Genomic DNA, 72089 nt, shown 5'->3' with positions numbered 1-72089 from the left:
CTTGCCTAGAGAAATTCCTTTAGCATTTGTTGTAAAGCTGGTTTGGTGGTGCTGAATTCTCTTAGCTTTTGTTTGTCTGTAAAGGCTTTGATTTCTCTGTCGAATCTGAATGAGATCCTTGCTGGGTAGAGTAATATTGGTTGTAGGTTTTTCCCTTTCATCACTTTAAATATGTCCTGCCACACCCTTCTGGCTTGCAGAGTTTCTGTTGAAAGATCAGCTGTTAACCTTATGGGGATTCCCTTTTATGTTATTTTTTGCTTTTCCCTTGCTGCTTTCAATATTTTTTCTTTGTATTTAATTTTTGATAGTTTGATTAATATGTGTCTTGGCATATTTCTCCTTGGTTTTATCCTGTATGAGACTGTGCTTCCTAAGTTTGATTCACTATTTCCTTTCTCATATTAGGGAAGTTTTCAACTATAATCTCTTCAAATATTTTCTCAGTCCCTTTCTTTTTCTCTTCTTCTTCTGGGACCCCTATAATTTGAATGTTGGTGCATTTAATGTTGTCCCAGAGGTCTCTGAGACTGTCCTCAATTCTTTTCATTCTTTTTTCTTTATTTTGCTCTGTGGTAATTATTTCCACTATTTTATCTTCCAGGTCACTTATCTGTTCTTCTGCCTCAGTTACTCTGCTATTGATTCCTTGTAGAGAATTTTTAATTTCATTTATTGTGCTGTTCATCATTGTTTGTTTGCTCTTTAGTTCTTCTAGGTCCTTCTTAAACTTTTCTTGTATTTTCTCCATTCTGTTTCCAAGATTTTGGATCACCTTTAGTATCATTACTCTGAATTCTTTTTCAGGTAGACTGCCTGTTTCCTCTTCATTTGTTTGGTTTGTTGAGTTTTTGCCTTGCTCCTTCATCTGCTGTGTGTTTCTCTGTCTTCTCATTTTGCTTAACTCACTGTGTTTGGGGTCTCCTTTTTGCAGGTTGCAGGTTCGTAGTTCTGTTGTTTTTGGTGTCTGCCCCTAGTGGCTAAGGTTTGTTCGGTGGGTTGTGTAGCCTTCCTGGTGGAGTGGACTGGTGTCTGTTTTCTGGTGGATGAGGCTGGATCTTGTCTTTCTGGTGGGCAGAACGTCTGGTGGTGTGTTTTTGGGGTGTCTGTGACCTTATTATGATTTTAGGCAACCTCTCAGCTAATGGGTGTGGTTATGTTCCTGTCTTGCTAGTTGTTTGACATAGGGTGTCCATCACTGCAGCTTGCTGGTCGTTGAGTGGAGCTGGGTCTTAGCGTTGAGATGGAGATCTCTGGGAGATCTTTCACATTTGATATTACGTGGAGCTGGGATGTCTCTGGTGTACCAATGTGCTGTACTCAGCTCTCCCACGTCATAGGCACAGGCCTGACACCTGGCCAAAGCACAATACCTTACAGCCACATGGCTCAGAAGAAAAGGGAGGAAAAAGGAAAGAAAGAAAGAAAAAAAATAAAATAAAATAAAGTTATTAAAATAAGAAATTAAAACATTATGAAAAATAAAAAAAATTAAAAAGTAATTTTAAAAAAAGAGAGAAATAAACAAAAGAGCAACCAAACCAAAAATCAAATCCACCAATGATAACAAGTGCTAAACAGTATACTAAAAAAAAAAAAAAAAAAAAAAAAAATTACAGAGTCCTAGGATAAATGGCAAAATCAAAGCTATACAGAAATATCACACAAAGAAGCATACACATACACAGTCACAAAAAAGAGAAAAAAGAAAAAAATATGTATATATAAAATAAAAAAAGGAAGATAACAACCAAATCAATAAACACATCTACCAGTGATAATAAACTCTAAACACTAAATTAAGATAAACATAAAACCAGAAACAAATTAGATGCCGAAAGCAAACCCCAAGTCTACATTTGCTCCTAAAGTCCACCGCCTCAATTTTGGGATGATTCGTTGTCTATTCAGGTATTTCGGAGATGCAGGGTACATCAAGTTGATTGTGGAGATTTAATCTGCTCCTGAGTCTGCTGGGAGAGATTTCCCTTTCTCTTCTTTGTTTGCACAGCTGCCAGGGTTCAGCTTTGGATTTGGCCCCGCCTCTTCATGTAGGTTGCCTGAGGACATCTGTTCTTTGCTCAGACAGGATGGGGTTAAAGGAGCAGCTGCTTCAGGGGCTCTGGCTCACTCAGGCCGGGGGTAGAGAGGGGTACAGAATGAGGGGTGAGCCTGCAGCGGCAGAGATCAGCATGACATTGCACCAGTCTGAGGTGTGCCGTGTGTTCTCCCAGGGAAGTTGTCCCTGGATCATGGGACCCTGGTAGTGGTGGGTTGAGCAGGCTCCTGGGAGGGGAGGTGTGGATAGTGACCTGTGCTTGCACACAGGCTTCTTTGTGGCTGCAGCAGTCTTAGCATTTTATGCCCGTCTCTGGGATCTGCGCTGATAGCGGGGCTCACACCCATCTCTGGAGGTCGTTTAGGTGGTGCTCTGAATCCCCTCTCCTCGCGTACCCTGAAACAATGGTCTCTTGCCTCTTAGGCAGTTTCAGGCTTTTTCCTGGACTCCCTCTCAGCTAGCTGTGGTGCACTAGCCCCCTTCAGGCTGTGTTCACGCAGCCAACCCCAGTCCTCTCCCTGGGATTTGACCTCCGAAGTCAGAGCCTCCGGTAAATTTTCTTGAATAAATGAATATTATATCTCTTTCCAATTTATTGAAATAATCAGGGTTTTAAAAGTAATGGAAATTATATTTATAAATGCTTATTTTAAGAGAAGAACTATCAGTGAACATCATGTTAGCTGTTTGAAATATGAATTTGAAAATATGTATTTTTAAGTTTCATGAAAATATCCTTGTATTTCTTGTGAGTTAGAAACTTCAATCTGTTATAGCTAAGTGTCCATTGATTCAAAGGCTCTCTTCTATTTGGCACTTAGAAATCACTGGTCAAACTGCAACACTGAACATTCATCCTGGCAAACTAATAACCTACAGGTTTTCAAAAGTCTATGGATAATATAATTTCTGTAAGAAAATGTGTTCTAAATTTCAAACATCTGATTATCAGCCAATACTGGAACACGGGTCATTCATATATTTTCTTTTTTTTTTTTTCTTCGATAGTGACCATCAGTTGTCAAGGAGAAGCAGAAAATTCACCAAAACACAATTATGTCTTCAATGCATCACATATATTAGAGTTGCTTTTTTTTAGAAACTAATTTACCTTAGGATACTAGTCCATTGGTTATTTGCGATGTCAAATTTAAAAAAAAAGGTCTTGTCATATCAGTGCCAGAGATTAGATATCTTAAAGGGAGTACAGAAAGTATAAGCATTAGGGATGTCAGAGCAGAGACAGGAGACACCAAAGGAAATTAGAAATGTCTATGTAGATGAGCTCTCACCTTCCAGGTGACCTTCTGCTTACTTGTCTTGGTTAATCATTATCCTTGGAAGAACTCCAGAAGTAGTGCCTCCATTTGTCAAAGGCCCCCCAATTGATGGGAGAAAATTTAGGCTTTAATGTTCCTATTCACTGAGGCAAAGAGCCTCTTCATAAAATATAGAAAGGAGAGATTTTATAGAATATATAAACTATGTAGTTTATTTTCACATAATATCATTCTGAATATTACTATACTTAGGTTCTGGGAGTTCAAACTATTAGGCTTACTTCTCACAACCTACTGAGGTTTAAATATTTTGTATAATTGCCAATATGTCTGGTGAGAAGCATTTATAGCAAACGTTCATTCCTTCCATTAACGTTTACACCACCATCAGCCTGATGTACTATTGATCATTTTTTACGGTGAATGCCAAAAATCTTTCTGCTATAGCAATTTCCTGTAATTGCACTTGTACAAACAGCTAGTGACATTTGGGGGTAAGGGTGAGAATTAAATAGATAAAACATTTTTGAGGCTCTAAGTATTCCTGGTGATTTGATTATTAGGCTGATAACATTAAAGCAAGACACTGGTTCCTGGTTTAAAAAAAAAAAGCTGTTCTATTATAAACTTGTCTATAAGGGCAGCCAGGCTCTATTATTACTATTATTATTGTTTCTATTAAAACTATTTTGAGTAAAAATCAAAGTTGATCTACCTTTACTTCCCTGTGCCCATGACACTGCTCCCACTATTGATTCAGTAAGCAAGATTTTGTATATATACTGTCTGGTGAAGAATGATGTAGTTGAAAATAAATGATCTACTTTCTAATGCTGAGTTCTAAAAGAGACTCTTGCCATGCATTAAAAAAAACAAACAAAAAAAAAACTCTACCTGTGGAGGGGTATAATTTTAAGATATAAGATATAATTTTATCAAATAATTTTTTTCAGTCCCATGGGCTGAGAATTTTGGAAACTGTACAAAGAAATTCAGAACATAGAAAAAGGGGTAGTGCAGAATGATGTTTGGAAAGAAACCCCTTCCTAAAAGAGGGTTAAATCTCATCCAGCCAATGAGAATTGGATAAGGCTTAACCTGAACTGAAATGTGGGTATGAAGTTTGTAGCCCTTGAATCTAGGAGAATGGAAAAAACAAAACAAAACAAAAAACCAACCTCCGTTTATGTTTGGGAATCTCAAAATACAGGAATTATCGACTAGCTCCTAAAGGCAGCCTCCAGGAAGATTGCCAGGAGATCCACATGCCTCAAAACAGCAGTGACTGAGCTGAGACTCTAAATAACGGGCCTGAGGGGCTCTGAAAATTTCCTGAACTCTCAGTAGGAATGTAAACCTATCTGCAAATGTGCCAATAGACCTGAATAAGCTTTGGAGACAAGATTAGGAGAAAATCAGGGGAATGCTTGGGATATGAGGCCTCAGAATAGAAGGATACGTGCATATTTCAGTGCAGATACAACGTGAGAAGTGACTTTTATGTACTGTGTTTGGCAAAGTATTAACTTTTTCGTTTTGAATTTTATTTTATTTTTATACAGCAGGTTCTTATTAGTTATCAATTTTATACATATTAGCGTATATATTTCAATCCCAATCTCCCAATTCATCCCACCACCACTGCCCACCCCTCACTTTCCCCCCTTGGTGTCCATACGTTTGTTCTCTACATCTGTGTCTCTATTTCTGCTTTGCAAACTGGTTCATCTACAACATTTTTCTAGATTCCACATATATGCGTTAATATATGATATTTGTTTTTCTCCTTCTGACTTACTTCACTCTGTATGACAGTCTCTAGGTCCATCCACGTCTCTACAAATGACCCAGTTTTGTCCCTTTTTATGGCTGAGTAATATTCCATTGTATATATGTGCCACATCTTCTTTATCCATTTGTCTGTCGATGGGCATTTAGGTTGCTTCCATGACCTGGCTATTGTAAATAGTGCTGCAATGAACATTGGGATGCATGTGTCTTTTTGAATTATGGTTTTCTCCAGATATATGTCCAGGAGTGTGATTGCTGGGTCATATGGTAGTTCTATTCTTAGTTTTCTAAGGAACCTCCATACTGTTCTCCATAGTGGCTGTATCAATTTACATTCCCACCCACAGTGCAAGAGGGTTCCCTTTTCTCCACACCCTCTCCAGCATTTGTTGTTTGTAGATTTTCTGATGATGCCCATTCTAACCAGTGTGAGGTGATACCTCACTGTAGTTTTGATTTATATTTCTCTAATAATTAGTGATGTTGAGTAGCTTTCCATGTGCCTCTTGGCCATCTGTATGTCTTCTTTGGAAAGATGTCTATTTAGGTCTTCTGCCCATTTTTTGATTGGGTTGTTTGTTTTTTTATTTTGAGCTGCATGAGCTGTTTATATATTTTGGAGATTAATCCTTTGTCCTTTGATTCGTTTGCAAATATTTTCTCCCATTCTGAGGGTTGTCTTTACGTCTTGTTTATGGTTTCCTTTGCTGTGCAAAAACTTTGAAGTTTCATTAGGTTCCATTTGTTTATTTTTGTTTTTATTTCCATTATTCTAGGAGGTGGGTTAAAAAAGATCTTGCTGTGATTTATGTAAAAGAGTGTTCTGCTATGTTTTCCTCTAAGAGTTTTATAGTGTCTGGCCTTACATTTAGGTCATTAATCCATTTTGAGTTTGTTTTTGTGTATGGTGTTAGGGATTGTTCTAATTTCTTTCTTTTGCATGTGGCTGTCCAGTTTTCCCAGCACCACTTATTGAAGGGAACTGTCTTTTCTCGATTGTATATCCTTGCCTCCTTTGTCATAGATTAGTTGACCATATGTGTGTGGGTTTATCTCTGGGCTTTCTATCCTGTTCCATTGATCTTTAGTTCTGTTTTCGTGCCAGTACCATATTGTCTTGATTACTGTAGCTTTGTAATGTTGTCTGAAGTCAGGGAGTCTGATTTCTCCAGCTCCATTTTTTTCCCTCAAGATTGCTTTGTGTATTCGGGGTCTTCTGTGTTTCCATACAAATTGTGAAATTTTTTGTTCTAGTTCTGTGAAAAATGCCATTGGTAGTTTGATAGGGATTGCAATGAATCTGTAGATTGCTTTGAGTAGTATAGTTATTTTCACAATATTGATTCTTGCAATCCAAGAACATGGTATATCTCTCCATCTGTTTCTGTCATCTTTGATTTCTTTCATCAGTGTCTTATAGTTTTCTGAGTACATGTCTTTTACCTCCTAAGTATTTTATTCTTTTTGTTGCAATGGTGAATGGGATTGTTTCTGAAATTTCTCTTGCTGATCTTTCGTTGTTAGTGTATAAGGATGCAACAGATTTCTGTGCATTACTTTTGTATTCTGCAATGTTACCAAATTCATTGATTAGCTCTAGTGGTTTTCTGGTGGCATCTTTAGGATTATCTATGTATAGTATTATGTCACCTGCAAATGGTGACAATTTTACTTCTTCTTTTCCAGTTTGTATTCTTTTGTTTTTTTTCTTCTCTGATTGCTGTGGCTAGGATTTCCAAAACTATGTTGCATAATAGTGGCGAGAGTAGACATCCTTGTCTCGTTCCTAATCTTAGAGGAAATGTTTTCAGTTTTTCACCATTGAGAATGATGTTGGCTTTGAGTTTTTCGTATATGGCCTTTATTATGTTGAGGTAGGTTCCCTCTATGCCCACTTTCTGGAGAGTTTTAATCGTAAATTGGTGTTGAATTATGTCAAAGTTTTTTCTGCATGTATTGAGATAATCATATGGTTTTTATTCTTCAATTTGTTAATATGGTGTATCACATTGATTGATTTGTGTATATTGAAGAATCCTTGCATCCCTGGGATAAATCCCAGTTGATCATGGTGTATGATCCTTTTAATGTGTTGTTGGATTCTGTTTGCTAGTAGTTTGTTGAGGATTTTTGCATCTCTATTCAGTGATATTGGTCTGTAATTTTCGTTTTTTGTAATATCTCTTTCTGGTTGATGGTGGCCTGGTAGAATGAGTTTGGGAGTGCTCCTTCCTCTGCAATTTTTTGGAAGAGTTTGAGAAGGATGGGTGCTATCTCTTCTCTAAATGTTTGATAGAATTCACCTGTGAAGCCATCTGGTCCCTGGACATTTGTTTGTTGGAAGATTTTTAATCACAGTTTCAATTTCATTACTTGTGATTGGTCTGTTCATATTTTCTATTTCTTCCTGGTTCAGTCTTGGAAGTTTATACCTTTCTAAGAATTTGTTCATTTCTTCCAGGTTGTCCATTTTATTGGCATGGAGATGCTTGTAGTAGTCTCTTATGATGCTTTGTATTTTTGCGGTGTCCATTGTAACATCTACTTTTCCATTTCTAATTTTATTGATTTGAGTCCTCTCCCTTTTTTCTTGATGAGTCTTGTTAAAGGTTTATCAATTTTGTTTATCTTCTCAAAGAACCAGCTTTTAGTTTTATCGATCTTTGCTATTGTTTTCTTTGTTTCCATTTCATTTATTTCTGCTTTGAACTTTATGATTCCTTTCCTTCTACTAACTTTGGGTTTTGTTTGTTCTTCTTTCTCTAGTTCCTTTTGGTGTAAGGTTAGATTGTTTATTTGAGACTTTGTTTCTTTAGGTAGGATTCTATTGCTATGTACTTCCCTCTTAGAACCTCTTTTGCTGCATCCCATAGGTTTTGGATCATCGTGTTTTTGTTGTCATTTGTCTCTGGAGTTTGTGATTTCCTCTTTGATTTCTTCAGTGTTCTCTTGTTTATTTAGTAACATATTGTTTCGCCTCCATTTGTTTGTGTTTTTACGTTTTTTTTCCTGTAATTTATTTCTAATCTCATAGTGCTGTGGTTGGAAAAGATGTCTGACACAATTTGAGTTTTTTTAAATTTACTGATTTAACCAAGATGTGATTTTTGACCCAAGATGTGATCCTGGATAATGCACTTTTGCACTTGAGAAGAAAGTGTTATCTGCTGTTTTCTGATGGAATGTCCTATAAATATCAATGAAATCTATCTGGTCTATTGTGTCATTTAAAGCTTGTGTTTCCTTATTAATTTTCTGTCTGAATGATCTGTCCATTGGTGTAAGTGAGGTGTTAAAGTCTCCCATTATTATTGTGTTACTGTCGATTTCCTCTTTTATAGCTGTTAGCATTTGTCTATGTATTGAGGTACTCCTATGTTCGGTGCATATATATTTATAATTGTTATATCTTCTTGGATTGATCCCTTGATCATTATGTAGTGTCCTTCCTTGTCTCTTGTAACATTCTTTATTTTAAAGTCTATTTTATCTGATATGAGTATTGCTACTCCAACTTTCTTTTGATTTCCAGTTGCATGGAATATCTGTTTCTAGTTCTGAAGTAGGTCTCTTGTAGACAGCATATATATGGGTTTGTTTTTGTATTCATTCAGCCAGTCTATGTCTTTTGGTTGGAGCATTTAATCCACTTACATTTAGGGTAGTCATTGATATGTATGTTCCTATTACCATTTTCTTAATTGTTTTGTGTTTGTTATTGTAGCTTATTTCCTTCTCTTGTGTTTCCTGCCTAGAGAAGTTCCTTTAGCATTTGTTGTAAAGCTGGTTTGGTGGTGCTGAATTCTCTTAGCTTTTGCTTGTCTGTAAAGGTTTTAATTTCTCCATTGAATCTGAATGAGATCCTTGCTGGGTAGAGTAATCTTTGTTGTAGGTTCATCCCGTTCATCACTTTAAATATATTGTGCCACTCCCTTTTGGCTTATAGATTTTCTGCTGAGAAATCAGCTCTTAACCTTATGGGAGTTCCCTTGTATGTTATTTTTCATTTTTCCTCTGTTGTTTTTAATAATTTTTCTTTGTTTTAATTTTTGTCAATTTGATTACTATGTGTCTCGGCATGTTTCTCCTTGGGTTTATCCTACCTGGGACTCTGCAATTCCTGGACTTGGATGGCTGTTTCCTTTCCCATGTTAGGGAAGTTTTCGACTATAATCTCTTCAAATATTGTCTCAGGTCCTTTCTCTCACTCTTCTCTTTCTGGGACCCCTATAATGAGAATGTTGGTGTGTTTAATGTTGTTCCAGAGCTCTCTTATGCTGTCCTCATTTCTTTTCATTCTTTTTTTCTTTATTCTGTTCTGCAGTAGTGAATTCCACCATTCTGTCTTCCAGGTCACTTATCCGTTCTTCTGCCTCAGTTATTCTGCTATTGATTTCTTCTAGTGTATTTTTCATTTTACTTATTGTATTATTCATCTCTGTTTGTTTGTTCTTTAATTCTTCTAAGTGTTTGTTCTTTAATTCTTCTAGATCTTTGTTAAACATTTCTTGCATCTTCTTGATCTTTGCCTCCATTCTTTTTCTGAGGTCCTGGATCATCTTCCCTATCATTATTCTGAATTCTTTTTCTGGAAGGTTGCCTATCTCCACTTCATTTAGTTGTTTTTCTGGGGTTTTATCTTGTTACTTCATCTGGTACATAGTCCTCTGCCTTTTCATTTTGTCTTTCTTTCTGTGAATGTGGTTTTAGGTCCACAGGCTGCAGAATTGTAGTTCTTCTTGCTTCTGCTGTCTGCTCTCTGATGGATGAGGCTATCTAAGAGGCTTGTGCAGGTTTCCTGATGGGAGGGACTGGTGGTGTGTAGAGCTGGGTGTTGCTCTGGTGGACAGAGCTCAGTGAAACTTTAATCCACTTGTCTGCTGATGGGTGGGGCTGGGTTCCCTCCCTGTTAGTTGTTTGGCCTGAGGCAACCCAGCACTGGAGCCTACCCGGCTCTTTGGTGGGACAAATGGTGGACTCTGGGAGGGCTCACGCCAAAGAGTACTTCCCAGAACTTCTGCTGCCAGTGTCTTTGTCCCCTTGGTGAGCCACAGCCGCGCCCCTCCCCCCCCCCAAGAGACTCTCCAACACTAGCAGGTAGGTCTGGTTCAGTCTCCTATGGGGTCACTGCTCCTTCTCCTGGGTCCTGATGCACACACTACTTTGTGTGTGCCCTCCAAGAGTGGAATCTCTGTTTCCCCCAGTCCTGTTGAAGTCCTGCAGTCAAATCCTGCTACCCTTCAAAGACTCATTCTCTGGGAATTCCTCATCCCGTTGCCAAACCCCCAGGTTGGGAAGCCTGACTTGCGGCTCAGGACGTTCCCTCCAGTTGGTGCACTTCTGTGGTATAATTGTTCTCCAGTTTGTGAGTCACCCACCCAGCAGTTATGGGATTTGATTTTATTGTGATTGCGCCCCTCCTACCTCATTGCAGCTCATTGTGGCTTCTCCTTTGCAAAGTAATAAATTAAAAGAACATTAATTATTTATTCTGCCCACAAATCTGCAACTTGGGAAGGACTCAGGTGGCAGCCATTCTCACCTCCACAGAACAACAGCAGAAATGGCCCAAATGCAACTGCAGTATCCACTGTCCATGAAGCTCACACATGGCACTTGATGCTGGTGGTTGACTGATGTCTCAGCTAGAGGCACTAGCTTGAAGATTGTTGTCCCTTCCTCTGGAGCTTTGCACACAGATGCACGGGCTTGGGCTTCCTCCAGCGGAATGAAAACTAGTTCTAACGATGAACATTCCAAAAGGCCTGGGTGAAAGCTAAAATCTTCTTATCACTTAGGTTCAGAAGTCCCATATATCACTCTACACCATTCTGTTGTTCAGACAAGTCACTCAGGCTACCCTACATTCAAGGTTTGTAGAATTTGGTTCCAAAACTCAATGAGGAAAGTAGCTATATATATATATATATATATATATATATATATATATATATATATACATACATACATACATGGGGCAATCTTTAATCTGCCACGGTTTACTCTCTGGCCACAAATTAATTATGTTATTTCCCCATGTAAAGTATACTCATCCTCTCCAAAACCTTGAAAAAGACTCATCCTGTTATTTCATTGGTGTGAAGCCCAGGATCTTGTCATATAAATAAACCAAGTCCACAGGAAGATGAGACTGCACAGTTACTGTTCTTCAAGTACTGTTCCCCTTGATTCACCTCTTACATTAAATCAAAAGAAGTTGAACTTCCCTGGTGGTGCAGTGGATAGGACTCCACGCTTCCCTGGTCGGGGAACTAGATCCCACATGCATGCAGCAACTAAGAGTCCACATGCCACAACTAAGGAGCGGGCAAGCTGCAACTAAGGATCCTGAAAGCCGCAACTAAGACCCGGTGCAACTAAATAAATAAATAAATAAATAAATAGAAGTTTGACCTAGAAACTTCTAAGTTGTAAGCCTTCAATTGAATAATGTATAGTATTCAATTGAATAATATATACTTCTCTCCAAAGTCAAAGTTTAGTTTGGTACAGTTTAGAAAAAATAAATATATCTCATTATCAGAATCTACAAAATTAAATATTCCTATCAGGTTCTATTTGTGTATTATTCATTTAATTTTACTGTTTTCTACTATTTCTGTATAAAAATAAAGGCTTCTTCTTTAAATACCATGCACGTTATCATAGAGGTGACTGTGTGTGTGTGTGTGTGTGTGTGTGTGTGTGTGTGTGTGAGCAGTTTTGCTCCTCTTAAGGATCATAATTTGAATTTCTATTAATGCATTTCAAACATGCCTAATCACAGAACTTTTCTTAGCTTAACTTAGGAAACTTTCTCACCATAAATATCTAGATCCCATTAACAAAGGTGTATTTTGACACCAACAAATCTTATCTAGTCTTCCTGACATTTTATTGTCACTTTTTAAAAGCATGCCATTTGCATTCTTGCATCGTCATGGAAAGCTTCTAGGACACCCTGAGCACACTTTTAAATCATGATTTCAGACCCTGCCTTTTCCTTCGACACATCCGTATCTAGGACTTTAATTCTCTTGCACTTTGCATTTGCCAATATCATAGATTAAAATTGTTCACCCACACTGACCTTTGTGTTTGCATCTGTTTGAACCCAAACTTCCATTAAGAGATTTCTACCAGTTAGGTACATTCATATTTAGACTATCTCTGTGTAATGACTACAGAATTTGGAGGGCTTAGATGAATGTATGCCAATTAAACCTGAGGTTTACCTGTCTTTGCTCAAATTTGTTTAACCAATTAAATTCTTCTAAGGAAACTATTCACAGTTCACACTTATAAAAAGATAAGATCTTATATTCTAGGATTATTATACAAAGTTTAGAATTTTATCATTTAAGAATAAATTTTAAAATGTTTAGCTAAGTAGCAGTGTAATTCTTGGTATAGTAACGTAATTCAAAACTAAAAGTTTGTTTCCAAATTCGGATATCTTAAAACTTTGAATAACAAGTAATTATACTGGATGTCACACTCATTGTTTCAAAGACACTGTAAGGCAGATATATTCTTTTTAAAATTAATGCCTAATGGATGTTGTTCTTATGAACTTGGAAGGGAATAGGAAAATTCTCTTTATTTAATGTATAGAGTTTCCTTGTGCTATCTGCACATTTCACAGTGGCTTCATAATTAATTCAAAATTGAGTCAAGCACAATATTCATGAGCACATTCAGTTTTTATTTTTTCCTTTTAATAATGACAGTTGTCAGCTGGAGACTAATATGTGCCCTCTTAATATCCAGATAAGTATATTTAAATATAGTTATAAGTAAAAGGACAACAAACAAATGTAGGCATTTCAAATGTTCATAAATAATATTCTGGTAAAACGTCCTATAGATTCAAACATGTTAATGGAAGAAATTAAATAAATGTTACATATATAAAATAGCAATTTAGCTCAATAAGAAACTTTGTTATAATTATTCATGAGGTATTTGGATAAACTCAAATAATGCTTAATTTTTAGGGATCGCTTAATTTTTAAAATAAATAAATAGATAGCCAATTACTATGTAACTATATGTTACTTTAAGTCAATGTATTTAAATAATAATGAAAGAATATACCAGGATACCTGTTTTAAAGATACTCGGGCTTTATAGCATCTTCTCATATTTGTTCAATTAAAAGGATCCCTTTTCTCAAATATTTGATATTGAGATATCAAATATCTCAAATATCCACAGATATTTAACATTTAATTTGTTCTTTTCTTAATTTTAAAGTTTCTTTGAGGATACATTTAGAGCAGTCAAAATGAAGGAGAGTAACAGTGATACAATTTTGATAGATATCATATGCTAATAAATTTAGTCTAAGAAAACATGCTAAAAATATAGAAACTTTTCTGGGTGAACAGTGAAGTGAAGTAGGTTAAATATTCCACCATTGTAGGAAATGAGGCTTAGAAATTTACATAATTTGCCTAGATCCACAAGTAAGATAGTGGTAAGCCCAGATATTAACACAGGTGTGTCTGTTTCCAACATTCATAATCTTTTCATTATACAAAAAACATTGGTCAAGAGTATAGCTGTGGATTCAAACTGCCTGAATACAAATATTTCATCTGATTTCTACCAGCTTTCTAAACTAGGGTGAACTGCTTAACACTCCCTGCCTCAGTTTCCATATCTTCCATTTGGGTATAACTTATGAGTATTCAATGATACATTAACTTAGCAGGATGACATACACATAGTAAATACTCAGTGAATATTAACCACATTTACTTTTACTCAAGATCTAATAGCTAATTATTGACAAAGCAGAGACAAGAACTCTGGTTCTTTCATCCTCAGTCTAACATTTTGTTCAGCTCCCTGTACTATTCTAGAAAACAAAGTTGATTAATTTTTTAAAAATATTAAAAAACAGGGAATTCCCTGGTGGTCCAGTGGTTAGGACTCAGTGCCTTCATTGCCTGTGGACCCTGGTTCAATCTGTGGTCAGGGAACTAAGATCCCACAATCCTGTGTGGCGTGGCCAAAAAAAAAAATTATATAACAATGTGTCATCTGTGTGACCTGCTGTGGGGATGTTACTCATATAAATTTGACAATACAGAGGGATTCTAGAAGCAGTAGAACACTCAGCGAAATAACCTTGCATTCTAAGTTAACCTACCACAATTCCATGGACGCTGGCAATAAACAAGAGATTCCTGTGTCAGAAATAAAAATGTATTAATCACAGCACAAGCAGCAGGAGCATCAAAATATTTGTACTCGATTCCCCGATCCCACGTGGCGATGTGATGAATCTAGATGGATGCTACATATGCAGAGGGAAGTATCACAGCTGAAGAACAAAAAGCTTAAGGAATTTGCATTCTATAACAAGCCTTAAGAATACCTTCTTTATTGCCAGGAGGGCAATCAGAGGCAGACAGGAACCCTTACAACCTTTTTTGCATAATTATCTTATTTTCATAATGTCCAGCAGCATAAAATGATCCTGTTCTGGATGGGGAAAAAAATGATACAGCCCCTGTTATTTGGGTGCACTAAGCAAGGTTTGTAGGAGTGCAAAATGCCCATTGTGGAATGTCCTAACAGCAGGGTAAAACATACCAACTTGTAAAACCTTGACATTGAGCCTCCGCATTTTGCTTGGTACCTGTCTGTGAATTGTTTCCAAGGCAAAATTTGGTTTGAATTACCTCAGTCACTCTTTGTATCTTTGAAAAAGCTGCCAATGATCTGAATGGTCGAGAATCATACTCTCCCATAGAGAAACACAGAGGCTGCCATTACTTTTAACCTACGGAACTGAAGATAATAACTGTGTTGTTTTAAGTCTCTAAGTTTGTTGAAATTGTTATGATAGGAAAAAGATACAAAAGACACACAAAGCAGGTCTGGACCAACTGTGCAGTTTGCAGGCACTTTCAGTCTAAGATAGCTGAAATGTTGCTCTTTTGGGGACAAATGAGTAAGAAATACCTGCATAGGAGGTATAACACTGAGTATTAGTATCATTTGTTACATAGCATTTTTAATGGCAGTCTGACATTGACTGCTGCAGAGACAGAATATTATTATTTTCCTGCTAATAAAGAAGAAACCGAGGTAAAAGAGGTTAATCGAGATCAGTGTTGCAGTTAGAAAGGAGCAGAACTTGGACTTGGAACTAGGTTTCTTTCCCTTCCCTGACACCAAACTTTATGGATGTCACTCACAATGCCACATTGCCTCCTACTTCCCCCTCCACACACACTTGCCTCTTTGGAAGATTAATATGGTAACATGAAAAAAAGTGGTATTCTATTTGTGAGATATTTTTAAGGAAACATTTATAGGACTTTGCAACAAATTGAAAAGATTAAGTGAATGGGAGAGGAAGAGGAAGGGATGAGTATATGATTATGAAATATACAGCTCTTGATATAGTTGCGTAAGAGAGATATAATTACAATTCTGGAACTATGGACTTTTTAGTGGCAAGGGGTATGACTCTGTATGGGACCCATTCATACAGAGAGTCATAAAGACACAAAACACTCTATTTCATGGCTTTTAGACAGAAAAGAAGGTAAACTTCCTGCAGATTAAAAAAAAAAGCATTTCCTTAGTATTCCTGTAATACTTTTGGTTAAATGGGGTATTTAGGGTGTATATAGATACTTCGAGCAATAATTACCATTTGAATTTACACACACACACACACACACACACACAGAATGCCTATAATACGTATTTGTAATGTCATCACCATCTTGGTGCAGACTTTCACTTTATCTCACTAGCACTATGGTCTTCTTGCCTCAGTTATCTTTTATATCCATTTCTTCTCTCACCTACTGAAAGTTGTATTTTAAAATAAGGGTTGGATAATCTCAGTAACCTGTGGTGTTTACACATTTTCCACAGAATACAAGTGTCTTTTTAGTATAGCTTTCATATCCCTCTATGGTCTCACACAAATAACCTCTTCCACAACATTGTTCCAAAAATTCTTCACTCACAAACAGTGATGATTTTTATTTTCTGAACTCATTTTTTTCTACACCCATTTTCACACCATTGCTGTCATCTAAAATTTAAATATGTTTTTTATAAACTAAACTATTAACATACTTCCAGTTCCATGTCAGCTGAAATACTCTCTCCTCTATGAAGTTTGCTTTGATTCCCTAAATAGCAACAAAGCTGCCTTGAATATAGCAATAACAATATTCTGGACTAGTCAGGACATTCTTTCTTCTTGATTACAATTCTGTCTCATAAGATTATGAGATTATTATGCCTTGAAAGTTTCTTTAATAAAGATCCAAATCTTAATTGTTTTTGTACCTCTTACACTATAGCAGAATTCTGCACATATAATAGCTTCTCGACATTTGCTTAATGTAATTAAATTGGTAATTAGTGATTTTTTATATGTGAAAATATATATTTATTACAGGGGCTGGCCAACTGAATAAGTGTGATTTAACGTGCTTGAAATTATAGAAAATATATTTTGACATTGTTTCCAAAGTGGCTACTACATGTTAATGATTAGCACCCATTTTGAAGAACAGATGGTGTGAAACAATCGTTGGAGCCAGAGGGAACCAGTTTAGCTACGATGTTTTGAAAGGATGGCAGATAGTATCACATAGTAATAGGATTTTTTTTTTTTTCCATTTTAGAAAAGCCTTCTTTACGGTCTAGTTTCTTATTAGACTTTACAAGATGCTGCATTTGAATGATGCTGCAAGGCAACACTATAGATTATTGGCTTGACAGTTACTAGAGACCAGTTGTGGGAGAAACTACATAAAATGGAATGTCCTCTAGGTTCAGAGCAGTGTTCCAGAACTGAATTTTAGGTTTAGTACACTTTTATATGAATGAGTTGAACAAATAAGTAATTTAAATGCAGATATTACCATTTTCTATGCTGTTGGGGACTGGGGAAAAGTTACAATCTGGGGAACGATCTTTGTGGCTTCTAGATAACTTTATTTCAGGAAAAGGGCTGAATAAAAAAGGAACAGTGTAACAGCTGCATTTCTTTGGGGTTAGAAAAACAAGAACAAAGGGACATATAATTCAAATATAAATGTTGAGTCTCTTCAGAAGGTATATATAAAACTGATTCAGAAATTTATGCATTTCATGATAGCATGATGATTTGTCATATAATTTTAGAAAAATGGCTTAATATTTAGCATTAGTAACCAGAATTAAATAATTTTTGCTATGTGTTTCATAATGTAACTATTAAAAAAATAGCTGACAAGCAGGATAAGTTATTAATTTGTTTTAATAGATATAGATGGAGACGCCTTTAGCAAAAATTTTATGTAATATAAAAACTGACCTAAAACTGAAAAGATATAAACATTCCTCTTTTATACACTAAAAACATCTTTTATAATTTACTGATTTTGATTTTTTTTAAATCTTTTTATTTAAGTAATGAATAGCAAATGAAAGTTTTAAAAAGTGAGAAAAATCAAACCTTTCACAAGTTTTTGTCTACTAGTCAAAATGTCAAATATAAGAAACTGAATAGATAACTATGGTACTAATATTTCTTTTAAGCTCTCTTTTAAAGGAATTGGAAAGGGATTAGAAGGTTTAGAATTAAGCTTCATGTCAAAGAAATTGAAGTGATTGAAAGTTATGGGGCCATATCAGTTATACAGAATCATAAGGCACCACTCATCATAGAGAGGTTGGATATTATATTTTGAACATAATTATTAACTACTTGATGTTCGTAATAATTTGTTATTTTGCTGTAGAGAAATTTTTAACAGGAAAATATATTTACTTGTGATGAATAATGTCATAGACTTTTAATGAACAGATATTAAAAGAATTAGGGGAAACAATGACGTTTGAAGGAAGAACAAAATGTAGATATCTTGAGTTGGAATGAAAATAATGAGATTAATGCAGAGAGAGCATGGCCCAGCCAACATCTTGATTTTAGACTTCTGAACTCTTAATTTCTGTGGTTTTAAGCCACACAGTTTGTGATACTTTGTTATGGCAGCCCTGGTAAACTAATACATCAAATTTATGCACAGAGCTAGGCACTGGAAACAATCAAAATGCTCATCCACAACTGAAAGGATAAAGAAACTGTGTTATTTCCATACAGTGGAATACTATTCAACAAGAGGAATGAGCAAGGGATGCATTGAAAATATTGATTAATCTAAGAAACATTGTGCAAAGGGGAAGAGGCCTCCTTAGGGGTGACCATGAGCAAATCTTATAAGCCTTTAGGTCTGCAATGTAATAATCTGAACAGAGGAAGGATATTAGTTAATAATGTATAAAGTATCTCCAACTATAATATTCAATAAATCACCTGTCTTTTTCTTGATAACAGTGTATGCTTTAAATTCAGCCTGTGATTATTGAATGACTATTGCCTATTAGAGATGGCAATGGATCATTGTCCTTACTTGTGTTGAATAGAAAAGAATGAGTACACTGTAACAGGGAAGACCTATGTCAGAAAGAAATCTAAATATGTTGCAATCATTTATTGTAATTTAAGTTTTTCAGTTAAAATTAAATTCTCCTTTTAGGAACATAATTACCATTTCTCCTGAGGTTATCCAAAAACTAAAAAAATAAAATATTACATAACGTAGTCTAAAAAGCTGCAAATTACATAAAATTATTGAAGAGCAAAAACTGTCAAGCTGGTATTTGTAATGTAGTTGGTCATCATATTTGCACTGCATTTCCTTTTTAAATATCAGAAACAAAATTACACAACTTTGGTTTTTCATGGGAGAATTTGATATACTTATTTTCTAAAAAGGCCTGTACAAAGTCTTTTATTGTGAGCAGCATTACATATTTCTTATCTATTTTTAACTGGATTTTAATTTTTGTCTATGTACCACATTAAAAACTTACGGAAGTAAAAACTATTATTTTTTTTTACTGTGGCATATGCCTGAAGTAGCACATGGCAGGTACTCACAAATAATTTGTAGAATTAATGAATTAATGAGTAATTTGTAGAATAATAGAGCTAGAAATACAATGGCAAATGAACTTCTATCTTTGAGTATTTCAACATAAATGGGGGGATGACATAGGCATAATTACTTAATACAGTATAATTTAAATTTGAATATTTACTTCTGGGGTTCTAGGCATACAAATGAAAATTGTACTGCTAAATAAATTTTTATTATATTTGGTCACAAAGCTTACAGCATATTAAAAATTCTAACTCTGTTTTGTTTAAATATATATTATTTCTACTACAAATGGGTTGAACTGACTATAATTATTCCATCCTTAGTCCTTAAACACTTTTTTCCCTTTAAATGAAATATTATTCACAACTGTTCTTTCTTGAAAAAAAAAAAGGCAATTTGTATCTTGAGTAAAAGTATATCTGTGAAAAAGACATTTTAGCCTTTAAAAGATGGACTTTTCAATTTCAAGTCATTGATTTTGGGATGTTAAAGAAAGCAGCAGAAGTCTTCTTGGTAATTTTTATTGAATAGACTCCTATTAAACATAGAAAGCATGGCAATAAATAACACTAACCTTTGTGCAGCACAGCGTTAGGATGTATTAAGGCCAAAAACTTCTCGTGGGATTGAAGACAATTTTGGTGCTAATTATCATTTTTTCTTTATGAAATGTTAACTATCTAAGAATTAATGGAATAAATCCTTTCAACTAATCTAGTATTTCAAGAGTTATGTCATCCTTAAATGTCTCACTTGTTCAGTGATAATCAGGGCGTTTGCATTGCATTTTAAGGCCCCATGCCTTTTTCTTTTACACCCTGGGAATTGTAAGGCCTGCATGTTGAACTGTATTTTTCTCTCCCTTGTATTTGATAAGGGGCACTCATCCAAGGGCAAAATCTCACATTAAAATGTTACTAAACTTTGAGATTTGACTGACACAGCATTATAAACCAGCTTGATCTTTCCACTCACTTACAGAGCCATCAATTCTCACACAAATGGACATTGAGATGAAACATTCAGACAACCGTGGAAAATGGCACCTTGTTCGTGTCACAGCTGCAGTGACTAGATAGCTCTGAGAAAACCCACAGTCACAGGTTATTCCCCTGACACAAGTGCTCTGCATCAGGGGCTGACCAAGACACGGTGTTGTTTAGAATCAGAAAGATCAGGTAATTTTCTTGCCTTTCTTTTTTTAATACTAGGGACTGCTATTTGCCACCATGATGAATGCTATCATTTGTTGAAAAATTAGTTTAAGCTGTAAAACTAAGTCTTGAGATACCTTTAGCAATTCAAACTTCACTGAACAAAGCACATCAGACAATTTCAGAAAATACAAACAATTCCACATTGTTACTAGGTATAGGGTAAGCAAAGCAATCTCTAAATTTATCAGAGTCTTTGAAATGGTTTCCAAACATTTAATCTGATTTAAAGAGAAGAGAGACCAAGCTTTTGTATTATGAAGCACTGATACAAGTCAAATGATAGAAAAATAAGCTATTTGAGATTTACGTAAATGAAAATTTAAGTCTTAAAAACTGCAGTAGCAATACAAGCTGGAGAATACAGTTTACCACTTAGCTTATAAGACTGTTGGGCCTTCCTAGGGCCATGAAAATCCAGAGGCTGGTTCAGAGATTGGTAGGAACAGAAAGTAAAATTTGTTACCGCATCTGTTGTTGATCTGGTTTTCATGCTTAACTCACCCAAATGGTATTCATAAGAGGCTGATATGAAAATCAAAATGCCAGCTTATCAATTTAATATGAAAATTAGAGCAACAGTAAAAGAAGTTCATGGTCACAAAATGGAAAAATCTAGATGGAAGTAAGTTATAAAGTAATCATTTGGGGGAAAATATAATCCAGGCAGGAGAAATTAGTTGTGTGCTTTTAATGGCCATTTTCATCTATTGAAATAGTTGTCTACTGCAGGGATATGCTTGGTCATCACAGTAGAAGTGGGTGATAAACCTTCATCCCTCAATAATGAAGCTGATGAACTAGTTTTTCTCTGACTCTTATTTTCTTTAGCTACACACAGAATACTCCCTTGTGTATCTTGATTCTTTAAAAAATTTAATATCATTATGAAATTACAGTTTGATTTTAAACATTGATAAAATATATCAGATTGCTGTCTTGCTCTTTCTGCTTTTCATCTGGTAAATAACTAGCTTCTTAGATGAGTTCCACTATCTAATTCTTTTCACATTTTATGTAATTTATTACCAACCATTTCTCAAAAAGAGGTACATGGGCCAACTGCTCAAAATTACATGATGTATTTTTTTTGAGATTGCTCACCTTACCCCAGTCATACTGAAAGTATCTTCCAATGTTTTAGAGCCACTGGACTAGAGTATATTTGTAGCCTAAATTTTAAAAGAAATGAAATGCATTTGGCACTTCAAACAATATAAAGTTCCCAAACATATAAAATACATGCATTAGCTTGTTCTTTTTTTTCTTTTTTTAAAATTTTTATGTTATAATGGAGTATAGTTGAGTTACAATGTTGTATTAGTTTCAGGTGTATAGCAAAGTGATTCAGTTATACATATACATGTGTCTATTCTTTTTCTAGCTTGTTCTTAAGTAGAGAATTTTTAAAAAGAAATATTTTGTAAAGTTTAAATTGTTATGTAGAGATTTACTGTCAAACTTCTTTGTCATTAAGTTCCTTTCAGTATCAAATGCATCTTTATGATGACATTAGCATGATGACAGGCTTTGGGAAATCCTGGCAGATTACTACGATGTTAGTGAGGAGAAAGGCCTTTTGAATGTATTTTCAAAAATAAGAGTGGAAGTCTTCTTGGCAGTAATTGACAGATGATGAATCACCTCCATTGTCCATATCACCTGGGGTTTCTTTTTTTTTTTTTTTTTTTTTTTGCTATTTGGATGTTTTATTTTTGCATTCAGAGTGAGAAATTCATAGGAAATATATTAAAAGGCAAAATAGTGGAGAATGATTTGTAAAGGGATCTTCAAATGTTGTGCTTTATACAATTAAAACTCTACAAATATCTCTTATTAAGAAAAAAAAAATCTTGGCACAATAAAAATCTAACTTTAAATACTTCTTTCAACTTTTTTATTCCCTGCTCCCATTAACCCTGAAGCTGATAATAGGGGTGTGTTTCTGCTACAGTGAAGGAGGTTTTAGACTTTCCATGTTCTTATGCATGTTAGTGTCACCTTTCAAGGGCCAGGTTGAAGGCTCCCCTTTTCTCTGAAGGCTTCCTGGATGCCTTTTCTATGCATTCCCTACATTTATAGGCACTAAAGTTTTCTATGACTCCAGCATTTTCTGTGTTATATAACAATAATTTGTACAGATTACCTGGCTTTCTCTGTTGAGTACCAATGCTCCTTTAGATAATTGAAAGTATTTCATTCACTCTTACTTCACGTCCAATGACTAGTGGAATTCCTCATACAATGCCTGTACCTTTCAGCTGTACAATAACCCCTTGGTGTAGTAAGAAATAATTAGATGAAGAGATAACAAAATGAGGACTGTGTCTCTTCAAAACCCTCACTTAGAATTCAACGTTTATCTCCAGTACTTGTGAACAATTTGACTTCCAAAAAATTAATTGAATTCAGTATTTTAATGAGTATGTGTAATGCAACCTAATTTTTCTCATCCTTTCTGCCTAAAATCGTTTATCTTCCTCACATACTATGGGTATATGAAACTTATAGAGTAGCTGTAGATTTGATAGACAAAGCAATATACTGGTAAACATTATCATTTTCTATTTTCCTCAACTTTTGCAGTTTACTAAGGAAGGAAAGATTTTGTTGCTTTATGGCCTGGTTCTATGAGTAAGTTTTGGACCTACTTGTGTTTTTCCTCTCACATCTACTGCATAACCACTTCTTTCTGCAGAATTTCACTTTCTTCATAGCTTCCAGCATTTTTTCCCCTGAATTTATTCCTCATATCCTAGTTTTTTTCCTGTTATCTGCCCCTCTGTTCTGGCCACTGGTCTGCCACTTAACTGCTGCTTTGAACCATATTATTTCACAGGCGTCTCCAGTCCATCCTGGTCAGGAACTGAAGGCCAGCCCTAAACTTGGACTCTCTTTTCCCCATTATCCAGAACCCTGGCCCCATAAAGCAAGCACATTACTCCAAGTCCAGCCCCATGCAACCTGGGAGAGGGAATCATACATTTGGGTTGCTATGAAAATACAAGTGATTACCCTTACTTGAGTGCCAACTATGGCTCAGAATTTAGACACTGGGGAAACAAAATGAGTAAAACTTTCACAAAGACCATACTCTTGGAATTTAGAGTCTAGTTTGGAGAAAGCAGACAAAAGAACAAGTTTATAAATAAATAAATATTAATTTTTATAAATTATATGGAGAACATATGGTAGAACATAGTCCATGGTTTGGTGAGGGGACATGATACATATAAAAATTTTGAAAGCCCTCATTGATGAAATTGAGCAGAAGAGCCAAGTCATGTTATATCTGATGGAAGAGGTTCCAGATGGATGAGCTAGCAAATCCAAAGGCATTAAAGGTAAACAAAGTGGGTATGATCTAGAAAAGGAGAAGATGCAAGGGTAGTTTAACAGAAGTTCATGCCTTGTGTCTTCTGAGCATGCACTCTGCTGTGGATGAGCCCTTGCTCGGCGAGTGTTTGTGTAAATTTCTCAGGGGCAGTATCATTGCAGATGCATGGCCACTGCTTCTGGAAACATTCACCCCGATTCACATAACCTGAGTACCCATGCTATTCTGAACTCTATTTCTCTGTTCAGGCTGAGACCTTGTGGTTTCCACTCCAAGTACACCAACTACGGCCAGAGGAAATCCAGATGCCACAGGCGGTAAGACTGTGCTTCATTTTACACTCATCTTCACATATTTGTGGTTATATGCACACAAAAACACATAGATTTAACAATTTCAAGTGCTCTTTCCAGTTGTCCATATTGCTAAAATCCCTCTTGATTTTAGAGGTTATGTAATTATAATCTGTCTATGTAAATGCATCTGTCTATTTAATTGTGTGTAATCAGATTAGATGGAATCAGGCAGAGGTGAGTTGAGTTCTGACGTACAAATTGTTAAGTATATTTTATATTCAGGTTAGTTAAGTAAAACTAAAATAATGTTATTTAACTCATGAGGTTGTTAGGAGGAATAAAACGTTTATGTGATGGTATTTGATGTGGCTGTTATAATAACTTCTTTATTTATGGTAAATCAGGATTTATCTGTAAAAAAATGCAAAGAACCCTCTGATCTGATTCCCTGAGCCAATGTATATGGCAATTAAATTTGGAAAGAATTTCCTGTAGCTGTGACTATATTAGTAATGAATGGGCCGATCAAATATTTTAGTTCTCTTACTTAAATAAGGAGAAGGAGTTTAAATATAGTAAGACATTTTCTTATTCATTTCTAGTTATTACTCTTAATGCATTAGAAAGAAATAATTATATAGTACACACATCATGGAAAAGTGATGATATTTTAAAATATGCCTCCTAAAATTATCTTAATTTGACAGAAAAAAAAAAACACACCAGGAATCAAAACTAGGTTTAGAGAACATATTAAGACCTTTAAAATTGTCTTGTGATTTAAGGTTGGTTTAACTGGATATAGCATTATCTAAAAGTCTTCAAATATGATTGATGGCAACATTAAAGAAGTCTTTCATCTCGAACTTCAAATAAAAATGGCACGTCAAAAAGAAGATAGGGCATGAAGCCATCCCTAGGGAATCAGAATTTCTTAATACTATGAGATCGTAACTTCACAAATTATTTAATAAAATCTGTAACACAACACTCCTAATATTTGTATTATTGCATACTCTCAGTAAAGGGTTTTCTCTTCAGGGTAGTGATGTTCAGACTTACAATCTTTAAACACATAGTAGTTTTGAACACACAGTCCTAACATAGCATGACCTCAGTAAGGCAATGGTTTTTCTCACCACCTAGAAGCCTTTATTAATCCAGTCTGGAAAGGTAGTAATTAAATGAGCACCCACTAACGCAGTCTTTTGGGTAATATGTATTTGCTTTGCCTTTGTAAACCTCACCAAATGAAAAGTGCTCACTGATGACATTAAATATACCATCCTGCTAGATGGAGACCATGGCATTCTCCAAGGTCCTCAATCTGGGTTAATAGTATGAAATAAGAAGGCTACTTAGATGACTGGTTTCTGTTACTAATACAAAAGCAAATCTGCATTGGAAGCAAAACCATATTTGCAGTGGAGAGGAGAGGCTTGTTAAGGGAAAATGCCTTTACCAAATTCTACCTAGAGGAGTGACTGCCTTAAACATTTTTCTCTGAGTTGCATTAACTAACCCAAAGAGAAAACCACTTGACTTCTTGGACAAGGATGATATTCCCGTTGGAAAACTAAAATTTGAAGACATATTAAAAATTCTGTCAATGATGTTTGTCCCCTCTCCTCTGTAAGGTAAAGGGAATTTGAAAAATATGTAGAAATTCTAAACAGATCTTATAACAACAACTGTATAATATTAAGTTAAACATTTATTTTCTTTGAACTGGCTCATAGAAGGAATGAATGTGTTCACGTCATTATTGGCTACCCAAGAAAGAGGATGTTTTGCCATGTAATCAGTAACAGGTGAAATCAGCATATGTTCTTCCATAGAATGATACTCATATAAAATGTGCCTCAGTTTTTGGTGAGACAGTTACCCCAATAGGCCAGAGAATGACATGATTATATGATATTCTACCATGCACACTGAGTTCTCTCAATTAAGATTTGTTAAACAATGAAACCACCAAACTAAACACTAGATACTTCAGAAATTATCATAAAGCTGATGAAGCTCAGGGAGTCCATGGATTTTAACTCTTCTGGTATTAAAGGGCTTGGCTCCCCCTTGGGCTGTTTTTTGTAAATTTCTTCTACAGAAGAAAAATCAGCAAGTTTACCAAGTGCATAGATTCTTTTTTTTAAATCTTGCTTTGGTATCTTTCATGGAACAGCACAGGAGACATTCATTAATTTGACAAATATTAATTAAAAATCTTCTATGAGCAAAAGAAGAAGAAGGAGAAAAACCAAAATGATTCAGAAAAAATATGTTATTTTAAAGACCCAGCAGCTTTAGTGTGAGAAGTAAGGCATACATAATTTGGATATAATAAAGAAAATAAAGTTTTATATATGTAGTATTAACTGTTATGGGAGTTCAGAGGAATAAATTACTGAAGTCAAGGTAAGTTTCAGATAACTTTAATGTTAAACAAGATACCTAATGTGTATGTGTGTGTGTGTGTGTGTGTGTGTGTGTGTGTGTGTGTGTGTGTGTGTGTGTGTGTGTATCTTCAAAGTATTTATGCTTTCTGGACAAAAAGGCTATATTTTCTTTGGTTTTACTAAGCCTGTATACGCATTCTACTGTATTTGGGGAAGCACTCTTGCCAGTAGGATGTAGAGTTTTTATGGCTTTGGGGTGATTCTCTGTTTTTTTTAGGTTGTCCAGTTCAAATTGACCAGCATAATTCAAATAGTCACTTGGGAATATGAGAGTATTGAAGCCAAGGAATGCCCCATATACTGTGGTTATATTATCATTATTAATCAATTAGCAATAATATTAATTTAAATATCATAGTTGATGCTGTATAGTAAAAAATTCAACACATATTTATTAAATACCTGTTATATAACAAGCACAATTTTCCTTTCTTGGAATAAAATGGTTAAAAATTATCAGAGGGTTAAACAGCCTAATTAAGCAAGACTTACTAATACTGGTGAAGCTTGTCATATTGTGAGAAATAAAAAGGTTAAATGATTTTTGAAAAGATATTATGCAATTTGCAGGCAGTGCTAAATCAAGAACAAATTATGTATTGCCCCTAACGATATCAGGAAAGGGACATTTGTTTAACTGAGAATGTGCCAGGACAACTAGAAAATGTGGATGCTGACATTATAATTTGATGTGATCATGTAAGATTGTTTTCTGTTAAATTAGGGAATATTTTATCAGTAGTAATATTCTGAATCGGTACATGCGGTAAATTAATGGAAAACATTTGACTTAGGTTTTCCAAGATACTCTTTCTATAAAATCAAGGATGCTGAATACACCTTAAATTCCTCATGAAATTATTCTTTCCTAGAGAAGCAAAAAATGATATTTAAAGTTTCATTCATGTTATAAACAAATTGTCTCTTATTTATATTTCCTGAATCCTATTCAACCTCCTGCTCTCCTCCATCTCTTCTTAAGCTATTCTTAAAAGTATTTCCGTTATGTAATTTAGAAGTCACTTTATGCAAATTTAATTGACTTTATTCCTACTTTGGTAAAAGGGATTTCAAAAACCTCAGATTTTAATTCTAAGACAATCTATATTCTCATTCAGTGATTCCAAGAAATTTATCCGTTTCAGGTATCATTTGAATATTGTTGATTGCTTTTTAAAAAATTTTATAAATGTATGTATGTATGTACGTATGTATGCATGTATTTATTTATGGCTGTGTTGGGTCTTGGTTGCTGCACTCAGGCTTTCTCTAGTTGCGGCGAGCAGGGGCTACTCTTCATTGTGGTGTGCGGGCTTCTCATTGCAGTGGCTTCTCTTGTTGTGGAGCACGGACTCTAGGCGCGTGGGCTTCAGTAGTTGTGGCATGGGCTCAGTAGTTGTGGCGCACGGGCTTAGTTGCTCCGCGGCATGTGGGACCTTCCCCAACCAGGGCTCGAACCTGTGTCCCCTGCATTGGCAGGCGGATTCTTAACCACTGTGCCACCAGGGATATCCTGAATATTGTTGATTTCTAAATGTGTATTTTAAGCTCAGGTCTTGCTCCTGGGTTTCAGAAACGTATATTCTAATTCTAATGCCTAAACTTGCCTCAATACCTTAGATGCATCACGTCTGAAATCTAACTCATTATCACCTCTGTGAACTGTGTGTTTTAACTTGCTTGATGGTGATACTCATCCTTCAAAATCCCCACATCAGGTCTATTACCGAGTCTTTTTCCTTTATTCCTCTTATTGCCCCCCATTGTGCCATTTCTACTTTTCTGCCTTAGTTTAAAACTTCATAATTTCTTACCTGAACTCCACTGACTTGTCCACAATTTCTTTTTTCCTCCTTTCAGAGCTTCCCTCTTAAATGTACCCTTTGAAACGTCTGTCCGTGTTGCTCCCCTGTGTAAAACCTTTTGATAACTTCTCGACTGCAGCCGAAATGCTTGAAGGCCACTTCAATCTGGCACCTTCATTCTCCATTCTCCTCTCCAGCACTCTAATTTCTGCTCTGCACTCTAACAGCAGTGATCATTTAGGGTTGTTGTTGTTGTTTTTTTTTTTTTTTTCTATATTCTCTTTTTGTTTCTCTCTTTTTGGTCATGAGCCGCCTTCTGTATCTCATGACCCCAATGTCTTCATTTAACCTACTCCTACTTACTTTTCAAGACTTTGGTTATAAATCACCTCTTCCAGGAAGCTTTTCCTTACTCTACCCAATACTTATGGGAAGGATCCACCTTTTCTAACATAGCTGGGCGTAGAACACTTTCCTTGTGTTTACCGCACTGTACTAGAGTATCAAAACTGACCAAACCGGTTCTGTTTTGAATTAGCTTTAAGATGATGTGGTCAAGTTACTTGAAGGTTATTAGCCTCAGTATTCTTTTCTTCCAAATGGATACAGTAAGAATAATCACTCAAAATGTATATGGTTATAGTGAGGATCAAATAAGCTAAGACATGCAGGACTTATCACAAAGTCTGGCTTATATTAAGGAATCAAAAATACTCTGGCATAAATACATGGTGAATGAATGAATTCTGAGGGAGTCAGTTCACTCTTCATTATTGGGCTGAATCCCTGCCTCATTCCTTTCTGATGATTAAGAAACTTATTGATTTCCTGTCCTCAGAGAATCAGTTCTGCTTCTTTATTGAGCACTATCTGAGGCCCAGAACAGTATTCCCAAATTAGCTCCACATGCTTTACTGGTGGCACTCAATCTAATGCAGAGAACATTTCCTGTCCCAATGTTCATTAGCTGTTTCCAGCAAGAAATGATCACCATGGAAAAAATGGTTTGATTTCTTGATTCAGTTATTTAGTATTTCTATGTTTCAGGTACTGTAGCTGTATTTTATAAACATTTCCTCATTTAGTCTTCACAGCAATCTTGTGGTACTTATTTCTAGCCCAAAATTAAAATAAAGTGAGGCTCAGAGAGATATAATGACTTTTATAAGGTCACTCAGTTAAAGGTAGAGTGGTGATTTGAAGCTAGCCTGAATGCAAAAGCCCATTAAACCACACATTTCACAGTCCCCTTTGTTTTTCATTGCCTATTTTCCCATCCAGGAAGCTTTAAAAATATTCTGGGGAATATGGGCGGAACATTCTGAAAAAAACTCATCAGGTGATTAAAATAGTACCTGAAGATATCCTTCCAACCCACTGAGACCATAGTGAGCAACATCAGAGAGGGATTATTTATTTCTAATTTGAAGAAAAAAATTTGTTAATCATGTTGAAATTTCTGTGAATGAGGCATTCAAATTGTTTCTCTTCTGTACAAACAATTGTCAGTATGTTACTCAAGCAAGGCTCAAAATTAGGAAACTTGAAGTGTTTCCCCTTCCTGTTGCTAGGGCTTATATAAATGACAGAGAACTGGTCAACCAGTCTCTACAAACCAAATACGATGCTTAGTGGAGTTCATGTGACTGTGACCTCTTTTCTACAAAACTTTTCACTTGCCATAAATTGTAAACAAACATACAATTCCTGTGATAAATGCAGTTGACTATCTAAAAATTACCCTTGTCAATAATATTCAGCCAACATGTGATATGTGTTAACCCCTGAGCTATAGAGAGATTTAGAAGTCTACCTATCTACCTATCTATCCACCTTAGATGTCTGCATATATTTTCTGAAAAATAATATATGTATGTACTTCAAAATACTTTAAAATATATTCTACTTTAGAAATCTACAAATAATGACAATTAAATCATCACCCCTCTGCCAGGTATACTTCAGATGGGCAGAGGGACAAAATTATTGTGTGACTATATTGCTGAAGTAATGTAGCTATGAGTTAAGTGATAAGTGGCTGATGAAAAGCAGAATTTACAAGAAATATCACTGGAAATGTATTTAACAGAATTCTCATTTCCTTTTCTCATCCATTACATGGATATGCTGGGAAGCTTGTTGCATTTATAAAAACTGTACTGGTATGGACAATACAGACACAATCACATTAAAAGTATTGGAATAGGATTCCTCATACCATTGCTTTCAATGGAATAATCCAATTTTAATTTACTTACCATCCTTACCACAGTTCCTGTGTACACACTGTATTCAGAGCAGAAACATATGTGTGTGGTAAGGTATGTGCTTTTTCATCCTTTTTTTACAAGTCCAGATCTACAGCTTTTATTTATTTCTTCTTTGAAGTTTTCAATGGGAAGGTAGCAACTCTGTTTACCTCAGATAAAGTATTTTAAATTACTATTTGAAGATATTCCTTACTATATTATTGAGCTACGACATTTTATTCTCCTTATACTCAGTAGTGATTTCTTATGATAGTATATATTCTCTTGCTAGCTAACCTTTGAAGGCAGACTATCCAACAGTGATAGTCTTGCCTGTGCTTTGAGCTTTTCCTGCGTATGTGGAAGAGCACCCTCAGAGTTGCACATTTACTGCCATCTAGTGATTGAATAATAAATATATCCTGTGCACTTAAGTTACTATTCTTTCATTTTTTAACCATAGTGATACTGAACCTCAGAATGATTAAAAAATGTGAACTTAGTAGTCATGTATAGACTAATATGAGAAAAAGCTCAGGACCTTGGAGGATAAAATCCCAACAACACTATGGGGCTGAGCCAGGATTTGATATCTGCTCTACTTATATTCTATCCAGTGTTCTTTTTCCCGCCACTCATCTCATCTTCTGATTCGATTATGTTGTCTTTTCCATAGCTATTTCCTTTCAAAAGGTTTAGTGTGCAAATTTTTTTTCCATGTTGCTGTTCTATATAGTGTCCAGAAAATTATGGGGATTTTTCAATTATGAAGCAACAACCGAAATCACAAGATTTTATTGAGTGAGTTTATGTATTGAAAATAACCTCAGCAAATATTTCAAATATATATTGTAAAAGATGTACATTATAGTGGTGAGAAGGACTGTATGCTGACAAACATCACGGCTTAAAAATCTTCAGCTATTAGTCCAGTAGGGCTTTCGTTTATTTGATGCACATATTATTGTTGCAATGTTTTGGTGAGCAGTTTTCTTAGAAACAAGGCTTAGGTCTGTATTTAGTGCCATCTGAAAAAAATCTGATTTATATATACAGTTTGCAGCAGACATCTTTAATAAAATATTTAAAAATGAAATAAGTAAATAATATGTTTAATTCATATGTAAATGGATATTGACCAAAGGTGCAAAATTAAATCATGTTGTTTAGAAGAGACATAGTATTTCAAAATTCCATTGTTTTTCAGAATTGCCTAAGCACATCTACTCTTGTTCCTAAGTCCTCCTCAAGTGTCTCAAATTTCTCTATCCCTCTCCATATACTTGAAGATATACATCTAATATATATTTGAAAAATGCCTGCCCATGGAATTTATCCATTTGCCCTAGTCTTTCTTTTTTTTTTTTCCCCCAATATTCTGATTTGGGCTCTGAAAATATAGTGAATAGCAGCAAGCTTTGGAATATCTGCCTCACTGCGGAAAAGCTGGTAGTTTGAGGTAGCAATGGTGTCTGGCTTTGTTTTTTCCCAAACTGACTGAATTAATTTTGTTGTTAATCATACAATTCTCAGATGAAGTAGAACTGATGTCATATTTCATTGAATTTGTTCACAGAGTCTGCCATAGGCAAAGCAGCAATGTAAATATAGCAGGGAGTCTCAGAGTTTGTGTGGACTTGAATAAACTGAAGATTTCAACAAATTCAGTAGATCTGGGGTAGAGTTCAATAGTCTGGATTTTTAATTAGTTTCCTAAACCATATTTTGAAAACAATTATTGCATTTCTTTTTCGGATTCCTCTGTCAGCTGTCTGTCCTGAGGCTTCTCATGGCTTCCACATCTTAGGGGTTACAACCTGCCAGCGTTTTTCTCACAGAAGAGAATTAAACATAATTTTAATTTTAAGCGAAAACTGTGATGCTAGGGACTCAAAAATCCCAGAAATTATTGCATGAGAAGAAACTGCAAAGCCAGATTGAAAAAGATCATGTTCAGGACCATGAACTCAGGATCCAAACCAACTGGCATCACATCTGACCTCTGAAACTCAGTTGATGTGTGACATTGGGCAAGATGTGTCAACCATGGTTTTCCTCAAGTGTAAGTGCCCCTCAGAAAGGTTTAGGGCATTAAATGGGTTAATGTGTATAAGATCTCGAGCTACACAGTTTTGTTTACATTAAAATGGCATTTTACTTAATTAACATGTTAAATTAATGAATTAACATTTTATTGACATTTAATTTCTTATAATTAAGCTAAAATATGTTTCTGAATTTGTGTGATTGAATATAAACCAATTGGTTTGGCTTCTGATTTTGAGTGTGAGAGACTGTGGTAGACTCACCTGTGGGCCTAAATTCTGGAAACTTTATGTATGTCCTATCCTTTCTAAGCTGCTACAGCCTCTAAATTTTACACATCATGTAATGACTGTGCTTCGTTTGAAAGTCCTTACAGGGGCTAGTGTTGGAAGTTATATTACAGATGATTTTCTATAAATATATTTGATGTGATAATTTATTTTAAAAATGATTAGGTGAGTGAGAATATTTGGAAGTTATGTTTTTGTTTTCCTGTGCAGTATTTATATATATTAAGCATACATATAAGTGTATAAACATATGCTTAATATATACAGCAAACTAGTGGCTTTAATATTTTGATTAATTCAAGATCCCAAAGATATCCTATCACCTTTAGGTTACAAGGCTTATATTACCAGAATAATTGTAGCATATTCCTTGACTTTATTTCTGAACACTCAGCCTTAGTTAAAAGCCATATTCAAATAATTGGGATGTTTTGCCAATTGTCCATTTGTTTTGAAGTATATATACCTAATGTTACAAGTGCAAAAATCAATATACTCCTGTTTCCATTCTGCTACTTTGCAAAATAATTTTTTTTTCTTGAGAAAAGCACCATGCTATGCAGTTCATATAAACTCAATAATTAATTGAGTTCAATGAAACTGAGAACCATGAACTTAGAAATGTTTCAAAGTAAAATCTCAAAATATAAACAAATATCAAATAAATGTTGGAACTAAAACATGAGCATATTTTCATGTTGTTTCCTATTACCCCATGGTTATCATAGAAAGCTCAATGCCTCAACAAAGCCATTCCTTCCTTCTTTCGTGATGACAGAACCAAAATTGTGGTTATGTGTTCTTCCATGTCCTCTGTGTCTTGGGGAATGTTGGCCCCATCCTTAGTTTCATAGGATAAATACTGATTATTCTAAGCTAGTATAGGTGAAAATGTCTGAAAAATGGTCTCTGGAAGTTGGTGCATAGAGAAGTGATGTCTGAGCTGCTGTAGCCATCCTGTGATACATGCTTCCATCAATGAAACCTGGGTCTTTGATAATGATTATGATGATGATGATGATGATGATGATGGAGAAGAATAAGAAGAAGAAGATGATGAGCCATGATTTAATCAACTCTGCAACTGGACCTTGAACGATTTGTTGTGAAAGATACTAAATATCTTTATTAAAAAAAAAAAAAACTGTATTATACTAGTCACACTTTCTCCTAGAACTCAGGAGTCATTTTGTTTTAGTACATATACTTTATTTAATTGGATAATTATTGAAATAAAATGATATTAGGTAAAATCATGAAAGCACCAGTAACTCATATCTGGCAATCTCTAATCCACATCAAAATGAGATTTAAATATTTTTAAAAACCTACAAAAAAATACTAGACACAATAGTGTGGTTTTACATTATTATATATTTAGAGAATGTGCATTACTTAATCCTGAGGGACCAAATGCTAGTATCAATTTTTTTTATTTTATCATTTTACTTGTGCTCAATGCAAATCATTTGAAAACTAGTATGTATTTCTATTTTTACCCAATTATTTTCTATTTCAGAGGATCACTTTTATTTCAGCTTCATAGTAGCTGGCCAGGGATATATTAATTTGAAACAAACAAACAAAAATGCCATGGGGGTTGGTATGGTGGTAGAAAATACAAAAACTCATCATAACCAAACATTTCATCTTGTGGTAGGTAGAATAATGGCCACCCCAAAAATGTCCATGTTTTAACCCCTAGAATCTATGAACATGTTAAGTTAAACAGCAAAAGAAAATTAAGGTAGCAGATGGAATTAAGATTATGAAACAACTAAAATAGGAACACTGTCCTGGATGATCTGGGTGAACCTATTATAACCACAAGGGTCCTTATAAATGAAAGAAGAGGTAGAAGAGGGAGAATCAGAGAGATGGCAGCATGAGAAAGACTGGCTTTGAAGATGGAGGAAGAAATCCATGAGTCAAAGAAAGCAGGAAGCCTCTAGAAATGGAACAAGGCAAGGAAATGGATTATCCTCTGAACACCTAGAAAGAAATACAGCCCAGCAAGCACCTTGATTTTAACCCAGTGAGACCTGTGTTAAACTTCTGACCTTCAGAACTATAAGATAACAAATTTATACTGTTTAAACCAGTAAATTTGTGGTAATTTACTTATAAATATGATTCAGTCAAATCATATACTTGTTGAAAAATTGTTATGATAGTAGAAGCTATGGTGTTTATAAGGTATCTTTCCAAAATTTATTATGTGTAACATTTTAGTGAATTGCAAGATTAAAACTATACACCAAACCATGAGTGGAAGCTGTTTTATGGAAAATTTAGGAGAAATATTTCTGACACTACTGACAGATTTTTTAAAAAGGCAAAGAGGAGATAAGTGCTTATGGTGACAACTTGTAATTCATTTTAGTTGTTTGTAATTCGTATTGATAATTCATTTGTAATAGTGTTTTTATAAAGACACACCTCCTCAAAAGTGTCTAGAAACCACAAGTATTTCATATTATTAATTTTATTTTTTAACGGGAAATAGTTTTTCTCATGCTGTCTTTCACTCGCACATTTAATTTTTTAAAGAATATCTACGTGTACCATTTAGTTTTCAACAGAGATTTATTATCTCAATATTTTTTAAAAAACTCTTTATACTATGTTACAGTAGTTGCTGAGAGCCTTTTTCTTGCACACATTTTCTGAGTATATATAAAATATTACAACACTCTTTCAGTAATCAATTAAATGTGTCTATTAACATGCATATTTCCCCAAAGTATTCACTATGTAATTAGTGTTCAGGTCATGAAGGAAATAAGTCATTTCATTTATGTGACTGTTAAGCATGAAAACATTGATAAGATGATATTTACAGCTATAAATCAAGTGAATAATTTTCTTTAGAAGAAAAGAGAAAGCCAAACACATTAAAATTTTAACTTGTATAATTTTAAAAATAACTTTTGAATTCCACCTACAAAATTGAAAATACAAACCCCTACAAAGGGAAGTTCATCACTATACATTAATCTTTTCTGTGGATCGCTGAAGGTAATATCAAAAATGTAAAATCTCCACTATTTTGAAATTACAAACCTGACAAATATTTTAGCAGTTTCTACATTCCTGACCTTAACTGTATAAGGGCAATTTAATGAAAATTAGCAATGTGTATACATAGCACTGTCACTCCAAATGTATATCTGTTTTGTCATTACATACCCTAGTATTTTACGAATAAAAAAGTAGAGATGTGAGACAAATAGTTCATGTTTGTGACTGAGCAGCCCAAACATGACCATTGGCATTCTTTTCTCTGAAGCTACGGTATTGTCTCCTAGATGAGTGGTAAATTATGATATGATACAAAGACATTTAGAAACAGCTTAGGACAACTATTTCTTCTGCTGTTTCTTAACTTGTAATTGTTAAAATTATTCTTTAGCTTCTGGCTAGCACTTTCTCTTCTGTCAAGTCCTTTTGAGCCTCAACCTGATAAATGTTTTCTATTTACTAAGTTTTTCTGCAAAATGCATCACAAATATTGCTTTGTTGACACCTCATTAGTTCGTAACTTTGGTAAATAAAAACATTTTTATATGTTGGAAATTAAATATTTACAATACCATTTTGTTTCTGTTTTAATTTCCTTGTTGTATATAAATTAATAGTAGCATGTCTTTATAAATTCTGGATTCTCTAAGTACATCTGCCTTTATTTATAAATAACATCTTTATTCATATGGTCCATTTGACTTACACAAGCTTTTCTCTTTAAATCGCAATGTTGAAGCAAGCTCAAAATGTCTAAGTATTATGTGGAAGAAAGATATTGGTCCCATGAGTTAAATGGGTAGTTTGAATTTCTATTACAAAAAATCACTGCTATCCTTTCTGGGAAAATTATCTTTGACTGAAATTTGAATATTGATTATTGTAGCCAGTTCCTTGTCTTTGGAAATGGGAAATTCCATATTAAGGGTATCATTGGTCTTATATGAGAAAGTGACCAAAATATTTTATTTCCTACAGAAAATTTTCTGTGTAAATAAGAGGTTTCTTAGAAGATTTGTCTGTTCCCTATATTCTTCTGTATCTGGTATGTTTTACTTTGGAAAATCACACCTACAGCAAGATTTCCAACATTTTGCTAATTACTGGAAAAGTGACTTTAAAATCTAAAGGAAAATTTTGTGAAATCAACAAACCTGGAGAGATATATGAGGCAGAGCAAAACAACATATTGACAATTAAATTTATTTCAGTTTTAGAATCTTTCTAGTTTATCCACTTCTTTCAGCATTAGGATATGTGATTCTCAGAGTAGAAGAAATTGTTCCTTAGACATTCTGGAATTGAAAATCTTACAATGTAAATTATCTTGACATCTGCTAAAACTTTATCCTCTCTGCTATTCCTTAGTGTTTTTACTCAGCTATGGTATTAATTAAAGCAGAAACAGAATCCCTGTGTGAGGAAAAACAAAAAATTGAAATGGTGACTATACAAAGAGTATATTCAAATATGCTCCAGAAGTTAGAGAAGAATGTAAATTTTGTACATATGTTCAAAGTGATAAAATTACCAAATTTTGTGTGTTTATTTTCTAAAGAAAACATACAAGCAGAATAAGCCCCATACAAATTTGAAAGTAATAGCTATTCCATGTAATTTTACATATGTGTATGTGTTTTCATGCATATCTATCTGCTTCTCTCTCTCTCTCTCTCCTCTCCCTCTCTCTCTTCACACATACATATATATATTCATATGAATGTATGTATAAAAGCTCTAATATGGATAACTGACTTTGACCTTCATGTAATATAAATAATTGTTTTTTTATTGTTGATAAATTGCATTTTAGAAATACTTAATATAAAAAATATTGGCATATTTTGGAGCACTGGTAGTTTTAACCAAAAAACTTCATGTGCAAATAGACAGCATATTGTAAAAAGCAGAAGGCCAACAAGCAAGAGAAGATAAAATAATAACAACAGAAAATTTGCATTAATTAAAATCCTACTTCTAAAGCAAAATGTATTTAGAGAATACATGGCTATTTATCTAATAAATCACCCACAAGTATCCACTGTAGTTCCATAAGTGAGTTTTATAGGTGTTGTTATATATGCTCAGTATAATGGCCCCTAATTTCTTTATTCACTGCCAGCTGAGACCCATTAGCTCAAAAGCCCACCATGGAGAAACTCCAATTTTTACACATCCAATTGTTTCAAAAAGAGCCCAAACAGGCAAATGTTTTGACACTTAGAACCTGACTGCTTTTCATATAATGGGAAATCTCACCCAATATCTGTGATCTGTTGATAAAATAAGGCTTTGCGGTTACAAGGGTCTAAGTTGCAACTGCATTTTGGAGTTTTCAGACCTAGAGACCCAGAGACTCCCAACCAAGCTGCTGAGGGACATCACCTAGACAGATGAGTCTCGTTTTCAACTTTCAATTCCCCTCTCCCTGGAAGTTCCCTCACCCTCCTTGCCTTTTGTAGCATGGACCAACTCCCCCCCACCCCCACCAAGTTCTCCCTTCTCTGAACAGACTCCTGTGAGGGACACCCCGCCACACGCACACAGCTGTCAAAGCATCACCTAATAAAGCTTGTGTGTGCTGCTGTGAACTTGGCCTGTTTTCCTAGATTGTCCCCCAAATTCCTTGAATCCCTATACTTGTCTATAGTGTGTTACCAACATATTTATCAGATCTGCTCCGTCTTCTTCATTAACCCACTGTCAATATCAAAAGCCAGGTGTTCATCATTTTTCACTTGGACTATTTTTAGTGTTTCTAATTCTCCCATTCCCTAGCCATCCTTACTATATATTAGTAAGAGATTTTTCTCTGAAATACTCTAATATTGACACTTTTTAACTTACTTGATGTCTATATATTGAGTTTGGAAAACATGAATATTTCAGAAAACTATATAAAAACTTTTCCAATCTGCCTTCTTATTAATTTCACAGCCTCTTATACTACCTCTCTTTTTTAGCTTTGAATCTCCAGTGTGTGTTACAATATCTGGAACATACTTTTAAATAATACTTGGTGTAAAGATGAATAGTTGTGAATAAAAACTTCATAAGTATTAGGCTTGACGTCTGGGTGATACATACGTGTGAGAGTCTGAGATGTTGCTTTTTACTGAGAACATTCTGCCAACAAATATTAGGTTATGTATTCCTGTGCTATGATGAAAATTGCCTGCTCTCTTTTAAATATTTTTTTTTTAAATCTAATCAAGCAAAAACAGGGAGTGAAGAATTGCCTGAGACAGCATGGAATTCTTTTGCATTAGGTGATCAAGAATGAGATACTCCATTGCTACTAAATAAATAAAATAATACTATTAAATAAAATAAAAATGAATTTGATAAAAATAATTCTAATACATGCTAGAAGGAAAGGAAACAGAAAATGATAAGGAGAAAATAAGACTGTTTCCTTGTGTCCCATGAGTAATTCAAGCTTACAAAAATGAAAGTCAAATATCTAAATACACCTGATGATTCTTGAGTAGGAAGAAGATTTATACAAGGTGAAGAGAGCCCCCAAAGAAAAGTCTCTCTCAGACAAAGACGGGAAACTGAAAAGATTTGCACGTCAAGTAGAGGGCAGTGAGAGGACAAGAAGAGAGAAGGCCTCTGAGCAGATGCTAAGTTAGTGTTATTTGGACTTATATATTCAAATATGTTTATACATATATGTATATATACAATATGCATAGAATTTCTTTATATTCATGAAAATTATAGTGCTGTTAATTATAGAAGGTTTATTTTGCTGGGAATCTGGGAGAATATATGCTCAACCCCTAGGGATAACATAACATCTATTCCCTCTTATAATACCAGACAAAAAGCAAAATAATCATAAAAATCCTTAATCCACATCCTCTTGGACAACCAAAAAATTTTAAGTTCAGTTTTTAAAATGCTCAGGTTTGGGGAGGATGTTGAATATAATTGCAACATAAGAATTAAACCCATCAAAAATGAGTTGCTTATAAATTAAAAAGCCCAGAGCGTTCGATCCTGCAGAATATCATAATTTTTGAAAGCGTCATAGTTTAGGTAAGCCGTGATGAGCTTCTAAGGCCAGCATGTTGTAGCAACTCTGACAACTTATAGAGTTGCGATTAAACCCTGGCTTTCAGCACATAATTCCTCTCTTTTTCCTGATGGTACTAAGCAGGTAGTGTGTAAAATGTTGAGAACACTTAACCTCTGAATTTCATCGTGGTCATCTGGTAGTTTCCGGTGTGGATCCCTGTGACAGGCACATGCCTCTTACTTCTTAGAGTTTGCATGTGGGGGTATTGGCATCATTCTGCTTACCCCAACTGCATACTCTTTTTTCCTTCCTTTTTTGTCTGCAGTTCCTGACCCTTGATCTTTGTGCTGAGACACTTTCACTACTCTCTGTTGAACAAGATATCCATCCTTAAATACTGGTCTCACTTTCCGGACACTTAACTGCTGAGTAATTTTATACATATCTTTCATTTAAAGACTTTAATTCATTTCTCAAAATTCTGACACAAAGTGAAAAGGTTTTTAATGAAAGAAGGAAAAATTATGAAAGGAAAATTGTGTTGCATACTATGTGAACCCTAGGCATTCAATTTACACTGTTATCCACTACATCATTAAAATAAGTTTATATAAGTAAGAAACACCAATTTGACAGTAAATAAATGCAGATTTCCATATAAAAATCAATATAATGGATGTTAATTGACTAACCAAGGGAGGGAAAAAAAAGACTTGAGATGACAGAAGAGGAAGTGTGGGCATCATTTTTTAGAAGGTGTGATGGATTTTCAGACAGGCATTCCACATCAGAATCAGTCAAGTTTGATGATAATTTTCTTTTCATTGAAACCTTGACACTTAGCAAGAGTTCCAGTGCAGAAAGTTTGGGAATAACCATAGAAAAAGTGGATTCTTTGGGTCAAAAAACTGTGAGATAGATTTTTGTTTGTCTTCTCTAAGTTTAAATTAATATACCTCCTTGAAAGCCACTTTGCATGACAAAATACAATTTCATAGAATGTGTAACTGATTCAGAACTTGTTTTTAATCTTCTTTCATTTTGTGAAAAGTCACAGATTAACTACAGCTAACACAAAAGATAGTTTAATATTATTTATTTCTATCTCTCTTCAATATATTTATCTTTTTCTCAATGAGTAAAGCTTTCTCACTCAGTTTTAATGTTTATGAAAAACTTTTCTTCACATTGTGGGACTTTTGATTATCCTGTACACGGAATGTTCTCATACATCAAGTTATAATGCAGAAAACAATTTTAGGGCAAAATAGTGAGTAAATATAAAAGTCTTCTCAAACACACAGAGACAGTACACATACAAAACAAACTGAAGAATTGAAAAAGATGGTACATCTTCAACTTTGTTCCTTGTCATACCTGTGACAAACAGAATGCTTTGGTTCTTTCAAACATGGTAAAATATTTGAATTTATTATATATAATATATGTATTATACATACACAGTCTTTAAGAATAATGTTGACATCAATCGGTGTGGTTATCTTTTCCTGCAGTAAAATGTTGAAGATATTATCCTTTTAGTAAATTTCTTTATATTGTGTGGTTGTGAGTAAAAATAGGGTTTTATACCAAAAAATATGTTATCTAAAAAATGGCACATGTTTTCAATAGCTGTTATGACTAAAATTTAACTGAAGGCTAATCCATACTTCCTCTCCTCTCATCTTGAACAAAAGACTGAAGTTCTTTCAGTGTTTGAGAATCCCAGGTCTACTGTCTTGTGTATGTGATCACTGGTTGGTTACTTGATGATAAGGTTTACAAACTTCTCTTCTGTTACAGTACTGCACGGCTGCATTTCTAGCTCTGTCCCACATAGTGATCCAGCGTCCCATTGGTATCTATTATTCCGTTGGATGAGTGCTTGTCTGGTTAGAAACTGAGCTTGAGATTTCATATTCTTTGATCAGAGGATTGCCATAAAATTAATTTGGCATCTTTGAAGAACACTCTATAGTCCTGAAGAAAAGGTAAACCTTGGTTAAGTAAGCAAGAAAAATAGTTAATCAAAACTAATAAAAAGTTTGAAAATTATTACAGGAATAAACAATACGACCTCCACTTAATTTAGAACGTTGGAGCTAGTTGGTAGCTGATAAAGGTGAAGAAAAACATCAGCTTTATATCTTGCGCACACCTATCCCACCTATCCCACCTATCCCACATCTATGTCTCCTTGTCCATATCATGGAAATAATTTAAACATAATGAAATAAACTAAAGTTTATTAAAATGAGGAATGTACTTTTGTCAATAATTATCTTTCTTTTGGGACTTCCCTGGTTGTCCAGTGGTTAAGACTCCATGCTTCCACTGCAGGGGGCACGGGTTGGATACTTGGTCAGGGAACGAAGATGCTGCGTGCCGCCCTGCACGGCCAAAATCATCATCATCATCATCATCTTTCTTTTTTTTTTTAATTTTATTTATTCAGTTTTGGCTGCGTTGGGTCTTCGTTGCTGCGCGCAGCCCGGACTTTCTCTAGTTGCGGTGAGCAGGGGCTACTCTTCATTGCGGTGCACGTGTTCTCATTGCGGTGGCTTCTCTTGTTGCGGAGCACGGGCTCTAGAGCGCAGGCTCAGTAGTTGTGGCGCACGGGTTTAGTTGGTCCGCGGCATGTGGGATCTTCCCAGACCAGGGCTCGAACCCGTGTCCCCCTGCATTGGCAGGCAGATTCTCAACCACTGCACCACCAGGAAGGTCCCATCTTTCTTTTAAAATAATAAAAATAGTCTTATATATTTCATCTAGATTTTAAATTATTGTTCCTCTTGGTAAAATCTCCTATTCCGTCTCTGTGATTTCTATTAATGGATATCATGACAAAATTGAGGAAATGAAGTTAATTACCCATAATACAACATATATAGGGGTTTCATTCCTTCATTCCTAAAGTGATGTTCTCAATTGTTTTTGCTCTCTCAGGTAAGCACTTTAAATCACTATTCATAAATAATTTAGTAACTTAAATGAAGCAGACACCTTTCTTGACTTTTTAAATAGTATCTTGTTAATTGGCATAAACTAGATTACCCCAGAAATAAATAAGAATCTTTATTCTAACTGGTGTTGGATTACAGTTAGTTTTTATGAATATATATTTGTTGCTTTGTGTGTCAATTTCCAAAATAATAACAAAATCCTTTGCATTATGCATCTTCTGTATGTGCTTTTTTAAAGCATGTGTTGTAATTTTGGCATTATTGTAAGAGATGTGGTTTCTGTTCTGATGTTTTAAAAACTTGTGTCTAAAGCATCTTTCTTCTATCAGAAATCCCTGCCACTGCAGATGAGACATATATCTTCACTATCTCACTGATTTTAAATGATATGCTGTCACTTAGATGATGATTGCCTCATCTCTGTCATCTACTATGCATGACATTCAAAATTATTGCACACTTTGTAAGAAAATAAAAGAGTTGTCACAGAAATTTTAAAATGAAAATATGTGCCCAGAATTATTATTATTTTGTGTGTAAGAAAGAAAATGCTGCTGAGGATTGCTCACAATAGGGATCTGATCTGGCATAATTTCTGCGTTACAGGTACGGTGTTTTTTCATTGTTCTTTTCTTCCCCTGAATTTATTTAAGATTGAGATTTATGTATCTCATTGTCTCCTTGATGTATTCACTTTATAGTCTATAGGGGAGATTTTAAAATTTTAACATGACATGGGCTCTCACTGGTGAAAGTAGACAAAGCTGCAAACAATCACAATGTTCAAACAACTGAACAGCGCCTTGGAGATGTGATAACAACTCCTCCTCCATACATGTAGGAGACGGTGTGTGTGTCCTGCCCAGGTCCACTCCACAGGCTGGCATACCCATACCCCACCTGCTGTCAGCATTACAGCTAATGGCCCACACAGCTATCCCCTTCTCTGGAGAAGTGCCTGGGGCTTATAGAATACCCTTGTTGTTGGAAGGATTTAATTATTATTCCTAGTTCTCTGAAACACATAATAATATTCATGTTATTTATTTCTCCTTTGATGGCTTTTGGCAGTTTCTGTCTTTCAAGAAATTGGTCCAAATCATCTAAATATCAAATGTGTAGGTATAGAGTTTTTTATACTATTCCTTTAATCTTCTCATGTCCATGGGATTAGTAGTGATGACTCCTTTTTCATTTCTGATTTTGGTAATTTTGTTTTCCCTACTTCCACCTAGAGCATAAGTTTTTGCTGTGGAGACGGCTCTGGGCATGTTTCACAATTATTTTTACTCTTTTCCTGTGGGGCCTTAAAGGGGATTTTCTCAGATTTTCACCATAAGAACCTTGTGGAGTTCATGGAGGGAGAGCCCAGGAAAATGTGGGGTCTCCCCTAAGACTGTGTCTGTAGGAGTTTCTTACTTTCATACTAGTCTGCAATCAGCTTCCATCATTTTGTCAAAATGACCACTTATGTGTTCCCAGCAGGTTATTGCTTCAGTGGCTTCCAGTTCGGGTAAGCAGATTTCAGCTGAAGTGTCCCTATTGGGACACCTGCTTCTCCAGATTTCAGGGTGGTCCTTTGCCTTCCAAACTCATTGCTCTGATGGGTATAAGAAAAGTCACTTACTTTCAGTTTGTCCAACTGTTTCTGGTTCTCATAATGAGAGAGACAGCTTCCTAGATCTTTGCATGTAGTCACTGAAACCAGAAGTCTTGAGCTGTTGTTTTTCAAGCAGAACAGTTCTCCTTTTGGAAGACATGACCATTCAACAGAATCCTAGGGAGTCTGTGTTGATTCTCCAATTCAGTGTTTCTGGAGCCTCCACATACTACATACATCTACCATCATTCTGTATGCTGAAGCACATGCCCCAAGGAGTAGTGCAGCTTGTACCACAGCTTGAAGCTGTTGCATTCCTTTCCCTTTCCCTGGCTTCCATCAGTTGCTAAGTACATCTATTCCATTATACGTTAAAAATAAAATAACTGCAAGGTGGTTTCTTATTTCTACTGTAACTTAATTTGCATCTTAAAACAAGAACAAAATTATTATTTTACATTTCCAGAGGTCAGAAATTCAAATGGGTCTTATTAAGACTAAAATTAAGGTGCTGATATCAAGATCAGTTCCTTTCTGAAGTTTTAGGGGAAAATTTTTTTCCTTGCCTTTCTAGCTTCTGGAAGCTTCCTTCATTCATTGACATGTGGCTTTTATATCAGTCTTAACTCTGCTTCCATTCCTTTAACTCCAACTCTTCTGCTTCATCTTTTTCTTATGAGGACTCTTTGAATTACATTGAGCTCACACTGATAATCCAGGTTAATCTCACTATTTCAGAGGCTTTCATTTAATCACAATAAATAAGTCCCTTTTGTCATGTAGGGTGATGTTCCATAGGTTCTAGAGATTAGGACAAGGACTTTGGGAAGGGAGCATTATTTTGCCTACCAGAGTAGTTACTGGATCTATAGGATTCGCTGAATTGTGCCCAAACTCCATTTATCACCTGTTTTTTTTACTTCCATTCTCATTATAAAACCACAATGGATTTTTAGGTCTCCTATTGTCAGCTCCACATCAGTCCCTGTATTCAGCAGACTGTGAAGATCTGGGAATTCTCTTTTCTTCAGTGACATTTACCTCGGTGAGCAGCTTTAGAACCTCTTTGGGAAGGAATGTGCACTGAGTGTATTTATTATGGGTTTGCAACATCTCACTTCAAGCTGATCTGGCCTTTTCTTCATTCTGGGTCAGTGAACTTGACTTAAATCTGAAACTGGGTAAGAGGTCATACTTTTTCATTGTAGTGACTGACTCATTAACCTTCTCTCTGCCAGTTTTTGTTTTTGTTTTCTTATATAAATCAAGCAACGCTGTCATTAGCTATTTATCTATCTCAATGCTAGTGACTTCAAGACCTATCAGCTACTACCATAAACTGTTGCAGGTCAAGAAATCCTGCTTCCCATTCAGGCCTGGCTGCTCATTTTGAAATTATGTCCACCTTGACCCTACTGGTAAATGATGCATTTCCCCTCTGTCATTCTGGAACAGGGACAGATGGCATCTTTCCCATTACTATTTGAGAGCCTACTTCTGTGACAGAATATCTGGCCTACAGAGGAAAACTATTTCTAAACCTCTCAGGAATCCTGGTGCCTTCCTCAATGGTGCATTGTTTCTTGCTTTAATAAAAATAGGGGGTTCCTTGGCCCATCCAAATAAATATATCAGATGGTGGGTTCTCAGGCCAAATATGATAAATCAAGCTTGATAGTCCCACTTCCTGAAGTTGAATGCTCCTTTATTCGACACTGATGTAAGGCAGTTCTGATTTCTCTATTTAGTTTATAAGGACCTTCACTGGGTCCATGTTTTCAGTAGCATCCAGCAAACTCCTGGTACCAGCTGCAGGTGTCTTTTCCAAAACTTTCATGAGTGACTTCTCCTCCTTCTCCTCCTTCTCCTCCTCCTTCTCCTCCTCCTCCTCCCCCTCCCCCTACATCCTACTCGTAGGAGTAGTCTAAGCCGCCTCCTCCTCCTCCTCCTCCTCCTCCTTCTCCCTCTCCCCCTCCCCCTCCTCCTCCTCCCTCCTTCCTCCTCCTCCCTCCTTCCTCCTCCTCCCTCCTTCCTCCTCCTCCTCCTCTTCTTCTTCTTCTTCTTCCTCTTCTTCTTCTTCCTCTTTTCCTTCTTCTTCTCCTTCTCCTGCTCCTCCTCCTTCTCCTTCTCTTCTTCTTCCTCTTCTCCATCTTCTTCCTCTTCTCCTTCTTCTTCCTCCTTCTTCTTCTTTCTCCTTCTCCTTCTTCTTCTTCTTCTTTCTTCTTCTCCTTTTTTTGGTGACTAGGCCATTTCTTCCCAGAGCAGGGTTTATTTTTCTCTTCTCTGGCTAAACTGAGCTGCAAGTGCTGGCTTATAGCAGCAAGGGACAAAAACTGATAGATTTTGAGGAGAACAAAGATCTTTCAGAGGGCACCTACTTTAAGTGAGATTATGTGGTCCATAGGCAAGGAATGTCTATGCTTCTATGACAAGGAGAAAGGATATTTCAGGGAAATTTGGGAATTCAACATGTTCAGACATCAATGTGTCCTGTAAGCTGTAGACTTAGAAGGCAATTTTATAAGCTTCTAACTGGATACTGTGTAGAAGGAAGAGAAAACCACACACTTAGGCTTCTACGAAAATAGATTTTTATATAGATTAATAAAAAAATAAATAGCATTTGGAGAAAAGTTACTCTAAAGAAAAAGAAAATATCCCAGTGATTGAGAAGGGATGCATACATCTGATGATACATTTCAATAATAGAAAAATAATTTAGAATCATTTATTCAATCTTAAAAATAAACTTAAACACTTCAACATATCCTTTGTAAAAATCAAAATAGTCTTTTACATAAATCTTAGACACAGAAGAGATCTGTTGTTCAAGATGTAGAGGAAAGTGAATAGATATCAAGCTTAATTCTAAGTTTTCCTAGGTGGATACTAGATGAATTTGAACTTATATTTAACATTTTAATTGATGTAATTAAGGAACATCTTTAAAGGAAATAAGAGGACTATACTGACTGGAAGAATCACCCTTCTCTAAAGTAATATTATTTAGAAATAATTCAATAAAAACATTTTCATTTTGTTAGTTCAACCACCATAGAGAGAAGTTTAGTCATCACATTTGTTTCAATACTGTTTAAAGACTGAAAACTTTGCTAGAAATTTGAGCAAAGAGAGTCACAAATGTATTTAACAAAAAAACTACTTTTGGGTTAGGCAAAACACAAGTAGTTATCAGGCAGCAATATCTTGAGAAGGCCAAGGACTTTTGCAAATGCTGATAGGCAAGAAGGAAAAAGTGCTTGGTTACTAATTTATTGATCCACATACGCTTTCTTCTTTCTTTTTTGTGATTTTTTTGGTTTCTTTTATTTTCTAACTGCATCAAACTTTCAAAATTTCTTGGATTTTGTAATATAGACAAATTTAGTTGAAATTTTCAATACATACATTATACCATTATATTTAGTAATATATTTATATGCAATTAAATATCATAATTTAAAAAGTATTAGTTTTAAAAATTCCTAGCAGAATAACATAAAATACAAGAAGCTTATTAGTCACCAATCATCATATAATCACGTCAACATTTTTCAGCCCCATTTTAGTTAATAAATAATGACTAATTCTTGTTATTTTTCTTGTCTATTGGAAATAACTGGTAACACCAAAATTCTACAAATAAAAACATCTGAAGCAATCATCATCAAAATGCCTGCATATCCAGGGTATTACTTTTCATGACCAAGATATTTAATTTGCATTATTATGGACTGGAATACCTAAGACAGAACTGAGTAAATTTGACTGAATCTGATTTAATTCAATTATAAATTTTAAAATACTAAAATTTTAATCAAAGTGTACTGCCAGTAGTAGCCAGCAATATTTTAGGTCAGATTACTCTCTGCCTTTTATTCTGTGATAACAGCATTTATTTTAGTATTTCTTTCAAAATCATCTTGCTTTGTCATACTTTCATTTGTTGGAAGAGCATTTAGTATGATCCATCAAGATTAATGCTATGACAATGACTTATTTAAATTTATTGTTCTCAGAAGAGAGTTTAAAAGACTTTAGTGATTTGTACTAAGCTACAGTTAAGCAAGGTAACTGTGTTATAATTTGTCCTATAGTAATATAGCTTTGCAAACTTGAGTGATACAGTATAAATCAGGAATGTACATTACTGGTTGAAGGTATATAAAAATCCGGCAACCTAAGATTTATTAAGATTCTTAATCTTTAATAAAAGAAAGAGTAAACAAATTATTATTCTGGATGCTATTACCAAATGTCAAATTTAACAAGGGAGACATAGATGCTTAGGAGGATTTCCTTGATTTCTGCCTTAATCATTCTTTTCTGCTGTGTCTTTCTCCATATTCTCCCTAACCATCATTACATTCGAAGACTCTGCCTCTAATTTTTATATGTTCTTTGCTACATTTTCTTTCTTTGTGATATTTCACACACCAAGAGTTTCACTAGCATTTCTTGCATGATGAATTATACATTTACACATCTGGTTCTCTTGGGCTTTAAATCCATATATTTACTACCCTAGTAGAAGTTCTTTCCTGTTCTTTTACAAATACCTTAGAAGTCTCCTGGGTTTTTTTTTCCCTCCTTCAAATATTACCCTTTTAGTTCATCCTGCAAAAACAAAACACATCAGCAGATTAATCTTCTTAAAAGTATAGTCCTGTATACTCTCTGTTTAAAACCCTTTTATAAATCTTAATGTCCTTAAGTTTAAATAGAGTTATCTCAGCAAAGCATTTAACAGCCTCCACAATCTACTTCCAACCCAGTCTCTGAAAATTGTTTTGTGATTCTCTCACAACCTGACTACCATGCTGACCAAAATGTATACATTCATCTATGTCTTGGATACATTTTGCTCCAACTTCATCTTATTTACAATATTAATGCTTACGAACCTGACCTTTTTATTTCTGTCACTTCTCATCTGTATTTTAAGACACTGCCAATATAAAAAAAAATGCATCTTTCCCTGATCATTTTGCCAGATAAAGTTCACTCTCTTTTGATCTCCAACTTGACTTTGTGCAAATATAATGTAATTTCTCACTATTTGTTTTGCTTCATCTTTCTTCTCTAACACAAAATAAACAATTATAGAAGAAAGTCCTATTTTGGCATTCCATAGAGACTTCATGCTTTTCTTTTTTTTAAGATAAGAAAAATGAAACTGAATTGAACTTGAATAATTTTTATAGTGCATTCATAACAGCATAAATTCAAGTATGTGGAGTTTGAGGTACTATGTATTTGAGCATGTGCGTGAATTTGAAAATAGCAAAAAGCAAAAATACAGAATGCACAACATTTTCCATTCATCAAATAAGAGAGGTGCACCAGTGCTCTTGTGGACTGTGTTACTTTTCTGTTATTCTTATTGCTACTATGTAAGTTAACTTTATATTTTCCTAGATACCTCATTTAACCAAATTTCTAGAATTTATATTTATTATTGCTTTTTTACAATTAAAAAATTTTTAGAACAGCATTCATCATAAATTGGAGGTCAAATTATTCAGGTCTCTTTATTTTGAATTATATTCTTAATTAACAATATAGAAACTTCATTCTAAAGCAATAGATTAAAATGACAATCATTTAGCCATTATTTACTCATTTTATAGGTTATGTGGTTACAATTTAAAATTACTTGTTTGCATTATAAGTCATTTCTAAAATTTTCCAATATATGTATTATTCAATCCACAGATTTTCATGTTTTTCCCCAGCTTTTTGAGGTATAATTCAAATACAACAAAAATCCATTGTGTAATTAATTTATTTTTAATATTTAGGACTTATAGAATTATGTGTTTTATTAATTAGGCATATCTAAAGCTAAGGCATCTGAGTCCATATTGGGAATTTAGAATGCATTAAAGTAGAAAGTACAACAAAAATCCATTTTTAAAGTGTGCAGTTTGATTAGTTTTGGCATACATAGCCACTTGTGCAGTCTGGTTTTGAAATATTTAGTGCTTGTGTGATTGTGAGTGCTAAATGGTTGTTGTTGCTAAAACACAGAGAAGTAGGCCAAATGCCAAATGCATAAAGCACTTGTCCCCTGCTGTGAAAGAAAGTGAGCCCAAGGTATGCCAGTTAGGTTCCTTGCTGGTTTTGAACATATTTTCTATTTGCTCACAGCCAAACTTTTGTTTATCCTGTTCCCTCTGACAGAATCCTCCTACCACAATATCCAACTGTCACAATGCTCCCTATTTGTCAATGTCTAAATCAAATCCCAACTTAGTCTTTGGAGTCCTTCTTTATATCCTCATCAAGAAGTTCTGTCATCTGTCTGTGAACTCCCATGGTGTGCTAGCTCATGTCCTTTTTGTGTTGTTGTTATTTTTGAAGATTTACCAAATACTATTTTCCATAGCCACAGTGAATTCATGGTGTCTTTTTAAGTAGAACACATTTAGTAATTAGCTACAAAAGAATAACTAATTAGATTTATATATAATACTGTTTATGTAAATAAATGTATGGGTCAACGTATCAGTCACCTTGGGCTGCCATAACAAAATACCACAGGCTGGTTGGCTTAAACAGCAGACATTTATTTTCTCATAGATCTGGAGCTAAAAGTTCATGATCAAGTTGATAGCAAATTTTGTTTCTGGTTATTTCCTCTCTTCCTGGTTTGTAGATGGACGCCTTCTGGCTGTGACCTCACATGGCCTCTTCTGTATGTGCAGAGAGAGCTTTGGTGTCTCTTCCTCTTGTTATAAGGGCACCAGTTCTTAAGGATTAGGGCTTCATATCAATGGCCTCATTTGACCTTAATTACCTCCATAAAGGCCCTGTCTCCAAATATAGTCATATTGGGGGTTAGGGGTTTAACATCTGAGTTTGGCGGGGGGACACAATTCAGTTCATAATAATCAGCAAAAGATTCACCTCACCATGTACTTTTATTTTTGATTCACAGATATATATTTTTAATAATTTAATCCTTTCTAAACAGAGAGTCATCAAACCAGGACAATTTTTCTTTTGTTTATAGCATGATCTACAACTTTAATGTAACAGATCCTTGTGAATGTGTTTTGTAGTAGATCCTGGTGCACTATATGTCACATCTACTTAATCAATATCTTAGCTGAGACCACTAATGATCAGAACATGTCCAATGGAACCTAGAAAGGTAGACAGTAAGACAATACTAGTATTCAGAGCATAATTTCTTGACCTAACGGAAATCCACAAGTCTTCATCCCTATAGCTTGACTTGCTAGTATGAGAATACCAAAGTTAACACTATGATAGCCTGAAGGAAGTTGATATATCTTTTATTTTGCATTGCAGATACCTACTACTTATTTAATTTCATTAGGTATTTCTGAAGTTATTTTGCATATCCATAAAAATGATCTTTCATCTTTTTCTAGCAAAAATCTTGGGAAAGAAGAAAATAGATATAACACCCCCACCCCCACCCCCAAATAATTACCTGGGATATTTATGTAAAAATACAGATGTATCATTACATAAATGAAATTAAACTTATCTTGGATGTGGTGGTTTAGATAAATTCTAATGTCTCGAACACTAATGTGTTTATCCTTAGTCACCAAATACTGAAATTGAAAACATACAGTAGATCCTAGAGTCCATTCATTCCATTGACATAAGTTTTAACATAAGGAAAGTGAATCTATTAATATGTTTAAATGACTTTCACAAGGTCATATCACCTGGACAATACCCTAAGTAAAGGCAACCAGGTTCACAATCTCTAAATGTTTTAACTTCAATGCATTCCTCACATGTGATTAGGAGAGTCTCTCAACTGACTTCTCATCTGAAAATTATTGATCAAAGATACTCTCTGATATATTATACTTCCTTTAGAGAGAGATTGATTAATCTTCAACTCAGATATGCTCATCTAAGTTAGATACGTTCTTAAAACAAAGAGAGAGAGAAATTTTTACTTCTATCCTGGATAGAGTAACAGAGACCCGTTTTAAACTCCTAGTCAAGGATGTTGACTCTGAAAGGGGAAAAATATGGTGTGCCTCGTGATTGTCGCAGTCACATGTACGGAGAGTTTCAAGGCTGCAGTAAGTGCAGAAAAGAGGAAACCAGAGGGATCCTGGCAACTTTCCCGAGTTGAGAAGATGAAGTTGGGTGTTCAGGCATGCCACAATGTCTGGAGTCTGAGTGTCAGAGTAATGGAGAAGACAGGGCTGCGGAGAAAGATTCAGAGATCTACACCACGTTTCCCTCAAGTCTTCAGATAAATGCTGATCAGTATGTGCAAGTGAGGAAACCACCTAAAGCTAAGGGAAAGCTACTCCTAAGGGAAAAGAACCACCTGAAAGTACAGAAAGAACAATCCTCAGAGCTCACAATAGTCTGTTCCCATCGTCTGTAAAGGAAAAACAGTATCACGTAGAGCAGTGGTCCCCAGCTTTTTTGGCACCAGGGACCGGTTTTGTGGAAGACAATTTTTCCATGGATCAGAGTGGGGGTGGAGGTGGTTTCAGGACGATTCAAGCACATTACATTTATTGTGCACTTTATTTCTATTATTATTACATTGTAATGTATAATGAAATAATTATACAACTCACCATAATGCAGAATCAGTGGGAGCCCTCAGCTTGTTTTCCTACAACTAGATGGTCCCATCTGGGGATGATGGGAGACAGTGACACCCGAAGTGTGTTGCTTATGTCCAGTCTACTCTGTAATCTCGTTTTGGTCGCTGTCACTGCAGAAAACCCTGCTTCACAAAGATAGGATGTTGGAAATGAAAGCAGACTTTTCAGTGCTTTTGTGGCAATCTCAGGATATTCTGCCATGACTTTAATCCAGAACGTACGGAGATTTGAAGTTGTCTCAAACATACTTTTAAGGCCACCGTAATTTGCAATCTCATGTAGTTGATCCTCTTCTAGCACGGACAAAGTCGATTCACCTGGCTTATTCACAAATGGGTCGCGGATCCATTCCTTCCCAGTTCAGGCGTCTTCTGTGTTTGGGAAGTAATGCTCAAAATCTTTTGAAAGCTGAGATAGGTGATCATGCACCAGCTGGGAGAAAGGAGACCCTGGCTCAGTCTCTTTCAGAATCTCTGCTAATGTTTGAAACATGTCAAAAATTCCAATGTTCACTCGTCGCCCCCATAATTCCAGTTTGGTTTTGAATGCAGTCACTTTATCTGCCGACTTGAACTCAGTTGTCGTTCTCCCCTGAGGTGACAGATTGAGTTCATTGAGCAGGTTGAATATGTCACACAAGTCAGCAAGTTTTGCGACCCATTCTGTGTCACTGAAATGTGCTGCCAGTGGTGACTGTTTTTCTAAAAGAAGTCTCTGGAGCGGCTCTCGTAACTCAAAACCTCTGGCCAGTGATCCACCTTTAGGAAGCCATGTCACTTCTTTGTGTAAGAGAAGACATGTGTGCTCTGCGTCCATCTCCTCACAGAGCTGCACGAACAGACGTGAGTTAAGGGCATGTACTTTAATGTGGTTGATAATTTTAGTCACATCCTGCAAAACGTTGTTAAGTTCAGTTGACGTTTTTCGGCTAGCCAGCATTTCTCTATGGATGACACAGTGCATAGACTCACATTCAGAAGCGACCTCTTTGACCCGAGTAGTGAAACCACAAAGCCATCCAGTCATGGCAGCCGCTCCGTGCATGCATATACCGACACAAAATGACCAATTCAGTTTTCCTGGTATGTAATCATTCAAAGACTTGAAGAGTTCTCCAGCTGTGGTGTTGGTTGGCAACAAAAGTACACATAACATATCCTCATGCACATCCTCCTGAAAAATATATTGCACAGAAACAAGCATTGTTGCCTTGTCAACATCGGTAGACTCGTCAACCTGCATTGTGTACCACGGTGACTCATTAATCCTCTCTAACAATTGTGCCTCAATATCCTCTGCTATTTCATCAATTTGTCTAGTTATGGTGCTAGCTGAAAGAGGAACACGTGCCACCTTTTGAACTGCAGCCTCTCCTAAAAGTCCACAACAAATGTCCTTAGCATCAGGCAGGGTCTACTCTTCACCAATAGTAAAGGGCTTCTTAGCTTTAGCAATGTGGTTAGCCACTAAGAATTATGCTCTCAGTGCAGATATATTTGATGAAGTGGTGGCCTTCAAAATTACTTCTGTTCTTTGTGTTCACGTGTTTTTCTTTTGAAGAGCTCCAAAGGCTTGGCTTTTTTTTTTTTTTTTTTAAACATCTTTATTGAAGTATAATTGCCTTACAATGGTGTGTTAGCTTCTGCTTTATAACAAAGTGAATCAGTTATACATATACAGTATGTTCCCATTTCTCTTCCCTCTTGCATCAAAGGCTTGTCTTTTAATGCAGGGTGATTGGTCTCCATGTGGCGAAGAGTTTTGAAAGTTTCATGGCTTCATTGGATAGCCGGTCACCACATATTATACAAAGCAGGCTTGGAGAATGTGAATCACCTGTTGCAGTGAACCCGTAATTTAAGTAGGACTCTTGGTATATTCTTTTAAATGCAGATTTCTTTTTGTTGGCAGTCTTAGAGCTTTCTGCTGTCTCATCATTGCGTCTTTCCCCGTTTTCAAAGCTCTCCAGCAACGTTTGTTTTTTACTCATTTTGGCTATGGTTAGCTGGTGAGCTTACCAAAACCGTGACTGAGACAAGTGTGCCGTGCAGGAAAGAGGCGCAGATGGAAATGGTAAATAAAATAATGGGTGCGCGGATTCTGACCTAAAGCCTGCCACCAGGTGCAGCTGTACAATTGAAGTACATCAACTTACTTGCCACTATGAAGCCTGCCACCAGATGCAGCTTAATTGTCACTTGCCACTCACTGATAGGGTTTTGATAAGAGTCTGCAAGCAATTGATTTATTATGGTCTCTGTACAGTCAAACTTCTCTGCTAATGATAATCTGTATTTGCAGCCACTCCCCAGCGCTAGCATCACTGCCTCAGCTCCACCTCAGATCATCAGGCATTAGATTCTCATAAGGAGCGTGCAACCTAGATCCCTTGCATGCACAGTTCACGTAGGGTTCGCACTCCTATGAGAGTCTAATGCCACCACTGATCTGACAGGAGGCGGAGCTCAGGTGATAATGCAAGCAATGGGGAGTAGCTGTAAATACAGTTGAAGCTTCAGTCGCTTGCCTGCCGCTCACCTCCTGCTGTGCGGCCTGGTTCCTAACGGGCCACAGACCAACTGACAGGTACCAGTCTGTGGCCCAAGGGTTGGGGACCCCTGACATAGAGTATTCAGAATGATATAGCCTCAGCAGTGGGGCAAAATTATACCTAAATTAAAGCTGTTCTTTTCCCACCTATCAAAATTTAAAAGCAAGCACTGAAGGGATCAAACTATATCCATGTACTTTAACAGTATACTGGAACAAATTTCCCAAATTCTGAGAAGAAAACAAAAATATGCAGCACTAAGCAAGGTAAAACTCTCAATGCCAGGCATCCAATCAGAAATGTTCAAGCACACTTGTGTGTGTAGATGATACAATTTAATGTCGTTTTCTTCTTTGTTTGTGATTGTTAGTATACTGAGTTTTATCTTTCTATTATGGTATTTTCTAAATTTTCAAAAGTGATCCTGTCTTAGGATTCTTGGCCCCCAGATATGTGTATGCTTGTATCCTCACTTAATTCTTGTTTCCATTCAAATGTCATCTCCTCAGAAGACATCTCCTTAAAAAAGTTTAGTTGAAAATATCTGTCATGTCTCTGCTTTATTTTTACCATAGCACTTATTACTAACAATACATTATAAACCTATTTTTTCTCTCTAACCAGCTAAAATATAAGTTCAATAAAGACAATAAAAGGGCAATAACTTTTTAAAATTCTCTACTGTATTCTCCAGACTCTAGTGCTAGAACAGTGTAAGGAGTCAGTGATGATTTACTGAATGAATAAATCAGTCAGTAATTGGCTGGCTGTGGTTACTGTGGTCCGTTCAAAAACAGATACAGATTGATTTAATAATTTTCAGACCATTTTAAGTCAATTCTAAATAGTTTATAGGATAAAGGAAGATTTTATTAATATATTGAAAGAATTGCTTTTATAAAGAAATTTCCATATCAAAAGAGAACTATTTATTTATTCCTTTAATTCTTGATATAATAAAAAGGTGATCAAAAAGATAAAGCATTCATCCAAGTTAGAAAATATACACATTATTATAAAATTTTATCTATTATAAAAAATAGGTATAAATATAAAAAATGAGTTTTTTAAAAAAATCAGTAACAAGTAAAAGTTAAAAATCATGAACTAAACAATAATGAATATATGTGCTACATACATACAGCCCAAGTTGATGTAGTTATATTTAAATATGCACAAGAACTGAGACAAAATTAGTAATCAAATGCAAATGTCCACTAAGATACCATAAAGTAATAGTAGAGAATAATGATCTGTAAAAGTCATGTTCTTCAGAACACTTTTATGAATTCTACTTATAATAATACATGTAGGACACAATAATTAGTTCTTTTATTAAACATAACAACTATTCATCCATGAAGTTTATAAAAGGAACAGAAAGCATCTTGAATGACAGAATTCAAGAACTTGAAGGCAAAGTAGGCTAGTTGTTATAATTAAATGTTTTCTGAAATAGTTTGTACTTTAATATTGATACACTAACAAAAATGCAGCAAATACATGATTATGTTTGATAGAATAGCAATAATGTGATATATACATGAGGCATTTGGAAAGGTTTTAAAATAAATCATAAGTGTACATTTCTATATCTTTGTCAGTGGTGATAAGGACAATTATCCAGGGTTCCTTCTGTGATGCTAGAGATCATCATAAAATTCCATCTGCAACAACTGCTAATTTTAAGGTGACTACTAGGACAACAATTTGTAAGTCTCCCTTAATTTACCTTTTATAGGTATTGTCCTGTGATCATTTAAAAATGGTGTCTAGTGGTGTAAAAAATACCTATTTTTTTTTCTCTCTCTGATCTCCCACATTTTAATCCCACTTCCTTCTAAAAGAACCTAAATTAAATCCTCATATACCCACTACATTTTATACAACTAGAATCCAATTTAGTCTTATTATTCATTAATGGTTAAACCAGGACTAATATTTTTATACAACTGCACATAGTCCCAGATAATTACATTCCTTATTAAAGTTTTGCAGATGGGGTGAAATCTTTTTGGTGAAGTTTTCATGATTTGCTTCTTGATTTTACAGTCAATAAAGCACTGACATTTGTGGTAAATATTTTATGATGCTATAGAAAGGACTCCATTTTGTTAGATTTCTGGGATATTGAGTGTTGCATTTTATTGAAAGTTTTCTCCACATTTTTTGAAATGGCCATGCCATTATTTTCTTTACCAATAATTCAGAATATTAGTAAATGTTTTAATATTTAATCACTCTGAATTTGCTCAGATGAAATATTTGTCCAATATATTAATTTCATAGAGACTAAGACAATATTGTGCGGATTTTATGTACCATTTTTTCTGCACATTCATAAATGAAATGAGAACACACACATGCACACACAGAATATGTATATGTATACTTCTTAAATGCACTTCTTATATATATACATGTATACCTATATAATCTTATATTCATACATGCATGAGAATTAGATCTCTGCTTTTTCTGCAGGAGCAACAGCTCTGTTTGAATAAGGCATGTTTTCTAAAAATGTAATTATTGGTCATCAGTATCATTTTAAACCATTTCCACCTGAAAGTCACTAGCTGATTCCCTGATTCTATATATTGACTAAAATGAGACATAATATCTCTATGATCGATAAATGGATTTCTCTGGAATGGAAGAATCGGGTAAATTTCTAAGCCTAATGGCTAGAAAAGAACACAAGTTTTATGCTCTTAAAATGAGAAAGCAGGAAGTCTTAGGAAGACAAAACAACAATAGTACTCAAAAAGCAATGTTCAAAAAATAAACTTTAGAGAATGATTAGGATGGCATGTAATAAACATCTAAACATCTCGTTTCCTGACTTTCAATATATTGTAAAGTAAAAATATAGACTGCTGTTTTAATAGCATTTATATAAGTATGCAAAGAGTAACTTCTGATTTTATTTTTACTACCAAATTTAAAAGGAAAAGAACAATTCTATGATGTGGTGATGTGCTTGATAGTATGTTTTGCTCAGCTTTAATAGATTTTGCCAAACAATTTTCCAAACTGGTTTGACCAATTTACTATTTCATCAGCTCTGTATCCATGCCAAACTTTGACATTTTTAAATGACTTAATAATTTCTCCATTTTGACGGGTGTGAAGTATCACACTCTATATCACACTGTGGTTTTAATTACCTGATTGTTAATGAATTTAAACACATTTTTCTATATTCATTGAAAAGACAATGAGGCTCTACCTCCCAAACAAAGATGTGGGTTTCCACAATTAAGGAATATTTCTTTTCTTCTTTCTTTTCTTTCTTTTTCTTTTTTTTTTTTCCATGACCAATGCCTACTAAAGTGCCTGGCTCAGAATCCATATTAAATAAAAATTATATGACTCAATGCACACAGAGGATAAAAATCTGTGTCAGAGTAAAGAATATATGTAGATACTAGCTAAGTGGGAAGGGTGAGATAGAAGATCAAGTAAATATCTGTTAAATGGTGCTTTTGATATTTTGGATCTTGTTTGTCTTATATCACAAATGCCTTATTCAACATCATCTTAGTAAGATGATTAACTTGCACTTGTATTGGTAAGCTCTACATATTTAGCTACAATATCTTTGTGCATTATTTCTTGGCAAGAAAATGGTCTTTCTGAAGATTTCCTGTTTATAATACTAATATTTTCCATTATTTGCTATTATAGATGAATATGTCAATTTTGAATATTTCTATCCTCAATACGAAATAGTTATTCACCTCTGAGTCTGTTTCTTCATTCTGTTTAACAAGATTTTTGCATTAACTTTCATGGAAAAGTCACTTAATATATTTAATATAACTAATTAATGTTGCCTCCATACTGTGAATATCAAAGCTACCACTTTGATTTCAAATAAAATCTGAGACTACTGTTAATCCTCAAAGCCTCTATTCTATCCCTATGCTCGAATATCTATAATATTTACTGATAATTCTCATTTATCTGTCTACCTATCTGTCATCTACTCATACATTAATCATCTATCTCACCTACAATTTTAACAAGATAAATACATATTAATTATTATTTTTATCAGTTTGCAGCATAAGTTTTAAAGTTTGGAGATTATTTGCATTTCTTCTTTCTATTTTATTCTCTGTTGCATCCAAATGAGTCATTTTTTAAAAAGATGGGATGTACTTAACGTCACAAGAAGCTATCAAGAGAATATTGGGAAGGTAGCTGAGACCATGTGTCTTTTGATCATAGCTGGAGCAATACATTTAAAATAGAAGTGTTAATCTTGTCTAATAATTCATAACATAAACTTACCTGCATTACATAGTCCATCTTTGTTTTTCTGGAAATTGCTCGCAATATTCTCTAATATGAATCATGGATAGTTACTTAGTTACTGGACTCATTCCTAAATGTATCATTCAAGTTTGCCAGGTGCTAAAGTCCCAGGTCTGAAAAATGAAATCATGTTCCTCTTTAAGGTAAATTTTTATTGACCTTGAGATATGAATTAAAAAATATCAGAAAAATTATATGTAAAAATGTCTCCTCTTCATCACTAGTAGACTCAATATTAAGATGCCAGTTCTTCCCACCTTGATCTATAGGTTTGATGCAACCCCAATAAAAATCCCAGCAAATCTGTGTGTGTGTGTTTGTATGAATATTGAAAAACTGATTATAAAGTTTACATGAAGAGACAAAAGACCCAGAATAGTCAACAAAAATATTGAAGGAAAAGAATAAAGTTGGAGGACAGATTAATTACTATAAAGAATACTTTATACAGACTTCAAGAACTACTATAAAGCTACAGTAATCAAGACAGTGTGGTTTGGAAGGAAGAACAGAAAAATAAATCAATGAAACAGAATAGAGGGTCCAGAAATAGATCCACACAAATATAGTCAACTGATTTTTGATTAAAGAGAAAAGCAATACAATGGAGCAAAGGTAGTCTTTTCAACAAATGGTCCTGGAAAGATTGAACATCCACATGCCAAAAAAAAAAAAAAAAAAAAGAAAGCAGACACAGACCTTACGCCTGCCACAAAAATTAACTCAAAATAGATCATAGACCTGAATAAAAAATGCAAAATCTGAAACTACTAGAAGATAATATATAAGAACATCTATATGACTTTTGGGTTTGGTGATGACTTTTTAGGTACAACACCAAAGCTTGATCCATGAAACAAATAAGTAATACGCTATACATCATGAAAATTGAAAACTTCAGCTCAGAGAAGGACACTGTCAAGTGAATGAGAAATCAGAGACTGGAAGAAAATATTTGCAAAAGACATAACAGATGGAAGACTGCTATCCAAAACCTACAAACAATGCTTAAAATTCAGCAATAAGGAAATGAACAACCTGATTATAAAATGGGCAAAAGATCTTAAGAGACACCATACCACAGAAGATGTATAGATGTCAAATAAGTATATGAAAAGATGCGCAACAACGTTGTATATCATGAGGGAACTGCCTATTAAAATAACAATGAGATACCACTACACACCTGTTAGAATAGTGAATATCCAAAATATTGACAAGACCAAATTCTGGCAAGCATATGAAGCAACCAGAAATTTCATTCATTGCTAGTGGGAATGGAAAATGGTACAGGCAATTTGGAAGACAATTGGCAGTTTCTTACAATATTAAATGTACTCTTACCGTACGATCCTCACACTTGGTATTTATTTACCCAAGTGAGTTGAAAACTTATGTCTACACATAAATCTGCACTTGGATGTTTATAGCAGCTTTATTCATAATTTCCAAAACTTGGAAGCAACCAAGGTAGTCTTTTCATAGGTGAATAGATGAATCAATAGCAGTAATCCAGACAATAGAAACATTTTCATCACTAAAAAGAGATGAGCTATTAAGCCATGAAAAGACATGAAAAAAGTTAAATGAGTGTTACTAAATGGAAGAAGCCAGTCTGAAAAGGCTACATACTGTATGATTCCAAGTATGTGACATACTGGAAAAGGCATGGAGACAGAAAAAAAGATCAGTGGTTGCCAGGGGTTTGAGGGGAGGGAGGGATGAATAGGCAGAACATAGATAATTTTTAGAACAGTAAAACTGTTTCATATGATAATATAATGCTGGACGAATAAGATGTACAACACTAAGAGTGAAACTTAATGTAATCTATGGACTTTGGATGGTAACAGTTTATCAATGTAAACATATTGATTGTAACAAATGCACTGCTCATGTAGAATTTGATAATGGGGAAGGTTTATATGTGAGAGGGCAGAGTGCATATGGGAACTCTCTGTACTTTCTACTTAACTTTGGTGTGAATCTGAAAAATAAAGTCTTTTTAAAAAATATTCTCCTGCAGAAGAATTGTTGAACTATAAACTTTCCTTATTAGACTTTAATACATTCTTCCTTATTACTATGTAATTATTGCTGGATTTGTTAGCAAAATATAAAATAAATTTATACAGTTTGTGAATAAATATATAAATTCCAACTTAAAAGCTACTCAATAATAATTTTGGAGTATACATGGAGCAAGAATAGGAATGGATATTTTTAGGAATTTTGTCTTTTGTTGGGAGGAAGCTTGCTATAGGTGGCCTTTACCAAAATTTCATGTGTTTTCCAAGAACTAAACTGAAGTGAGAGGAAAGATGTTTTTGCTGTCAATAGACCAGATTACTGTCAAATAATGTCTATCTTAATTTCTATGTAAATCTGTTAAGGAGATTTAGCTGAAATTAAGAAAAAAGCTAATGTCAGTTTTTAAAATGAGGAATTTATATATGCTCTAATTCAATATTTTTAAAATTAAGAAACCTATTATTGGATGCATATCCAGATATTCAGAGTTGGGCAGCCTTCAGAAGTGATCTAGTCTAGTAATCTGCATTCTTTTATCTTGGGGTCCTTTTAGATATTCTTTATTTTTGTTTGTTTTGGCTTCACCTTTAAACTCGTTACCGTATACAGTCTTTTGGAAGTTCCAGCCCTCATACCCAAGACCTCATATCTACACAAGACAATAACTGAGGGAGTGAGGACTTTTCTTCCCTGGACCTTAGTTAAGAGAAACAAAGAAAGATTTTCCATAAACTCTCATGAAAACCCTCCCTTAATCTAAATAGTATCACATATCCTTTCTTTAGCTCATAATGTAAGTAGCCAAAACTCAAGCCTGACACCCTGATCCAATCATGTGCAGAGACTATATGATTACCATGGTATACCTAGGCCAAAAAGGGCCCACTGTTTGAACTGGGATAGGATGGCTGTTGGCTAAGCAATTCAGATGTCTACCATAGTGTTCTGGTTTTACATATATATATATATGTATTATTTGTAAGTATCGTTGTATATATCATCTATCTACTCTTACACATTTTAAAGACTTGTTCTTTATAAGCAATAAGGGATATATTATATTAACATATTTTAAATGTTTTCAAAATTATCAGAAAGTAGAATGATCCTTAATTCTGTTCTGATGCTTCCATTGTAAAACCAGAAAGAAACATTTAACATTTAAGTAAACTGTGGTAAATCTGTTTCAATAATAAGTTGATATATTTGTATAGGTTTTATAAAAAATAATAACCTAATTTTAACCTTAATGACTTAAATATATGATACAACACCAGGAACCACTACAGTCCAAGTTAAATTAATTAAACTTTTAAACTATATTTTTTATCATCTAGAACCACTCCAAATGTTAACAGGTGTTAAAAGCTTCCTGAATATTGGACTGCCATTTAAGTATTTATTTTTATCTCAAGTAGCAAAAACTCAAAATAGAATTTAATGTAAGCCAAATAAGGCATACACTCCTGCCCACCAGAGATTAAAGATACAATAACTAAACCTGCATGACTTTCTCATAGCTATGTTGTATAGCTATGTGGTATAATCTAACAAACAGCTATATCTTTTTTTTTTTTTTTCACTTTTAGCTTACATCAAAACCAAGCTGGAATGGAGTGAAATTACTCCTGAAGTATTGACAAATGGAAGTGTAATAAATATTAAATAAAATACCATGAAAGATTAAAAAACAGATCAAATAATTTCAAAAGCCTGAGAAATTATTTCATATATTAACAGCTACTGAGAGAAGAAAATATATACTTATTGTGGTATTTAGCTTAAAACCTGCAACGTTTTGCTTGTTATTTATTTCAATCACGTGGAAGTAAAGTCTCGATATTTTTTATCAGTTTATAAAATATGTTTATGCATTGATGATAATTTTCCCTTAATAAAAGAATACTAATATATTTGAGCCAATGATCACCATTAAGACAGGGAAGCATATACAAAACAGAAGTTTCATTTACATATCCATGACCATTTTAGAAATCCAAACAATCTAAGTATTGTTAGAAAATATTTATTAATATCAGTAGCAAAAAAATAAATAAGTAAACTGACATATACAATTTTTTCTCTAGTTCTCCCTGACTTTACTGAGAGTACAGCTTAACTTTGTCCTTGAACTTAGCGTTGTTTCTATGTAAATGAATTTGTGCTGGCTCTGATTTATGAGTCATTGTGAGAGCTATGCACTGTAACATACAGCATCAAGGTAATATCTTCTTGCCCATTTAATCCACGCAGGGATTTTGATACGTAACACGTGAACTTTAGATCCAACGTCAGAAAAGGCAATAAGGTCAAGCAGGAGCCCATAGACTCATTTTCTAATTTCTGTTTCATCCTGAACACAGCTATTTTTCCCTAGGAAGAATTTATACATAATAGATTTCTCCTTGATTTTCTCTGTTATAATAATTACTTTATTTCTTCCTTATTTCTAATAATAACTAAAATTTTCATCAAATATTTGTTTCTCACTCCTTGCTAGTCATTCTAATGTTCATTTTAGAATGACTGTATACTCTGAAGCTCTCATTCTTTTTTCTTTTTTAATGAAATTGATTATCTTTAGTAATCAAAAATATGATCTTGATTCAAAGCTTTTTATGGATCCAAAATTTCTAAGTACATTAGGATTAGTATTTTAAACTATAGCAAACACACAAAAAAACCCTACATTATGCTTACATGTATAATGAATAAATACACCAATATTTGTAAATATAAATTTAATGTTGCACAGGTTATTTTTACTACTATTTTGTCAGTTTCGAAGAACAGGAACTTTTCTATTAAACTTATTATAATTTTTATTTGATTTTTAGGAGGCGATTTCCAACTGTGGCTTTAGTAATATGAAAGTTCTTTTATTTCTCTTGTCTCTGCTGAGATTGAGTTTTGGTTCTAGAAACAATGTGATATGTTGGTGGTAGGTCTTGAGAAGAATAAATATCCCTTTTTTTCTTCTTTTTTTTTCCCCATCAAAATGATAGTTTCCTTAGCTTAGAGGATGGCTTGCTCTGACAGACATTAATTTTGAAACTTGGGTTTTCAAGTTTCTTAGATTTGTTTCTTTGTATCTAAAAATGCCCATCCCAAAAGTTTGGGGCCTATTTGATTCTAACAAATGACCACACGTGACTAGATTGTGCCTTTAACAGGTTTTACAACTCAAGTAGCTGAACCTTCAGGTACTGGGCCTACTCATGGCAAGTTATCTCAGGTCAGCACACACACAAACACACACAAGACTGTTTTTTCCAGTGGTGCTCAGAGTTGAGAGTTCAAGTCACTATATATATATATATATTATATACTGTTTTTTCCCTTGCTCACTTGGTCTTCTAATGCCCTTCTTTCTAGTAATCTAGTAACATGCCATCCCACTACCAAGGTAAACATAGATGATTCTGACTGCACCATTTGATACAGATTGCTGGTGTCACACTTCTACTCAGAATAAAAATCTTCCATGTGCTCATAAAATTCTTGAGCAACACAATCCAGAAACCCAGCTGCATGCTCTGCTTCTTGAGGCGGCTACGTTCATTATAAAAGCCTCCATATAGCATTTATGTCCTGTAACACACTTGCTCAGTTTTTGAATCAGCTTTGTGCAAGCCACAAAAAATGATTTCAGGAGTGTAGCCTCTATTTCGTTTTATTGAAAGAGTTTGCATAGGATTGGTACTGTTTTCTCATTAAATGCTTCTTAGGATTCAGCAGTGTAGCCATCTCGATCTGTGGACCTATGGGTTGTTTTTGTGGCGTGGAGGTTATTAATAGATTGAAGTTCTTCATGGATTATATAATATGTTTGAATCTTTTATAACATTTTAAATTGTGTAATTTTTCTGCCAAAATACAACAGTTAATAATCACATTGTTCATATGGTTATTTTAACTTTTCAATAAAACTATACATTTTTCTTTTTATCCTAGATCCTAAGTCCATCAATCATTTCATTTCAAAACTCTCCTTTTTGTGATATTTAAGTTCTGCCTTATTTTTCAGCTGGTAGGATTATATCTTAAGGTACTTTTTCAAAAAGATTTCCTATGTGTTAAATTTCTACATTATGTAGATAATTGAAAATGCTTTCTTCTATCTTGACATGTGAATGATATCTGGTATATTCCATTGTCTTCTGTCACGTAATATTACTAAGATTTCTGAAGTAATGTAAAATATTTTATTTTACTTTTCGTATGAAGCTGACCCACTTGTTATGCTTGGGTTGCTGCAAGTTTAAAAATATTACTTGTTGGAGCACTTCAATCTTGATTATTTCTATTTATTTTTCTTTGAACAGATTTTTTTTTTTTGTATCTACAGATTTGAGAGTCTATTTACAGTGTATTTTTCTCTCCTGTTTTTATTTTCCTATTTTATTTGTTCTGCTTCCTTCTACAGAAATCTCAGTTATTCTCAAGGTTGTTCTCCTATGTTTCCTTATTCCACCTAATCAGCTATATTTGTGGCAGACCATATCATTACTGTGCCCACATTCTTGGAGATTTTACCATTTCACCATTTCTGTACCCCTCCAGTGTTCAGCATGCTTTAGGAAGCCAGCTTCTGTGCTTCCTTTTTAGGAGACTGCCTTGGCCCCCTGGAGACATTTCATCAGTAGCCACAGAGAGCTAATATATCTCTGAGTTTACATCTCCGCCCCTCTTTCCCTACTACACCTGCTCCCTGGGCAGCAGTTAACCAATGATGGCACTGTCCTCCAGTGAAATCCCAGCTCCTTTTCCTTGTAAACTATGAGGTGTAATTTACTCTCTACAGTTCTGTGATCAAGCTCATGCCTGCCCTCTGAAGGATCTTTTCCTGGTACCTCCCTCTGGCTTGGCTTTCTACCCTCTGCCTTATCTGGCTCCCTCTGAGAATTCTTCCGTAATAAATCATTTGCGTGGAGAAACTCATCTTAATACATGCTTCTGGAAAACTCAAATTAAACTAATATTTCCTTATATCTATATAATATTTGTCCTTTTCTGTGTTCTGGATACTAGAATGTCCTAAAATTCATCAAAAAGGGAGAAAATAACACATGTAAAATAGTCAATTAATTAAAATTTTTCTTCCCCAAGAAATCTCCATTCTTTAATATATTCCCTGACCTATATTAAAGACCTTCTCTTAAAATCAGTGGTGAGGCAGGGAGAGAGAGTGTGAATTAATTGATATGAATGTTCAACTTTCATAACAAAGTTAGTAAAATATAGTTCTTAAACCAAACCTTTGCCTAATGAGCTTGCACTGAGCTACTAGAACTAATCTAACATTTCAATTGACCATTATCACACTTATAGTACTCATTCTTCTTTCCCAGCGCTCCTGGAATGTCAGTGCTCTTATTTGCAATGTTATGAAGATTGATAGAATAATACGTATGTAATACCCTGAGTTCCTGGAGAGAAATTTAAGCAGAAAGTATCAGTACAGTATTAGTTGTTATATTGCTACTCATTTTGCCTCATTTTTAGAATAAGATGGTTGGCAAAAAGCTAAAAGACAGAAAGTAAAATTAAATACCAGCTGCTTCATTAACAGTTCTGAGGTTATTTTGTAGCACTCCCCAATCCTTTATACTTCAGTGTTCTCTGAAGTACAAAGTGCCTCACATTTTCAGTGATTTTTTTTTTCTTCCCTTCAGAGGAAACAGAAAATATCCTAAATATTGAGAAATCAACACAGCGCCCAAACTCGTTTATTGAGAATTTTGGGTTCTGGACCACAGTCTTCCTCTTCACTTCCTGTCTTCTGAAATACATCTACTTTTCTCATTAATCCCCATCACCCTCACCTAGACCAAGATGCCATTATTTCTTATCTGAATTAGTCTCTTAACTAATCATGTGAGGTATGATATAGCACACACACACACACACACTTCCTGCTTCAAACACTTTTATTGTAGAGAACAGATATCTCTCCATGGGATTGATTTTGCTCTGGTACTTTTTCTTCACCATATTAACTCTTTTTTTAAAAAATTTCTTTTAACATCTTTATTGGAGTATAATTGCTTTACAATGGTGTGTTAGTTTCTGCTTTATAACAAAGTGAATCAGCTATACATATACATATATCCCCATATCTCTTCCCTCTTGAGTCTCCCTCCCTCCCTCCCTATCCCACCCCTCTGGGTGGTCACAAAGCACCTAGCTGATCTCCCTGTGCTATGCGACTGCTTCCCACTAGCTATCTATTTTACATTTGGTAGTGTATATACACCATATTAACTCTTTCTTCTGTCTTTTTTTTTTTTCATGTGTCAGTCTTGCTAGAGGTTTGTCAATTTTATTGATCCTTTCGAAGAACCAGCTTTGTGTTTCATTGATTTTTCTCTGTAGTATTTTTCTCTTTTCAGTTTATTGATTTCTATTCTTATCTTTATTGTTTCCTTTCTCCTGCTTGCTTTGGGTGTATTGTGCTCTTCTTTTTCTAGTTTCCTGAGGTGTGAGCTTGTATTATTATTTTGATTTTCCCCTTTTTTAAAAATGTATGTATTCAGTGCTATTAATTTCTCTTCTAGCACTGCATTAGCTGCATCTAATACATTTTAATATGATGCATTCTCATTTGTATTTAGTTTAATATATTTTTAAATTTCCCTTGACAATTCCTCATTGGCAATGTTTTATTAACATTGTGTTGTTTAGTTTCTAGGAGATTTTTCTGTCATCTATTATTGATTTCTAGTCCTTTTCCCATTTTGATCAAAGAATACTTTCCACATTACTTTATTTATCTTATTTCTGTTGATATTTGTTTTAAGGCAAGAGATTTGGACTGTCTTAACAAATGTTCCTTAGAAACTTGAAAAGAACATGCATTCTGCTATTGTTAGGTGGAGTGTTATAATTGAAAACTAGATACTGTTGGTTGATAATGTTGAGTTTTTCTATTTCTTGATGATTTTTATCTATATACTATGAATTGACTGATCATTCTACCAACTGTTGAGGAAAATGCTAAGTAATTCTCAAATTATAATCATGGATATTTATATATTTTTTTCATTTCTAGGAGGTTTGTTTCTGCATATAACAGTTCTGTTGTTTCATGCATATGCATGTAGGATTATTATGTCTTCTCACTGGACTTTTATTATTATGTAATATCCCTCTTTGTGGTAATTCTCTTTGCTCTGAATTTTGATTTTAATGTAGATACTCCTGCTTTTCTTGATTATCACATACATGTTAAATCTTTCCATTATTTTACTAAATTTACCTCTATTATAATATTTGAAATGTGTTTCTTGTAGACAGCTTATAATTGAGACAGGTTCTTCTTTTATGTACTCATCCGATCTCTGTCTCATAAAAAGTATATTTAAAGTGTTTGCATTCAATATTACTAATGATATTTTAAAATTTTTGTATAGCTGGTATTTTCTGTGTTGTTTTCTGTGTTCTGTTTGTACTCTCTTTTTTGTTTGTTTCTCTGCTTACTTTTTTTTCTGCCTCCCTGAGTGTTACTAAACATTTCCAGAATTGCGTTTTGAAGTATCGATAGTGTTTTTTAGTATGTATCTTTGTATATCTTTGCTAGTCATTGGTATAGGTATCACGGTCTACTGGTGTTCCGTTTTACCAGTGTAATGTATAAAATGTAACTCACTTTAGGTCCCTTTACCCTTTCCCATTTATAATAATATTTTCTCAAATATTTCCTCTACATATACTGGAAACTACATTAAACGATGTTATAATTTTTGCCTCAAATGCTGAGTATAATTTAGAAAACTCAAGAGAAAATCTATTGTATGTACTCAGAGTTTTACTCTGTTGTAGTTTCTTCCTTCATAGTGCTCCAATATTCTTTCTTCTATTTTATATTTTCTTTTTTGAAAACTTGCTTTAGCCATTCTTTTAAGGTTGTTTCTGGCAACAAACCTCAATTATCCTTCATCTAAGAACTGCTTGATTTCTCTGTTTCTTCAATACCACTAGAAAAAAAAAGTCATGTCCCCCTGTTATCCGTGTTTTCTGATGAGAATTCTGATGTCTATTGACTGACTAGTTTTCTCTTACAGTTTTCCGTAGCTTGATTATGATGTGCCTTAGTGAGGATTTTTTTTTTTTTAACTTTATCCTGTTGGAATTTCACTCAGTTTCATGAAGATGTAGGTGTATGTTTTTTGCCAAGTTTGAGAAAATTACAGTCTTTATTTCCTCAAATACTTTTTAAACTCATGCCCCCCCCCCTTTTTTTTTCATCCTTCTAGGACTCCAGGACATGAATGCTAGATCCTTTTTTGGTTTCACATAAGTTCCTGATATCTGTACATATATATTTTTTTCAGTTTATTTGTTCTCTGCTTTGCAAGTTGGGTAATTTCTATTTCCTAGTCCAATGAGTCTTTCCTTTGTATCTCTATTGTGTTGATGAGCCCAACCACTGTTTTTTTTATTTATTTTGTTTTATGTTTGTTTCTTCTCAGCAATAGTATGTCTCACTTCTAAAATTTCCATTTGGTTCTTTTTTTTTTTAATTTATTTATTTATTTTTGGCTGTGTTGGGTCTTCATTTCTGTGCGAGGGCTTCCTCTAGTTGCTGCGAGCGGGGGCCACTCTTCATTGCGGTGCGCGGGCCTCTCACTATCGCGGCCTCTCCTGTTGCGGAGCACAGGCTCCAGACGCACAGGCTCAGTAGTTGTGGCTCACGGGCCCAGTTGCTCCGCGGCATGTGGGATCTTCCCAAACCAGGGCCCGAACCCATGTGCCCTGCATTGGCAGGCAGACTCTCAACCACTGCGCCACCAGGGAAGCCCCTGGTTCTTTTTTATACTTATTTGTTTGCTAAGACTTTTTATTTTACATTTGTTTCAAACATGTTCATTGAAGCATTTTTTTATGGCTGCTGTAATATCTTTGTCAGATACCAAGATCTGTGTCATCTTGGTGTTGGCATCTGCAAATGTTCTTTCTATCATCCAAGTTGATATTTTCCTGGATCTTGATATAATGAGTGATTTTTACACTGTATCCTGGAAATCTTGCATATTATTTTATGTGACTGTGGCTTTCAACTGAATCTTTTGTTTTGGGAGCCTTCTCTTACACTGCCCCAGTAGGAGACTGCAGTAAAATTCTACTTTCCCTGCTAAGCCACTACTGATATATTCTGGCTGTGAGAAGGAAGGTCATCCCATTGCTGCTCCCTATGTGACTTCCACTAACAACATGGAGGTTGAAGGTTTAGTAACCTCTGGGCAGTGGTGAAAGTTCTAGCTTCCACTCAGGCTCCTCTGACACTATGTGGGACAGTGGGGTAGAGAGGTTTCTTGTTGCTGCTGGTTGGATGTGAAAGTCAGGTGTCTTAAACGGTCTCCAGTGACACCGTGTGTGTGTGTGTGTGTGTGTGTGTGTGTGTGTGTGTGTGTGTGAGGGGTGGAGGGAGTCTCATTACCACCGGGCAGGGAAGGAATTTCCAACTCCCATTTGGACTTGTCTGATACCACACCAGTGAGGTATGCCTCATTACAGCTGGGCAATGGTGGAAGTCTAGGCTCCCCATTTCAGCCTTTGCTGGTAGAGATGGGGATGTAGCACGTTTTTTCATGGTATTTGTTGGGGTCAGGCAGTTATCGTCTAAAGATTTTCTGCCTTGATAGATTTCCCCTTTCCTGGTCCTTTGACTAGAGAGAGCAGGCTTTTATTTATTTTTAATTTTAATTTATTTTTTCTCTGCTAAATAGTATTTCTGGTTTTCTGGCTTCTTCAGCTCTAAGTCTGGGATATATGAGGCAGATAAGAAGCCTAGAGAAGGAATTGCCGTGATGTTGTTTGGTTGCCAATTTTCCAAGCCAGGATTTTTTTTTTTTTCTTTTCAACTTACAGAGTGTTTTTATGTTCTTATATGATAGTGTGTGTGTGTATATATACACAAACATACACACACACTATATATATATATATATAATTCTGCACATTATATACAATATGTATAGAATTTTTAACTGTACTTAGCAGGAAGAATAGGAAGAAATATGTCTAATGTCTACTTCCTTGCATGGAACCAGAAACAACAGTTTAGTTTTGATATTCCACAGAGTGAATACTTCTTATTGGTATTTATTGAGATTCTTTTATCTATGGGTTCCAGTTTTCATTCAATATGAAAAATTTTCAG

The sequence above is a fragment of the Balaenoptera borealis genome (genome assembly GCF_965194805.1).
Source record: "Balaenoptera borealis genome assembly, chromosome: 14".
Taxonomy (NCBI): domain Eukaryota; kingdom Metazoa; phylum Chordata; class Mammalia; order Artiodactyla; family Balaenopteridae; genus Balaenoptera; species Balaenoptera borealis.
Note: the sequence above shows the minus strand (reverse complement) of the source record.